Consider the following 60,948-nt stretch of genomic DNA (forward strand, 5'->3'; position numbering starts at 1 on the left):
CAAATTGATTGTATTCTTTGCGGCCAAAGATGGAGAAGCTCTATACACTCAGCAAAAACAAGACCGGGAGGTGACTGTGGCTCAGATCATGAGCTCCTTATTGCCAAATTCAGGCTTAAATTGAAGAAAGTAGAGAAAACCACAAGACCATTCAGGTATGACCTAAATCAAATCCCTTATGATTATACAGTGGAAGTGAGAAATAGATTTCAGGGACTAGATCTGATAGACAGAGTGCCTGATGAACTATGGACGGAGGTTGGTGACATTGTACAGGAGACAGGTATCATGACCATCCCCATGGAAAAGAAATGCAAAAAAGCAAAATGGCTGTCTGGGGAGGCCTTACAAAGAGCTGTGAAAAGAAGAGAAGAGAAAAACAAAGGAAAAAAGGAAAGATATAAGCATCTGAATGCAGAGTTCCAAAGAATAGCAAGGAGAGATAAGAAAAGCCTTCCTCAGCGATCAATGCAAAAAAATTAGAGGAAAACAACAGAATGAGAAAGACTAGAGATCTCTTCAAGAAAAAATCAGAGATACCAAAGGAACATTTCAATGCAAAGATGGGCTCAATAAAGGACAGAAATGGTATGGACCTAACAGAAGCAGAAGATATTAAGAAGAGATAGCAAGAATACACAGAAGAACTGTACAAAAAAGATCTTCACGACCCAGATAATCATGATGATGTGATCACTGACCTAGAGCCAGACATCCTGGAATGTGAAGTCAAGTGGGCCTTGGAAAGCATCACTACGAACAAAGCTAGTGGAGGTGATGGAATTCCATGTGAGCTATTTCAAATCCTGAAAGATGATGCTGTGAAAGTGCTGCACTCAATATGCCAGCAAATTTGGAAAACTCAGCAGTGGCCACAGGACTGGTAAAGGTCAGTTTTCATTCCAATCCCAAAGAAAGGCAATGCCAAAGAATGCTCAAACTACCGCACATTTGCACTCATCTCACATGCTAGTAAAGTAATGCTCAAAATTCTCCAAGCCAGGCTTCAGCAATACAGGAACCGTGAACTCCCAGATGTTCAAGCTAGTTTTAGAAAAGGCAGAGGAGCCAGAGATCAAATTGCTAACATCCACTGGATCATTGAAAAAGCAAGAGAGTTTCAGAAAAACATCTACTTCTGCTTTATTGACTATGCCAAAACCTTTGACTGTGTGGACCATAATAATCTGCAGAAAATTCTGAAAGAGATGGGAATACCAGACCACCTGATCTGCCTCTTGAGAAACCTATATGCAGGTCAGGAAGCACCAGTTAGAACTGGACATGGAACAATACACTGGTTCCAAATAGGAAAAGGAGTACATCAAGGCTGTTTATTGTCACTCTGCTTGTTTAACTTATATGCAGAGTACATCATGAGAAATTCTGGGCTGGAAGAAGCACATACTGGAATCAAGATTGCCGGGAGAAATATCAATAACCTCAGATATGCAGATGACACCACCCTTATGGCAGAAAGTGAAGAGGAACTAAAAAGCCTCTTGATGAAAGTGAAAGAGGAGAATGAAAAAGTTGGCTTAAAGCTCAACATTCAGAAAACTAAGATCATGGTATCTGGTCCCATCACTTCATGGGAAATAGATGGGGAAACAGTGGAAACAGTGTCAGACTTTATTTTTTTGGGCTCCAAAATCACTGTAGATGGTGACTGCAGCCATGAAATTAAAAGAGGCTTACTCCTTGGAAGGAAAGTTACGACCAACCTAGATAGCATATTGAAAAGCAGAGACATTACTTTGCCAACAAAGGTCTGTCTAGTCAAGGATATGGTTTTTCCAATGATCATGTATGGATGTGAGAGTTGGACTGTCAAGAAAGCTGAGTGCCAAAGAATTGATGCATTTTTTTTTTTTTTGCAGTGTCTTATTTCTTTTTTTTTTTAAACTTTAAATAATTGTATTAGTTTTGCCAAATATCAAAATGAATCCGCATGTGGTGTTGGAGAAGACTCTTGAGAGTTCCTTGAACTGTAAGGAAATCCAGCCAGTCCATTCTAAAGATCAGTCCTGGGTGTTCATTGGAAGGACTGATGCTAAAGCTGAAACTCCAATAGTTTGGTCACCTCATACAAAGAGTTCACTCATTGGAAAAGACCCTGATGCTGGGAGGGATTGGGGGCAGGAGGAGAAGGGGACAACAGTGGATGAGATGGCTGGATGGCATTACTGACACAATGGGCATCAATTTGAGTAAACTCCGGTGGTTGGTGATGGATAGGGAGCCCTGGCATGCTGCGATTCATGGAGTCACAAAGAGTCAGACACAACTGAGCAACTGAACTGAACTGATACAAAATACTTTTACAAACACATCTAGATTAGTGTTTGCTTAAATCATTAAGTACTATAACCTTAATATATAACAAGTTAACACATAAAACTGAACATCATAGCAGGACACATAACCTCTTAGGACATCCTACTGGTCATAATTCAGTTAAAAGTCACTAGAAAGATGAAAGAGCTGACTCATTGGAAAAGACTCTAATGCTGGGAAAGACTGAGGACAAAAGGAGAAGGAGGCAGAGAGGATGAGATTTTAGATAGCATCACCAACTCAGTGAACATGAATTTGAGCAAATTCTGGGAGATAGTGGAGGACAGAGGAGCCTGGCATGCTGAAGTCCATGGGGTCACAGAGAGTTGGACACATTTAGCAACTGAACAATAAAGAACAAGAAAGATGCTAGATGGATGGATGGATGAAGGGAACGAGAGACAGAGGAAGAAATCATTAAGTCTTTCAGTATTTTAATTTAAAAAAGAATGCTGGTTATCAATTAAAGCAGCTTTGTTTTGCCATGGTATTTGCTATATAAACTGTACCCACTGAACCACCAAGTGAAGCCCATTTTTTCTTTTTTTACATTTGAAGTATTAAATTTAATTACTTAGAATAAATGTTTATATAATAATCAGCACTCATTTTAGCAGTATTCTTTAATTGTTGCTAAAGATTTTATATCTGCATCGACCAAAGATTACTGGTCCTTGAACAATAGTCCTTTGTTGGAGCAAATCTACAAGAAAATACTTTGTCATAAATCTTTGTAACTTAACAAAATGAACATAGAGTAATGAAATTTCATGCTATGACACATATACCTTGGTTTCTATAACAGCTACTTTGGCACCTTCAGGACAGTGGTCCTCTGTCACCAAATGCCTTGTACATTAGAGGACTCAACACCTAATTTTTTAAAGGGAAACAAAGCAGAGTGAGCACAGCTGCTCATCTCTACAGATCCAAACCTCTTTTATATTGATTTCCATCATTCTGCCATTCTCGTGTCTATGGTAGTTATGACAATAAAAATTAGAGTTAATATTTGAAAGTGTCTCTTTTAAAAAATAAAAAGTTTAAAGAATTCAGTTGTCAGACTAGCTTATGAAATAAAAATTAGCAACAGTATTCTTACGTAGTCAAGATCAGCAGCACAATGAACACCTATGGGCATTCTGCTAATATGTTTCTAGGGTTGAAAATGAAGTAGTTGAACAGATTCCAATCTTGAATGTAGGTTTATCAAATAGGGAAAGGAAGTGATGAATATCACAAAGTGTCCTCCTGTGATCTTGCTAACTTACTCTAGCACTAAATGGCTCAAATATTCAAAAAGAAATCCTTGCCCAACTCTTATTCTTAGCTTTTCCTCAGTTGGAAACCTTCAGTGTTTTCACAGACTCCTTAGGTGAACCCTGCAAAGATAATTTATGGTTATTAAAACATATTAAAACAGTGAGGAAAAACTAAGTTTTGTTTTGTTTTGTTTTGTTTTTAATATAAACCCAAACCAGGTTTTCCCTATTTAGGACAGAAATTGTCTGAATTTTTGCAGCAACTTGTTGACTTGCAGTGTTTCTTGATACATATTAGAATTACTTAGGGAGCTTGAAAAAAATATTGATTCCAAATTATACCTTTGGGGTTAGCGTGATGCTTGGCACTGATACTTTTAAAGCTCTTCTGATTGTTCTAACAAGTGGCCATGGTTGAAAAGTTCTGAGGCAGAAGAAAGAGAAAGGAGCCGCCAGGTAGACATCACATACTGAACATAAACGTTTGCCCAGAGTTGTTGCTCCTCTGAGTCCTAGTGACTGGATCAAAGACCATCTGGCTCCTGACAAGGAATTCACCCTCGCATATGCACTACCTAAGCCTTTAATCATCCTCTAATTTTCCTTTGTAAAAGCCTTTTATTTGATTCATTTAACTATTCAGAGTACTCATGAATGAGTTGAGGGAATAGTCCTGAGATTCTTAGGGACTGGATGTTCATCTTATTGTCATTTGAAAATGGGTAGTTTCTAGTCATTCAATGTGACTGTGGATTATCAACCAGATACAAATATCAATGGGACAAAATAACACTAAATACTTGGAAGTTCTGGTAGGATTTTCACCAAGAGCAATCTAGAACTTCAGTAGACATCCTGGAAAATTTTAGATATACATCTTAGAACCCCCTGTGTTGTATCCTAGAATCAAAGAGCTCAAAGACTCCAAATATCCCTCTGTCAGCATTTTAAAAATCAATATGGAGTGGTTTTTAAAAAATGGGAAAAATTAAAGTTTCTTCCTTTAAGGGGTCCTTTAAAAAGACTAATGAGAACATCCAGGATCTAAAATCCAAGCTTTAAAGTCTCCTCTCCTTCTAATCCAGCTCAGGGCTGTCCTGCCTCCTGGCCCATGTACATTGATTATCTTCTCCTTATTGATCTGTTCCTTTTGCTGCATTTCCACTGGACCCTTTTCTTTTCCCTCTAGTCCCCCTTCCTAAGCAGCCCTCCCCCCAAATTCATCCCATATAAGTGAGAAAGAACACCCTAACTCCAGTGGAATTATATCTCCAAATATTTTTCAAAGTCAGACCGACACAAGCAAACTTCTTAACTCTCAATTTGAAAAAAAAAAAAAATCAATGAAAAACTGAGAACTGTCCTTGGGTCATATAGTTTGAGGCTTTTTTACCTTTATCAATTAATTTATCATCTTATGAAGGCCAGAGATGCAAAAATGTAGCTTTTTTTAAAAGTACAATAAATTTATTACAAAATTATATCAAATCTATGGATTAAAATTGAATTTAACAACAAAATAGGTATAAAACAGTGCCAAGATCTCTTAGCTGCTATCTCTGACCTCTTTTCTATCAAAGATGGTCAGTCAAAAGTTCAGGCCTGTAAATAGGGAAAAATCAAGCTTATTCCAGACTTTCAAGGCCACGGAACTACCACCTTTAGACATCATACCAATCTCAACAGAGAAAATATTTGATCTATACTGTGCATCTTCTTTGGGCATGATTTTAAAACTCAGGTGGCAGATGTAGTTAGAAAACAAAATATACTATTTACTTCCTATCTGAATTACAAGAGTTGGTAAAAAGAACAAAGCAAAAATATTTTGAAGATACTTTGACTACAAAAAAAGAAAATATGCAGACCAAATGAATATCTGTTCAGATTAAGCAACAAGGGCACTTTCATGTCTAATCTAGACAAAAAGTTCCTATTATAAGAAAAATGGACACAGCCTTTACTCAGAAGATATCAAAAAATATCAAAAGACAAAGGACAAATCTGTCTAACAGAAAAACATCCTGCAAGGATATAGCATCTCTATTCTGGTAAAACTACTCCTACCACAAAAAGGAGAATTTTCCATGCATTGGCAAAAACACTATATTCCAAACTAATTGATCTTATGACCCTTTTATTATTCCCTCATTGGACCAACAAAAATATTTTATGGTAAGGATTTCAAGTACCCCTCAAACTTCTATTTTCATCTTGACTACTTTCTGTCTCCATTCCTGCCTGTGTGAGACACTGCAATATAATCAACCTGCTTTTCTGCTTAGGGATTTCACTCCAGTGAATCTGCTGGAACTAAATCTACTTCAGAAATGGGATACCCCAGTTATATTTGGATCAGACAGCCACTTTCTAAATATTCTTAGTCCATAGTTTGACAAAAGCACAATTGTTACTTGAAACTTCTTCTATTGATACCTCAAGATCTGAATCTGTCTCCAAGACCTTCTAGGCTTGAAACAGTTCTGATGTGGGACACATATGAAGCTGAATGCTTAATGATCTCAATTGATCTGGCCAAACCCTTGAAACTAGCCCAAGATCCACTAAAAAGAGGACTACTGAAGTGCTGTGGCCCATTATATTTGTATACCTTCTGAAACAAATCATTAGTCCCTTTATTAGACCCCATACAGCGCCAGCTCTACCCATCAAGAAGACAAATAGATGCAACTACTGATATTCATTGGAAGGACTGATACTGACCTGAGCTCCAGCCACCTGATAAGAAGAGGCAGCTCATTGGAAAAGACCTTGATGCTGGGAAAGATTGAGGATAAGTGAAGGAAGAGACAGAGGATGAGATGATTGGATGGCATGACTGACTCAATGGACATGAGTTTGAGCAAACTCATGGAGATAGCAAAGGATGGGGAAGCCTGGTGTGCTGCAGTCCATGGGGTCCCAAAGAGCCAGACAAAACTTAGCAGCTGAACAACAATAAAAACAACAACTGATTTGTACAAGTTTTAAAAGTCATTAAAACATTGTACTTCCCTGTGTTCCCCAGTGCCAATACATCTCAGCCTCCATCACTGACAGCTATTTACTTTATGGTGTTAGATCTACACTCAGTATTTTTCAGTATGCACTTATACCCACACTTACAACATCTAGTATTTGCATTCACTTGGGAAAATCAATAATACACTTGAATAGTCAAGCCCCAGGGTTTACTGAAGTACCCTCTTACTACTTACTTAATACTTAATCATAAACTTAGAGACTTTTTGTTCCCAGCAATCCACTCATATACACTATGTTGATGATCTTCTATTATGCTCTCTCAGAGCCTTATAGAATTAATTCCCTTCATTTGAGAATAGCATTACCATAAAAGAAAGACAAAGTGAAATCTTTATCAAATACCTATGAACTCCAGTTTTGTGAGACCTAAGTGCATTGTCTAGGCTATAACATCGGAAAAAAATTGAAAATCTCTTTCTTTCTAAATACCGGAAACTATTTGTGACTTTATCTGGGTAAATACTAAAAGGATTTCTTGGTTCCATAGGCTAGGTGGATATCAAATTCCTAACTTTTCTGATGTGAGAAATGCTGATAGGAAAAGGCTTTTCCTTGGTTGTCTTTTATAATTTAAATAACTCACATAGAAAGCCTCCTTTGGACTTCCCAGTCGCATCTTTTCGAATTGTACCTGGAAGATCAGGTCAAGTTTGGGGCACACTTACAATGGATATGAGATATTACTTAGCATAGTTGCTCATTGACCCAAGAGCAAAAGTTAGCCCTTCTGGTTTGTGTGCAGTGGTGGCAGCAGCAAAGTAAACTGCGGTCTCTGCTGACTTAGTTTTAGAATATCTATTTTATCTCATGATTCTTCAGGCTATTCACACCTTACTCATGGCTAAAAACACCCATCATTTTTCTTCTGCTCAGTCCTGCTCAAGTCTAACCCTTGGCCGGACATCAAATCTGCAAAAATAGTTGAAACTGTAGCCCTTGCTTCGATCTTCCAGTCAATGGAACTGATAGAACAAATGTGTATAAAGATTGTACAGATATGTTTTCAAGGTTCATAACTTTTACATGCTTTGGAAGCAATGCCATTATTAAAATGCAGATGGTACTCTGAGTATATATAGCAATCACGTAAACCTTAGATGCCATTTATTTTTTTTTACTGGAAGTGACTGTAGTGAGCTGGTTGCCAGATGCCTCCTGCACCTATGGATCTCACCCTGTCTTTGACTCTGCCCTTTCATATTCTAATTTAGCGTAATAGCAAAAAGTTTTAATGTGTATACTAAAGATTACCATCAGTTAGTCCAAGGGACTTTTCAGAAGTATAAACCACAGGAAACTATGAATGACCTACAGCCTGAAAATATGGCTTCCTAGGAATGGTACCACTATAATATTACTCTTAAAGTTTATTGGAGAGACTCTTAGCAGGTACTCCTAATCACAAATGCTGCAGTAAAACTCTAGAAATCAACCCTTAATTCACATTTCTGAGAGGGAGAGAAAAAAAAAAATTTAATGTATATTCTTCAACTCTTTGGAGATATATATATATATATATATGAAATTTTGTATATACATGACTTTTTATATATACAAACTTTGACTATATACTAGTCCACAAAACGCATCTCAAGAAATTTCCAAGGACTGAAATCAAGCATGACATGTTCTCTAGCTTCATTGTTTGTCATCAGGGCTGCATTCCTTGCTGAAGGCTCTAGGGTGAGCTAATTCTCTTGCTTTTTCCAGCTTCTAGAAGCCACCCATTTTCCTTGGCTGTCTTCCTTCCACTAATGTCAAAACTAGCAACACTGCATATCTTTGATCATTCTTCCACAGTCAGACTCCCTCTGACCATAGCCTGGAAAAGTTCTCCCTTCTAAATAAGATTAGATTGGGTCCATCCAGACAACCTCATCTCATGGTCCTTGACCTCAATCACATCTGTAAAATCCTCATCTACTTTGCCACATAAGGTAACACATTCACATGTTCTGGGACATCTTTGAGGGACCATTATTCCGCTTAACCAGAGAAGGCAATGGCGCCCCACTCCAGTACTCTTGCCTGGAAAATCCCATGGGCGGAGGAGCCTGGTGGGCTGCAGTCCATGGGGTCACGAAGAGTCGGACACGACTGAGCAACTTCACTTTCACTTTTCACTTTCATGCATTGGAGAAGGAAATGGCAACCCACTCCAGTGTTCTTGTCTGGAGAATTCCAAGGATGGCAGAGCCTGGTGGGGTCACACAGAGTTGGACACGACTGAAGCGACTTAGCAGCAGCAGCAGCATTCTGCTTAACACAACTGGAAATAACCTACCTATTATTGTGGTAGTTTGTGTTATGTCACTTTAGTTAAACTGGAAACTATATATTCTAGAATTCCCTTCTTGGCATAGTTTCATGTAAGAAGAGCTCACTAAAAGTAAGACTTGTTTTGACATTTGGAAGGAGGAAACAAAGCAGCATTCTATCATTCTCAGATTGTTATGGTCAGGTAGATAGACTAAAAGAATATACATATATAGAGAGAGAGTTGGGGGTGGGGGGTGTGGTGAGAAGAGCCCAGTAGGGCTCAGCTATCCCTCACTCACCTCCATTTCATGTCCAGCTTCTGTTTCCACTTTGCTGATCAAAGCTGGGTCCTGCTTCACCACCAAACGCTTGGTCTGTACTAATATGCAGAGCTCACAACAGACCCTTTCTTCATGTTTCCATTTTGGTGGTTGGAAATGTTTGGCATTTTGGTTTTACCTTAAGGTTTTGACTTGCATTCATGACACTGTTTTAGTCGGAACCTGGTTAGTGAATCTCCCTGATCCCTGAATACTCCCTTCCAAACCTTCATTTTCCCAGTGACTCCCATATTTGTGTACAGTCTATTACCAAGCTAAATCCTTTCTTTTAATAAAAATTATAGTCCTGTTCCCTAAAGGAATCCTCACAGTCAGTAAAAAATGAAATAGATTATTGAATTATGATATTTCTGTATATATAGCAAACCTCACAATAAAAGAAAGGATGGAAAGAAGGAAGGAATAAAGAAAATTTTAGTGCATGAAATGAGTACCCACTATCTTAAATAAATTACAAACCTTTAGTTGGAGTCTCATCCCTGAGGGAAGACTTCTTTCCCTCTTTTTTACAGTGCTAATCTCTTGACAAAACCCACAGGTAAGAAAACTTAGTAAGAAGTTAAATATCTGCACCAGCATGAACTTCTTCCCCTAAGTAAACAAATTTTCCACCTGATGGGGGTCTTCCTTACAAATTAAAACACCCCAGGATGAAGAAAGGAAGGAGGTTCTTTAAAAATGGACTTTTTCCCAAGAGTTTTCTCAGAACATGGAGCAAGGTCACTCCTATAAATACTTCCCACTTATTGATCTCCTGGCAGGCCCTAGCTTTGTGCTTAAGCATCATTTCTATTCTCACAAAAGCTCAATGGAAAGTAGACCTACCTCCTTATTTTACAGATGAAAAGCTGAAGCAGCTTTCCACAGGTCACACAGTGACAGGTAGATCTGAGCAGGAAACCTGGATCAGCTCTTGCTGACTCAAGTCTGCGGCCAACTAATATGGGATCCAAGAAAAAAAAATACAATATTTTAAATAACTAGAGTTTGCCTGGCTCCACAGTTAAGCTCTGAATTGTGTTCTGTAATACCTGGCATTTGCTGTTTGGACAGTATTTATCATTCTCACCTTGTTCAAAGAAACCAGCCTCCCAGCCTTGGGAATGAATTAATAAAAGTCACGGAGGAGGCGGGTCATGTGGAATAAAGCATAATGAACAGAGATGCTGAATACTTTGGCTACCTGATGCAAAGAGTCAACTCATTGGAAAAGACCCTGATGCTGGGAAAGATCGAGGGCAAAAGGAGAAGAGGGCAGCAGAAGATGAGATGGTTAGATAGCATCACCGACTCAATGGACATGTATCTGAGCAAACTCTGGGAGATAGTGAAGGACAGGGAAGCCTGGTGTGTTACAGTCCATGGGGTCACAAAGAGTCAGGCAAGGCTTAGCCACTGAACAGCAACACAGAGCGGTAGTGAATCACAGAGGTTTGGACCCCTGGCTCTGGAGCTAAGTCTACAGAGTCTACATTCCAGCTCTGCAGAAAGGAAAAGGGAAGGAATAGGAGGAAAGAAACTGTTGACTTTGGTATTCTATTATTACTTCCACAAAGCAATCAGATGAGTTGATCTCAAAATATCAAATTTCAGTTTTTTTCTCACTACCTACTATGGGTAGTTTTTTGTTTTCAACTTTTTATTCCATGTACTCCTGTAACAAACATTCTTTTTTATAAATAAGGTCAAACAACCTTCTTCTAGCCCAGATTGGATATAAACACATCATATTAAGCTATGGCTTGGGTCACCTTGAAAAGCTTAGGTCACGGGATAACAACTCTGTGATCAATAGTTGGGGATGGCAATGGGACACACCAAGAAAGAAAAGGAATAGTTTAGCACAGAATGATTAATACCAGTTTAAGTACTTGGAGATAACCATATTAAGAAAAGTTGAATGCCAGGAATTGCATACAAGGTGGAAAGACCATCAGCAATAATTTCATACTGAATCCAAAATTAGAGTGTATCTTAAAATAGCACTGGAGCAGTCAACTGGCAGGGGTCCAAGAATAGGCAGTTTGAAGACTGCAGGCAGGCGGGCTTTGCAGAACACTGTTATTATTTCACTGAAGGAATTTTGTTAGAGCAAAGGTTAATCAGAAATCCTCTGTAGCATATCCACTTTACACTCGAGTTCTAAAATTTCACTGTCTGATATTTCCCATCCTGAATTTTACATCCAACCACATAGGTCTCATAGAACATAGTAGGGGTTCTTCAGAAAGATCCCTTGAGAATATTAAGAGATTCCAATAGTGAAATATCACCATTATAAGAGAGGCCTCTCATTTGAATATAAAACTCCTTCCATTGTAAAATTTTCTGTGAGAAACTAAATCTAAAAATGAAATCTTTCTGCGAGTTAAGATCCAAATTTAAAGTCTCAACAAAGGCCAAACTCAAAATATCTTGTGTTTGTGAATTAATTAACATTCAATAAATATCTCCCTCCTACCCTTCTAATTCTGCTCAGTCTCAGCTGTTATAGTTAGGGTTCTTTTAGCAGCTGAAGTTTTGGCTCTTTCACTGGAATCAGTGTAGTCTTTTAGGAATTAACTTGTTGAATTATTCAGTAATAAGTTTCTCTTGAGCCTTACTTTGAAGAATTCAAAGCTTGAGTAAGACAAGATTTTCTCAGCTCTGGACCTATACCCTCCAGATTTAGAAACTAAGCCAATTCCCAGACCATGGAACCATTATCATAGGTAACAGTTCATAGAGCCCAATGCTCAGAAGCTCAAAGGCAAGTGGGAATGTAGGTAAAGTCAGTCTGCAACTGGTTTTGGTTTTTAGAATCCAAGAGTTATGAGTATAAACTCAAATGGAAGACTTAGCCCATAAAGATTTTGAAACATACCAGTCAACAAAGGAGGAAGAGATCCACCAACACAAATAATTTATTCTCCTAGAGAACAGCATTGGAAAATTTACTGTCTTTCTTCAATCTATAGAAAATTTATAATGGTGATGCATAGCATTCACTAATTCTAATTTGAAGTGCCTTCTTTTTTTCTCAAGGAGTACATTACCCTCTGGTAGTGATGCTCCACTTGGGAGCCTCCACTTGAAGGCACTGTGTCCACTCTCACTAGGCAGGCATTTTCAATTCTGTATCACAGAGTCTACTTCCCCTGCCCCCTGTAAAACTATTCAGGACTCCCCTGCCTTCTAAGGAGTGTGTCTTCACACATCTTTCCCTGTGTCATGAATGGGTTACTCACATACTGAGCACTCATGTCCTCCAGGCAAGTCAAAGCCTTGGAGTACATTTACTCTACTGAACAGCAAATATATTAACATGCTCAATATGTACAATGGCATGTAAAATGCTGGAAAGCTCTGAAACCAATCCAGAGCCAAATTAAGAACACCTAGCGAGGTCTCTCTTGAACCTGCAGAGAGCAATATGAATATAAAATTATTTCCTTTCTTGACCCTCAATGCCATTCACACTGAAATACAGTTTGGAACAGGCCGTCTCACTGTACCTGGCCAGACCTGTCACTATCAGCTCACATATGGAATTTCACCAAATTTCTAAAGCCTTCCCATAACTCAACTGCTTTGCAAGTCAAAAGCAGCAAATATTGTTTTGACTTTACATAAACAGAATATAATTTCCTTATAACTGAGTCCTTGCCCCTGTTGTTTCAGACTCATAGGATTGATGATAGGATGACCATATACTTTAGTATACACTTTGGGTCATAAAATGGAACCCTAAAAAGCCTTATCTGAGACTTTCTTGAGCAAACTGGGCCATATGGTCACCCTAGTCATTGAGGAGCAAACCAACAATCAGAAATAGGTTAATAACATTAAATAAAAACAGTGGCAGACTTTATTTTCTTGGTCTCCAAAATCACTGATGGTGAATGCAGCCATGAAATTAAGATGCTTGCTCCTTGGAAAAAAATCTATGACAAACCTAGACAGCATATTAAAAAGCAAAGACATCACTTTGTCGACAAAGGTCTGTCTAGTCAAAGCTATGGTTTTTCCAGCAGTCATGTACGGATGCGAGAGTTGGACTATAAAGAAGGCTGAGTGCCAAGAATTGATGCCTTTGAATTGTGATGCTGGAGAAGACTCTTGAGAGTCCCTTGGACAGCAAGGCAATCAAACCAGTCAATCCTAAAGGAAATCAACCCTGAATATTCACTGGAAGGACTGATGCTGAAGCTCCAATACTTTGGTCACCTGATACAAACAACCAACTCATTGGAAAAGACCCTGATGCTGTGAAAGATTGAGGGCAGGGAGATAAGGGGGCCACAGAGGATGAGATGGTTGGATGGCATCACCAACTCAATAGACATGAGTTTGAGCAAATTCCAAGAGATAGTGAAAGACAGGGAAGCCTGGCATGCTGAAGTCCATGGGATCACAAAGAGTTGGATATGATTTAGTGGCTGAATAACAACAAGATCCTGAGAATATGAATTACTGACCTAGAAGTAGGATTATTTCCTTGACACTCAGTCAGGGCTCCACCAACAGAAGCTGAGTGGGCCAAGTTGGGAAGAATATATTAATATTACATTAGAAAGAGGTAGTTTACTCATGTTTGGTTCTCCATCTTTACCTTCCACTTCTCAACAGTTTGACCTGTAGGTTCTGTTTTCTTTATTGAAAATCTTTACATACAACTAGGTAATTACACTTAACAGATTTTCCTACCAATTCCCTGCTTACACCTTCCCAGTTGCCTTTATTGTCTCCTCCTTCTCCCCTGTCAAACTTTTAAATGTTAGACTTCTTCTAAAGACTCTCATTGACTCTTTACTTGGTGTTCTCTCTTTAGATGACTTTTATCAAATGGCTATAAATAACATTTATGCTGATGACCCTCTAAGTTACATCTCCAGACTGGTCAATTCACCTATGATTCAAATTCATAAACCAATGACTTAATTGTTATCACCACTGTAGCCTAATAAAGCCCAAGTAGAATACAAAATCTATTCTGAGAACTGCACTTAGCTTCAGACCTTCCATATCTCAGTAAATGGCACACACCTTCCTCTGGTATCTCAAATGTAAAAGCTTGACTTAATCCTTGAATACTCTTATTTTTTTCTCACACATCAACTAATCAATCACTAACTTCCTGTCACTACTTCAAACCTACCTCCCCAGATGGGTCATTTCTCACCTTGTTTATTATACAGCTCAGTTGCTCAGTCATGTCTGACTCTTTGCAACCCCATGGACCACAGCATGCCAGGCCTCCCTGTCCATCACCAGCTCCCAGAGTTTATTCAAACTCATGTCCATTGAGTCAGTGATGCCATCCAGCCATCTCATCCTCTCTCATCCCCTTCTCCTCCTGCCCTCAATCTTTCCCAGCACCAGGGTCTTTTCCAAGGAGTCAGTTCTTCACATCAGGTGGCCAAAGTGTTGTAGTTTCAGCTTCAGTCCTTCCAATAAATAGCCAGGACTGATTTCCTTTAGAATGGACTGGTTGGATCTCCTTGCAGTCCAAGGGACCCTTGAGAGTCTTCTCCAACACCCCAGTTCAAAAGCATCAATTCTTTGGCATTCAGCTTTCTTTATTACTACAACCTAGTCCAAACCATCATTATCTCTCACCTGGAATAATACATTAACTTCCTAAGAGATGTCCCTATCTCTCATTTTTAACCCACAAAGATTTATCCTCCACAGTGTTTTGGGGGGCTTTATATCAGTGCTGCCTCCCTTTCTAGAAATTCACCAATGGCATCCCATGGCAACCAGAATAAAGCTTTACCACAATTTCTAAGTGTTAGTCACTCTGTTTGTGACTCTTTGTAGCCCACCAGGTTTCTCTGTCCATGGAATACTCCAGGCAAGAATACTAGAGTGGGTTGCTGTGCCCTCCTCCACGGGATCTTCCTGACCCAGGAGTCAAACCCATGACTCATGTCTCCTGCATTGGCAGGTGGGTTCTTTACAACTAGTGCCACATGGGAAGCCCCCAACTTCTAAGATCCTGTATAATCTGGCCCTTGCCTACCTCTCTGATCTAATCTCTTCACATTCACTACACTTTACCCACACTGTCCTTATTTCTGTTTCTTTAAGAGGCAAAGATCCTTCCCATCACAGAGGCCTTTGATCTTCCTATTCTTCTGTTATGGATGCTACTTTTCAGAATTTTTGCACAACTGACTCATTACTCAAGTCAACACTCTCAGAGATACTTTTCTTCATAATGCTAGCTAAAGTTCTTCCCTTCCCTTGTCTGTCGTATTTTATTTTATACGTCACTTATCAACACCAGAAAATCTAGGCCAAAATAACCTCCTGCGTGTGGGAAGTCTGAATTATTCACAACTTGAAACAGTGCCTGGCACCTAGCAAATACTCATTAAATAGTTTTTGACTGAAAAAAATGGGAAAAAATCTATCATCCTGAAAAGTATAACAAACTATCATGGAAACCACATCTCAAAACTGGCCTTTAAATGTACTTCTCCAGATCAGATCCTTATTTTCACAAGCAATCTCAATTCCAAACTTTGTGTTCATTTCCCTTTTCATGTTTTATCTTCTCACAGAAGTCTTATAGATCTTGCTTTGTTTCAACACCCTCCAAACCTGCCATCATGGACCAACAAGTTGGTAAATTTATAATAAACTTGTTTTAAGTACTATCACACTTAAAAATGTGTATGCTGTTCTGGTCACTCTTTCTCTTTTATTTATTTGTTTGGCAGTTGAATAAACATATAGGTCTTGCCTATCTCCTTCTCTAAATACAATTTCTTTGTCTTGTTCCAATCACCACCACACTGCCCCCACCCTTTGTTTCTAGATCACTCATCACTTCCAACATCTGGAAGTTATAGAAATAGAGAAAAAAAAAAGGAAAAATAATCCCTTTCTTATTGTGCACCTGCATTTGTTCATTCCCTGCCTATGTGAAAGAATGCCTGGATCTCAAGGATGCCAACGCCTCCCCTCCCCTCCAAGCTTTCACTGATACTTGATTTTTTCACCCACAGTTTCATAAATATAGGCAGAAACCTTGAAAAGCTAACAGTATATCATTGATTTTAAATTATTTTCCTTAAATACATTTCAAATTTTTAGACAGTGGAAGAAGACTGACTTTTGCATTGACAAAAACTGTATATAAAAACAAATTTTCTTCTTGGATCTTATCTGCTAATTAAGTAGAATCCGTGTTATGAAAAAAACTGCTACAAAGCGTTTCTTACATTTCTGTAGTTCTTGTTGTCTTTCCAGTTTTCCTTTGCAAAGGTATGAACTAGATTGCTTCCTGGGAAGCATAATTAGAAGAATTAAATTTAGGATGAATTAAGTTTTATGAAAATCGCTCTAATTTCAAGTAAACCACAGTAGACCCAGGACTTTTCCCAGCTCAGATTTTAAACACACTATAGCATCTGATTGTGATGGACTGCAACTGCAAGTGATGGCAAAAAAACATTTAGCCTATGTTTCAGCACTGTGCAAATGTTTTATTTTATTCTTTTCCTTTTCATTGAAGGGCACTGTCTACTCTGGCAGGAGTGTGGCCAATTTACATTTTTCCAGTTATATAAGGAGTTATGTGTGGAAACTTGGCTTAAACAGCTCTGTCTCATTTTAGTGATATTTCAGCTTCTCTCTGAGATGATGCCCTGAACTACTGCTTTCCTATTTCCAAATCTAGCTCAGGTTTTACTGTCTTGCTCAACCTTTCTTCTTTCAGAGAACTATACCAGTTGTCCTAACACCCTTGGGCTGGCTGTACACAGCCAATGACCACCAGAGCTGGCTTTTCCACTGCCCTAACCCCAACTCACAGAGCACGTTTTATGCCTACTTGATATATTAGATTTAGAGTTGAGAGCAGGTAGATCTATACTCATTAACCTCATAGGAAAGGAGAGATAGGAATGCCAGTAAGGGAGGAACACCATCCCAAAAGGAGAGAAAAACCAGGACACAAGAGTGGGAAAGCATGAGACCAAAGAGACACAGAGAAGAGACAGATGGAAAGAGAAATTGATTAGCAGTACATTGAACCAGGCAAAAAATTTAACATAGCATTATTTTTAGATATAAATAACCCAGGTCACAGAAACATAGAATTTTAAATTGATTCAGTCATTTAAAACTAATGTTAATCAAGTCATATTCTTCAACCATATACTACTGATCTCTAACTACTCTGCAGGAAACTATTACATATTGTTGAATGTTGGAGAAATCTGAATGAGTTTTAGATGTTCATAACAATAAATCGATTCTCTCTCTGTTCTCTTCATGGTTCCAGCATTAGCTTCTGTGAACTGGCTCACAAAGTATGACTGCACCTGAGAAAATGGGCTTTTACGACAAAACCACAGGAAGAGTATCAATTCAGAAATTAAGGATTTTTAATAATAATCTGGTTGCTAAAAGCAGAATGCAAAATATGTCATGTACAAAACAGGAATTGTTGTGCCTCAAAAAGGGTGGGAGATGGTTCCAGCTTTAGTTCACATTTGCACATAGTAGAATTTATTAGTAATTTCAGCTACTTGGTTTCTACAAATATCAAATTATTTTATTTCCATTTGCTTCCACAAAGATACCTATCATAAAAGGATTTGATAATCCATTTTAATGCCACACTACAATAATAGGAAATGTTACCCCAGTAACCAGTTGGAAAAAAATATAAAAAATCAGAAATACATATAGCTGAGAAGTAGATAGATGACCAACAACAAAAGAGCAAAAACTATTTCAACATATTTCTCATCTATACTCTTTACCATCTCAGCTCCAAGAAAGCCTGCATTTTCTGGTCCCTCTTTTACTAAGTTTTGCTCACTTCTGTCTAGTCATTCCCACCTTCCAGTGACCACCATTTGTTAAAAATACAAAAACTTGTGACTAAATAACACAAAGTTTTTCATAAATGTAAAATCCCATTAACCCAAGACTCTAAGAAAGTACATACACTTCAAATTACAGTAAATGCTTTTAAGATTGCTCTGCCTTAATTCTTGTTGTGTCTTGGTACTCCTTGCGTGCATGTGTAGTTATATGCGTATATGTGTGTATCTGTATATTTTATTTTTCAAATCATAAGTTGATGTAAAATAACCTTAAATACCTCATTGAAAGAAAACATGTATTTGCATACAGTTGAAAATAACAACACATAATGAATGTGGGCATGTAATGTAGCAAATATAAATTTTATGGCATTACTAATGCCATAAATATTTTATAAATATAACCAAGCTGGCAAAATTTAAGTGATGCTTACTACAGAAGCCATTCTGATTCAAACTTCTAAATTTATAATATTAGAATAGATGTTTCCCTTCTCTGTGACACTAACATCATTAGGAACTACTAAAATAATAAATAAAATTATAGGCCACCTGAAGCGAAGAACCAACTCATTGGAAAAGACCCTGATGCTGGGAAGATTGAGGGCAGGAGGAGAAGCAGGTGACAGAGGATGAAACGTTTGAATAGCATCACCAACTCAGTGGACAGGAATTTGAGCAAACTCCAGGAGACATTGAAAGACAGGGAAGCCTGGCGTGCTACAGTCCATGGGGTCGCAAAAAGTTGGACACAACTTAGCAACTGAAAAACAACAACAACAACAAAATAATAGAACTAAGAGGAGTAAGCACTGTTCTGCTACCTCTTGTGGAGAAGAAAGCACCAGAAGTATGGGTGGAACTTGAAGCAGCACCTGAACATACTACCCAGAAGCTGGGTGAAAATCTTGAGCCTGAAAATATGCATCAATATCCCTCATCCTCACTCAGGGCTCTTCAGTGCTCACCTGGTTGCCTTCCAGCATCCTTTCTTTCCTGATTTTATCAAGAATCCATTTATCTCCAGCATAGCACAGGTATGATATCTTAGAAAAGCTGACCTACTCAGTTTGAGAGATAGCCTTAATTTATTTCAAAGCAATTCCATTGATTCCCACCTGCCAGAGACAGGTTCAAGATAGACATGTGTGACAAGCCACAGTCAGGCCTGCTGAATTAAACCTTGGGTAGGCCTGATAACTAGTGAGAAATGCATCATGGATCAATACCCTTGAATTCTCTCAGATGGTAATAGGTGGTACATACTCCACCCTCACCCAAAATGCAATAAAAGGCAGCAAATGCAACTGTGACAGATGCCACTTTTCATAAGCTTCAGAGACCAACAAACTCTGGGTGTACAGACTTCAAGAAAAGCAAGGAGAAATATTGAGAACTTACACTCTTGAAATATACTACATGAGTATTTTCTCCATTGCCTGTTTCCAGGTACAAGAGTAAACTAGTGACATAAACTAAACCCTGTATATTGTCATCACTGTTTCTCAAACAGGAAATAGGTGATTTAATCTGGCCCTGATCTTGAAAGAGTCAACACGATTGGTAAGCACAGACAAGAAAGGACTGAAATAAGGATGCATTCACCAGGCTACCTGGATACCCTATTACCACTAGGACCAGGGTCACTTGATCTGTGGAGCCTAAGGGAAAATTTCTGGAAAGATACAAGTTATTTAAGGATGGAAGATTTGTTAGCTCCACCAAGTTCCTTCCTTAAGCCATGGCCCATCATCCCAATGCTGCTAAATTGTGGGCATCTTGAAGAAAATTTAGGAATGGGTAATTGCAAAACACCCAAACCTAAGCAAGCTAGTTATGAAAGCTTGGAACCAGAGCCTGGATTCAGGGTCTGGAGCTGGGTCTTTCTCATCGAGTTTTTCAGCTGTGGTGAGATTTCTACAAATGCCTGTGGACCTGGGAGCCCAGAAGTCCAGGCTTTTTGGCTATATCCTTTTTACTTTCTGGCTTCTCTTTTTAGTGGGCTCTGGATGAAGGTTCCCAGCAGCAGCAGCAATCTCCCTTCCAGGATTACCCTTGGGCCATAGTTCCAAGTAATATCTCACTCCTGTTGGACCTAATAGGTAATTCAAACGAATGTGGGTTCCTGTTCAAGATGGCAATGTAGGAAGATCCTGAATTCACCTTTTCATCAACCCACTGAAACTAGAGTACATAAAGAACAATTACCTCTGAAACAAACCTCCAAAATACTTAAGCAACTCCTATGCATCAGACGAACACGGAAAAAACCCACATCAAAATGGTTGGGAGAGGCTGAGACACAGTCTGGCCATAAGCCCCACCCTCAGCACAGCCAGCAAAAATGGGAATGGAACTCGCAATCTGGAGACCCTGAACTTCCCCCTGAAGAGCAAAAGGTTTGAACCCCACATCTGATACCCCAGCTTTGAAGACCTGCATCTGAGAAATCGATGCCCAAAACATCTAGCTCTAAAAGAAAACTGGAGGAAAAAAAAAAGCCACCTGGGCCTTCATCTATAAGACTACAGTGATCTAAGAAATACTTCTTAACCAGCTTTTATGGATTCATCTGGCTATCCTCCCCTCATCCCAGAGCCTGCACAGATGTAACCACCTGAAATGCATGGTTTTCTGTGAAAGAGGCCTGGTTGCTTATCTTAAAACTCAGACTTAAGGGGCAGGTGTATCTAATTTAACACAAATCTAGGGCCCTACTGAAATGCTCTCCAAAGATGGAGTCTGGGGGGGGTGGGGGGGGGGATGCCATCTTTGTATTCTCCCTCGGTCTCATTCCAAGTCACCAGTATCTTCCAGAAAGGAGCCTATCTTCCAGAAAACCTGGGGTGCCCCAGTTTTTGCAGGTGTCACCCAGGGGACACCCCTTGATCATCTGGCTCTGACAGCCAGTGGGGTTTGCATTCTCAGGTCCCACTGAGTTGTAACAAACACAAAGATTTCTAAAAGCCACCTCCCTGAGCAAAGTGAAGAGGCAGGAGACTGAAACACCCAGTCACTATGGAAGAGGCCTGTTGTGTTCACAGCTGCAGCCTGAGGGACAGGCTTCTAATTAAACACACATCCAAGGGCTGACTGCAACCCTCTCCAGAGACCTCAGAGTGTGGGTGCTACATTTGTGTTCTCCCACTACCTTGCTCCTTGATATGTGTCTTAACGATGATTGTTTTCATTTGACAGCAAAGCGAAACAATGAAAGCAAAAATAAGCAAGTAGGACTTCATCAAACTAAAAAGCTTCTGCACAGCAAAGGAAATAATCAACAAAAAAAATCCACCAAATAGAAGAAAATATTTGCAAATCACACCTAATAAGGGGTTAATATGCAAAATACATAAAGAATTCATACAACTCAGTAACAAAAAAAGTCCGATTTAAAAGCAGGTAGAGAATCTGAATAGAAATTTTTCCAAAGAAGACATACGCATAGCCAACAGGTTCATGAAAAGAGGCTCAACATCACTGACCCTCAGGGAAATGCAAACGAAAGCCACACTGAGATAGCAGCTCACACCTGTTGTACGGCCATTATCAAAAAGATAAGAAGTAACAAATGTTAGTGAGCATGTGGAGAAAAGAGAAACCTCATAGACTGTTGGCCGGGAAAGCTAGAATCAAATAAATCTAAAGAATTAACTTGAATTCTATAAGAAATCTTTATAAACACAAGGAAGTCTATCTAGTTTGCCAAAAAGTCACCTATATGTATTTCTGCTATGCAACAAGCAAGAGATAAAATAATTTCTCATTGATTTTTAACCTAATCAACAAATTCATAAGTATTCAAGAAGCATAATATATCTTTGCATAAGCATGAATTGTTATTGTACTTCATTCTAGTAAAAAACTCAATTTTAAAAAGCATCAGCAAAAATCACATTATTTTAGATTTAATTAAAAATGACATTAAGAGATAAAAACAAACGAAAAGTAATTTTTATTTTTATTTCATCAAATCCGTCTACATGAATGAAATTCCCTTATGAAGAGACCAAGAGGCCAGACTTCCATGTAAAATTCTTTAGGCTTTAAAACAAATGGGTTATGCTATCTGTGAAGCATAGGAAGCTTTCTCTTCCTCATTACTGTCTCCAGTGAAGCAATTCTGATGTTTTGTGCATTTCCCTATTAACAATGTGCATAGTATTCTGAAATAAGCTGACAAACTTTACAGAGAAACAGCTGTCAATTCACTACTTGATGAGCAGGCAGATATAAAGTCTTTCCATATTCAGTGTTTCCAAGGAAACCCCTCTTTCTGTATACACTCGTTCAACATGCAAGCTTTGAAGGCACCGTATAGTCTCTGTGCGTGTGAGAGGAAAGCAAAATAGAGGTATAAGTTAAAAATCTCCAGAATGAAACATTAGTTCCATGACAATAAGGAGTATTATAAGAATCGGCTAACCATATTGATTTGATTGAACATAAGCAAGATGATGTTTGGAAAAAAAGAGAGGAAACTAGAAGAAATAAATATGCCCTAGGGAACCTGGTTAGTGAAATATTTCAAAAGGGAATGCCATTGTAAACAACACCAGAATGACAATATAAAGAGGGATGAGACAGGAAAGCAAAATAGAGCAACAGAAACAAAAGAACTGAAACTAAAGAAAAATAAGGAGACAAATTAAGAAATAAAACAAATCTGTATATTTGAACGTATTGATGTTTATTTACAGCAACACTAGTATAAAGAAAATTGACCAATGAGGTCAATTCCAAAAAAATCAGTTTAACTAAATTAGTCAAAACAGTTGGCTGCAGATTTCCACTGAAAGTGTTTGATGTCTAACCTCTTTGGTGTACTCAGTAAGCATCTACTATCATCATTCTTTATGAAAATGATCAAGGCTCTGAAATACTAAGATATGCGTAAGTATGAGAATACTTCTAAATATGATAATAATTTCATTAGGATGCTTTATTGTTTTGTTTTCACCTACATAACATTGGGCTTCCCTGGTGGCTCAGAGGGTAAAGCGCCTGCCCGCAATGCGGGAGACCCGGGTTCGATCCCTGGGTCGGGAAAATCCCCTGGAGAAAGAAGGACATGGCAACCCCACTCCAGTATTCCTGCCTGGAGAATCCCATGGATGGAGGAGCCGGGTGGGCTATGTATATAGTCCATGGGGTCACAGAGAGTCGGACACGACTGAGAACACTAACATTTTTAATATAGACAATCCCCAACTCACATTGGGTAGTTGACTTTAGGGACTTCCCTGGCGGTACAGTAGATAAGAATCCACCTGCCAATGCTGGGGACACAGGTTTGATCCCTGGTCCAGGAAGATTCCATGTGCCCAGAGTAACTAAGCCTGCATGCTGCAACTAGCAAAGCCTGGACATCTACAACCTGTGCTCCCCCTGACAAGAGAAGTCACCACGATGAGAAGTTCATGCACCAATGAAGAGCAGCTCCTGCTCACTGCAGCTAGAGAAAGCCTGTGCGTAGCAATGAAGACCCAGCACAACCAGCTATAAATATGTTAATTTAAAAAGATTTTTCAACTTTATATGTTTGAAAGCAATAGTCATTCAGTAGAAACTCTACTTCAAATGTTGAATTTTGAACTCTTCTTGGGCTAGCAATTGTGGAATACTGATACTGGACAATAGCCTTGAACCTCAGCTTCCAGTCAGCCACGTGATCACAAGGTAAGCAACTCATACACTTACAACCTGTTTTTGTTCACTTTTAGTACAGCCTTCAATAAACTACATGAGATATTCAACACCTTATTATAAAATAGGTTTGTATCAGACGATTTTGCCAAAGTGTAGACCAATATAAATATTCTAAGCATGTGTGAGGCAGGCTAGGCTAAACTATGACATTCAATAGGTGAGATGTATTAAATGCATTTTCTGCTTATGATATTTTCAATTTATAATGGGTTTATTGGGAAATAACCCCATCATAAGTTGAGGAAGATCTATACCTAATTAACATGTTTCATGTTCAATGAAATGTATATATAGGCACACAATTTTTGCTGTTGAACATCTGAAGACACACACACATACCCCAGTTGAAAATGCCACAGCTTTAACAAGCCTACCCCTCCAAGGAGAACTCTACAGAATAAAATGATTAGACTCCATACCTCCTGCATCATCACAGCAATATTCTAGAACCTATCACTTCCAGTCACTGTGCACTTTGTCTTCTTTCACGTGCTTCTGAAGGACACTCCAATTTAAGTATGTAAATTATGGATAACGTGTTAGTCACTCCGTTGTGTCTGACTCTTTGTGACCCCCATGGGCTGCAGCCTTCCAGGCTCCTCTGTCCATGGGATTCTCCAGGCAAGAACACTGGAGTGGGTGTCCATTTCCTTCTCCAGAGGATCTTTCCAACCCAGGGATTGAATCTGCACCTCCTGTGTCTCCTGCATTGCAGGCAGATTCTTTACCCTCTGAGCCGTAAGGTGATCCTTTGTGGTCATAGATATATCTTCATCATACAGTTGCTCTTTTAGCAAAATCCATTTCAAGACTTCAAACAAAATTTGTGCTGACTTATTTTTCAGAGAAAACCAATCTGCTTGCTTCCTTCCATACCTGTGGCATGGTCATGTGAATGTTCACGCTTTCTTCCTAATAAAGCCCGAAATGCACACACTGATGGAATGTGTGTTAATGTGTCAATGAGGCTTTAGGCCAATAAATTACCCTTTCCACAGTGAGGATCTATGAATTTAATTTGTGTTTGTTGGGTCTATGTTGTGCAATGGTATTTAATTCAAGATAAATCTGCTCATTATAGGTAGAAATATGTGTTATGACTTGGGTCATTTATTACATGATCTCATAACTGCAATTCAAAGAAAACTGTAAAATGAGCTAGTACACTAGGGTTTGAAATGACAAACTGTCATTCCTATGAAGATTATTCAGGTAAAAAGTGATAGTACTAAGACTCAAACAAATTAGGAGAAACTGCTATCTATGTTCGGAGAAGGCAATGGCACCCCACTCCAGTACTCTTGCCTGGAAAATCCCATGGACGGAGGAGCCTGGTAGGCTGCAGTCCATGGGGTCGCTAAGAGTCCAACACGACTGAGCGACTTCACTTTCACTTTTCACTTTCATGCATTGGAGAAGGAAATGGCAACCCACTCCAGTGTTCTTGCCCGGAGATTCCCAGGGACGGCGGAGCCTGGTGGGCTGCCGTCTATGGGGTCGCACAGAGTCGGACATGGCCGAAGTGACTTAGCAGCAGCAGCAGCTATCTATGTTGTAACAGTAGGATGAATAGAGTACATCATTTTGGCAATTTAATGTTATATTTTTCCTTTAAAAGATTTAGAAGTTCCCTATTTAACAGCAATGGCGACCTATAGCTGCACTTCATTTTGTTTGAACAAAAACACTTTTGTATGTGTCTAGGTCAGTGTTACAGATGGGGCAGCTAACAACTGACAGTTCTGAAATTCAAATTTGGATCTATTTCACTGGACTTGAGCATCTATCCAGCATCTGGATTCAGATTCATTGGAGTTTAACTCATATGTTGGAATTTAACTCTCCTGAGCTTCTTGAATTAAGTGATCACTAAGCTTCATTGTACTCTTTTAGAATTAGGCAAAATGTATATTTAAATCTATGATAGAATAACAGAAAAAGTAGAATGATGAAATATGAAATGAAAAGTGAAAGTGAAGTCGCTCAGTCGTGTCCGACTCTTTGCTACCCCGTGGGCTGTAGCCTACCAGGCTCCTGCATCCATGGGATTCTCCAGGCAAGAGTACTGGAGTGGGTTGCCACTTCCTTCTCCAGGGAATCGTCCCAACCCAGGGATCAAACCTGGGTCTCCCACATTGGAGGCATATGCTTTAACCTCTGAGCCACCAGGGAAGCCCCCGAAATATGAAATAATGTGTTATAAATGGAGCCTAGAGATTTGAAAAACATGGTTTTGCCTATAGAACTAAGTACATTTTGCTATGTGACAAGTAAACCATTGTGTGTGTGTGTGTGTGTGTGTGTGTGTGTGTGTTGCAACACATGCTATTCAAACTCAGGTCTACTAGGAGAATCATCATCAAAATGAAAAGGAATATAGATATATTTTGTAGGCTCTTACAAAAAAGAATAATATGTAATTTTATTGTTTTGTTTGATAATGTTTGCTTTTTGTTATATAATTTGTTTTATAACAGATTTGATATAATTCATATTACACAAAAGCTACACATTTAATGTGTATAAATCAAGGGTTTTAGCAGATTCACATGGTTTTACAACCATTACAATTAATTTTAGAATATTTCCACCACCCACAAAACAACCTGTTTACCTATTAACAATCACTTCTATTCTCACCACCCTCAGCCCCTGACAACACTAATCTTCCTTTAGTTTCTATGAATTACCTACTCTAGATATGTCATATCAACAGAATAAAAAAAAATATGTGTCCTTTCATGACCGTCTTCTTTCATGTACTGTAATATTTTCAAGGTTCATCCATGCTGTGGCATACATCAGTAAGTGATTTTTTATTACCTCATAATGTTCCATTGTATGGATATACTAGATTTTATTTATCAGTTGGTGATGGATAGGGATGCCTGGTATGCTACAGTCCATGGGGTTGCAAAGAATCAGACACGACTCAGCAAGTGAACTGAACTGATTTATCAGTTAGTGGACATTGAGGTTGTTTCTATGTTTTTATTATTAAGAACAATGCTTCTATGAACATTCATTCCAGTTTTTAAATAAAGATACACTTGATTTCTCTTGAGTATATACCTAGGAGTAGAGTTGCTGTATTATGTGATAAATACAGGTTTAACATATTCAGGAACATCTAAATTCTTTTCCAAAGTTGGAGTAGCCATGTTACAGTCCTAGCTGCAGTGTATGAGGATTCTGATTTCTCCACATTCTTGTCAACATTTATCATTACCAGTCTATTTTAGTAATCCTAGTAGGTTTGAAACAGTATTTCATTGTAGGCAATTTGCCTTTGCCTAATAACTAATGACATTTAGCATCTTTTCAAATGTTTGTGACCCATTTGTATATTTTCTTTGACGTTGTATCTATACAAGTTCTTTGCCCATTTTTTTTTTAACTGCTGAGTTGTAAAGGTTTTTTTATATGTTCTGGATACTAGACCTCTAAAAATGATTTCCAGATATTATCTTCCATTCTATGTGTATTTTCAATTTATTTGATGGCATCATTAGAAGTATATATACAAAATCTTATAAAATATATGATTTTGATAAACAAAATTTACCTAATTCATTGCTCATGTTTTTATCTAAAAACCGTAGTCTAACTAAAAGTCATGAAAATTTACTTACATTTTCTTCTAAGCATTATAAGCTATTGTAGTAAGTTTTAAAATTTGGAAGTCTGGCTCATCCAATGTTTTTACTCCAACTGTTCTTTTTTTCAAGATTATATGACTATTCTGAGCTTCTTGCATTTCTATATGAATTTTAGTATCAGTCAAAATTTAAGGGACTGGATATGACAAGATTATTTTGTTATTCTATTCCTTAAAATTCCCCATATATATTCAGGGTCATGTCAAAGTTCTACATGCCATAATCTACCCCAAAAATGAAACCAATTACACTCCCAGTCCTTTGAGTGATACCAACTGGACAAGCTTCCTTTATATTTATTTTTTCATACCTTTTTCATAAGACTTTGTAATGACTGAAAATGATGAGAGAGGAAGTGAAAGCAAATGTCAAGTTGAGAGTTGAGTGGAGTAATGAAATGTTCTGCTGCTGCTGCTGCTAAGTCACTTCAGTTGTGTCCGACTCTGTGTGACCCCATAGACGGCAGCTCACCAGGCTCCCCTGTCCCTGGGATTCTCCAGGCAAGAACACTGGAGTGGGTTGCCATTTCCTTCTCCAATGCATGAAAGTGAAAAGAGAAATTGAAGTCTCTCAGTTATGTCCGACTCTTCGTGACCCCATGGACTGCAGCCTATCAGGTTCCTCCATCCATGGGATTTTCTAGGAAAGAGTACTGGAGTGGGGTGCCATTGCCTTCTCCAATGAAATGTTCTAAAAGACCTTAAAAGCACAGCAATTGCAAGTACTGAGAGATGAGTTATGAGTCAGGATTTGTGCTCTGAATTTAATAGCATTTTGAACATATTTATAAACAATGAAGAAAAGAGAGATTCAATAAAGACCATCAAATGTGTGATAGTTTTTATGTTTTTCTCTTTTAGTCTTTTAGAACTTTCCTAAATAAACCAAATAAATAAAGGAGATATATGCACATAACAGAGAAGGCAATGGCACCCCACTCCAGTACTCTTGCCTGGAAAATCCCATGGACGGAGGAGCCTGGTAGGCTGCAGTCCACGGGGTCGCTAAGAGTCAGACAGGACTGAGCGACTTCACTTTCACTTTTTACTTTCATGCACTGGAGAAGGAAATGCCAACCCACTCCAGTGTTCTTGCCTGGAGAATCCCAGGGACAGGGGAGCCTGGTGGGCTGCCGTCTATGGGGTCACACAGAGTCGGACACGACTGAAGTGACTTAGCAGCAGCAGCATGTACATAAACATGGGTATAGGCTTCCCTGGTGGTTCAGATGGTAAAGAATCTGCCTGCAATGCAGGAGACACGGGTTCAATCCCTCGGTCAGGAAGATCCCCTGAAGAGGGGAATGGCTAACCACTACAGTATTCTTGCCTGGAGAGTTCCAAGGACAAAGGAGCCTGGTGGGCTACAGTCCATGGGGTGACAAAGAGTCGGACATGACTCAGCAACTTTCACTTCACTTACTTTTTCATATGAGTGTGTGTGTGTGTATATCAGTCACTCAGTCATTTCCAACTCTCATGACCCCATGGACTGCAGTGCTCTAGGCTTCCCTGTCCTTCACCATCTTGGGAGCTTGCTCAAACTCATGTCCTTTGACTCAGTGATGCCATGCAACCATCTTGTCCTCTGTCTTCCCCTTCTCCACCTGCCTTCAATCTTTCCCAGCATCAAGGTCTTCTCTAATGAGCTGACTCTTCACATCAGGTGGCCAAAGTATTGGAGCTTCAGCTTCAGCATCAGTCCTTCTAATGAATATTCAGGATTGATTTCCTTTAGGATTGATTGGTTTGATCTCTTTGCAGTCCAAGGGACTCTCAAGAGTCTTCTTCAACACCACATCTCAAAAGTATCAATTCTTTGGCTTTCAGCCTTCTTTATGGTCCAACCCTCATATTCATACATGACTGCTGGAAAAACTAAAGCTTGGACTATCCAGACCTTTGTCAGCCAAATAATGTCTCTTCTTTTTAATATTCTGTCTAGGTTTGTTATAGCTTTTCTTACAAGGAGCAAGCATCTTTTAATTTCATGGTTGCAGTCATCATCTTCAGTGATTCTGGAGCCCAAAACAATAAAGTCTGTCACTGTTTACAGTTTCCCCATCTATTTGCCTTGAAGTGATGGGACCAGATGCCATGATCTTCATTTTTTTGAATGTTGAGTTTTAAGCCAGCTTTTCACTCTCCTCTTTCACCTTCATCAAGAGGCTCTTTAGTTTCTCTACGCTTTCTGCCATAAGGGTGATGTCATCTGCATATCTGAGGTTATTGATATATATATATATATATATATTATCTCAATTCATCATGGACTGTTTTGTGTCTCTTGTTTTACTACTAACTATATTTTCCTAAATCTTTCAGTAAAATTGATTTTCTAGGTAGACATCTCAAGTTCATCCTGGAGATTCTATAAATCCTTGGCATATTATTGAAGTTAAAGTGTTACTCAGTATCATCCAACTCTTTGTGACGCCATGGACTGTAGCCCACCAGGCTCCTCTGTCCATGGAATTCTCCAGGCGTGAATACAGCAGTGAATAGCCATGCCCTTCTCCAGGGGATCTTCCCGAGCCAGGGATAAAACCCTTGTCTTCTCTATTGCAGGCAGATTCTTCACCATCTGAGCCACCAGGGAAGCCCATTATTATGGCCCCGATAAGGTGTGAAAACCCCAAGTAGAGACTGTATTGCAGAACCATTCCTGTGTTTTGAATTCAAGTTCCTAATGTACCTGACTTGTTTTCATTTAGTTTTTGTAGTTAATGAATGCTGAACCACTTTAAGTAGTTTCTGGCTGAATTTACTATACTCTTCTCCTTTGTCACTTATGGGACTGGTGAAAATGTACAGGAGTAATTGAACTCATAATTACCAAAATACATACACTGTTGGATATGCAAAAGGAATCTTAAAGCTTTTTACCTTTATACCATTTGCTTTTTCAAATTTAATTTATCCTGTATTATGCATGTAAGCTTAGAAAATACTTTAAAAATCAACAACAAAGAAAGACTAATTCAGGGTTAATGACTTTCCAATTAAGATAGGGAGCAAGACAGTAGGAGAGATCTTTTATACTCTTCTAGTTAATCTTTATTCAGCCTCCAAAACTCAGTTAATATTATTTTACCAAAATAAAACCTTTCCAGGATAACTCACTCTGTTTTGCTACTCCCTGTTTAGACTAGGTACTACTTTGAGCTCTCAGAATACTTGCAATTTTTTCTATCATAGCATTTATCACATATTTATAAGGTAACTCTCTGGTTGCAGACCTACTCCCTCAAGATGAACTTTCTTAGTTCTAGACCATGTCTTGGATTTTTTAAACACTAATGTCCTACCCTGTATTTAACATATGTTTGGTAAATAATATTGAAAGACTTGATACATTTAAAACCATCAATTCTCTCTCCTTTGTTCCATTTTTTTTTCCTTTTGATCATCTATTTCTTATTTTAAATGGATCTAGACAAGGACCCCATTTCAAAATACTGTTTCTACTCTCAGCGAGGGTTCTCATTTGGCCCTTACTGGTGAGTTTTCACTAGATTTCCATTCATCTCCCACATTAAGGATATTCTCCACAGACAAAATTCTCTTTAGATACAGAGCAATATCTCTATTTTATGCAGGAATCCATTCAATTTTTTATTCAGGAAGACAGCCTATATCTCAAGCTTATCTCTGATGGATGACTTTAGTCAGCTTAGAAAAGGATCCCTATCAGAATCTATTTCCTGTGAGCCCAACATTGGCCAGTCCATTTTTTGGTTTTACAAATTGAACTTGCAATACCTAACCCATTACCAGCTATTAGTAATGGCTTCTTGGTGTGAAATTTATTTTACTGCTTTTTTTTGCTAGCATCTAGCTCAAATCAACTATCCCAAAGAGTAAGGTTTTACTAGAACAGAATAAAGAAAAAAAGTTCATTCAGGAGCCTGTGACACTCACTTCCTAGGAGAGAAGACCAGGGGTAGTACCTCATTAGCAGATGCCACTGGGCCTGAGAGGTAAAATGGAAATTCCTATTGCTTGTAGGAACTTGCATTCGGACACAAGGGAACGTAGAGTGGGTGCAGGAACAAACAACAAATTTCATCAACTCTAAAATGCATGTGGCCTGTGCAATTTTTCATTTTCTTAATGAAAATGACAGAGGAGAGAAAAACAAAGTGGCTAATTTTACTCTTTCGGGTCTAACCCTACTGTCGCCAGGATTTTGCAAATCCTTCTGCAATGCCGTATTTTGGCAACACATCTTCACACAGAATAGATGTGTAATCACCCGAGGAATTAATGCAATCGCTTTCATTTGATTTGATGTGATTCATGCAAAGTGAAAAGCAATTCTGTATTACAGAAATAATCCTTCATATAGAATATTCTCATAAGGATGCTTTAAAGTTCACCCTCTCACCTAACCAGAATGTAACAAAAACCAAATAGTGTCAGCATATCCTTTTAGCTGGAATCACTCATACAAATACCTAACTGGCATTCTGCTGCCAATGCTATTATTTCATTTTAAACTGACAATAAAAATCCTGCTGGACAGTTTATGATACACCATCAAATCAATGTCACCAGAAGGATGAGGAACACTGTGCAATTCAGATTCTAGGAAAGGCATGAGCTTTCTCTGGGTTATAGAGGGCTCTAAAGGAAATAACTGTTGATGCTAAAGATACAAAGAGGCACTACTAGTAACTAATACAAAAATCTCTTCCTTTTAGACTATACCACAAACAAAAAACATTTCACAACTTAATTACTTATTTGGGTGCTCAGTCTGTCCAACTCTTTTTGGCCCCATGGACTAGAGCCGACTAAGCTCCTATTTCCATGGAATTTTCCAGGCAAGAACAATAGAATAGGTTGCCATTTCCTCTTCCAGGGGATCCTCCCGGCCCAGGGATCAAAGCTGCATCTCTTGTCTCTCTTGCATTGGAAGGCAGATTCTTTATCATCAGCACAACTGGCTGCTGCTACTGCTGCTAAGTCGCTTCAGTCGTGTCCGACTCTGTGCTACCCCAGAGATGGCAGCCCACCAGGCTCCCCCGTCCCTGGGATTCTCCAGGCAAGAACACTGGAGTGGGTTGCCATTTCCTTCTCCAGTGTGAAAGTGAAAAGTGAAAGTGAAGTCACTCAGTCGTGTCCGACCCTGAGCGACCCCATGGACTGCAGCCTACCAGGCTCCTCCACCCATGGGATTTTCCAGGCAAGAGTACTGGAGTGGGGTGCCATTGCCTTCTCCTAGCACAACTTGGGAAGCCCTTAATCTTAACTGTGTTTATCTTAATTGCACAGGGTTGAGATAAATGTTGCATAGCTAGTTACTAGGAATCTCCCACTGCCATTACTTTCCCTATATTTAGTCCATTTTTTCTTTCATCATAACCAGTTTTATCAGAATCCTTCCACTCTTTTATTTGGTGATCTTGGGAAGCAGAAGTTCCCAAAACTTTAGAAATCACAGACCATTAAAAAATAAAAGTGAGATAAAAAATTGGAGAGTCTAATCAGAATCCTTCCACTCTTTTATTTGGTGATCTTGGGAAGCAGAAGTTCCCAAAACTTTAGAAATCACAGACCATTAAAAAATAAAAGTGAGATAAAAAATTGGAGAGTCTAATCTACTATTTCTAAAGTTTTATTCTTCTAAAAAATAAGCACTTCCCACCACCATAAAAGAAAGAAAAAATCTTCAACAGGTAGAAAGGGCAGCAACCCAAAATAAAAGGCTTTCCTTTAAATTGGTTACATTTAACTTTGTGGAAAACTCACCATCTTACCTTTATGTTTTCATTTTCTACACACAAGTGACCAAGTGCACTGAAAATCCTTTTTGAGATAACATCAGCTCATTTTTGGCAGAGCCTTGAGCATGGCTAAAAGGCGTTCATTCGTTTTAATCCTGTAACCATCTATGGACTAACCTATTATGTTCAAGCCCTTGATCTAGATGCTAAATAATGCCAGAATCAGAACAGTCCAATCCCTGCCTTCAAATAGCTTATGATCTAATAAAGAAGATAAGAAACAGTGAATTTAAGAAAAGATTACGAGACATACCATAAGAGAGGAACAAACCAAGCTATGAAGGTTGAAAGAAAAATAGAGAAACATTTACTCAGGGAATTGGAAATGGCTTCATGGAAAAATTAGAAATGAAATGGAGCCTAAAGAATAGGGGATATCTCAAGATAGCAAGAAGGGAGGGTGTGTGTGTGTTTGGGTGTATGCATGGGTATATGTGTATAGAGATGAAAGAATGGAAAAAGAGCATTCCAGAAAATAAGAGAAAGGCATGGGCTACAAAGTTCATGCCACATCTTAGCAATAGGCAATCTGTAATTATTAAAGGTTTTGACAGGAAAATATTATAGAACAAGAATGCTTTCAGGAGAACCAATTTTAAGAATTTATTTAAGAAAGTTTTTGAGGTATTCATTATTTCAAGTGCAAGATTCACTGATTTTCAAATTCTGACCAATAAATTTATAATCCAAAAGCTGGGGAAAAAAAAAGATTTCATTGAATGAAAAATGTATTACAAGAGTTTGTTTGCATTTTGGTTATCCAAAAGATGTGTCCCTGATGTTGGCTTCCAGGCGAAGCACGAGCAAATCACCACGTAGCACTGGCCACAAGGCATATGGGAATAAAAGGAAAATAATCTGGAGGAGAAAGCTTCTCTAACGCTGAGGAAGGACCAGGGTGGGAGAAAGGGGTTTGGGGGAAAGAGTCCCAAAATGGCATTGCTTCTGATCAAGGAACTCACTTCATAGCAAATGATGTCTTAAAATGAACCCACGATCATGGAATTCACTGGCCTTGTCGTGTTCCCCAACATCCTGAAGCAATTGATTTGGTAGAATAGCCTTTTGAAGATTCCATTAGAGTCACCTAGATGGTGATACCTTTCAGAACTGGGGCAAGATTCTCCAGGAGGATGTACATGTCCTGCATCAGTGTCTGACACATAGTGCTGTTGCTTCTATAGCCGGGATTCACAGGGCCAGGAATCAAGAGGTCAGAATGGGAGTGACACCCTTCACTACTATCCCTAGTGACCCACTTGCCATCCCCTAGACTTCATGTTCCGCTGACCTAGATGTCTGTTCCAAAGGGAGGAATGTATCCACCAGGAAACACAAGAATGATTCCACTAAAGTAGGAGTTAAGACAGTCACCTGGCCAGTTTGGGTTCCTTCTGCCTCTCAATCAACAGGCAAGAAAAGGGACTTACAGTTCCAGCTGGGGTGACTGGGCCTGACAACCAAGAAGGAATGGGATGACTCCTCTAAAATGGAGGTAAGGAAAAGTATGTCTCAAATACAGGAGATCCCTTACGACATCTCTTAGTATGACAATGACCTGGGATTAAACTCAGTAAGAACCAACAACAATCCAATCCAAGCAGTACTACTAGTGGCCTGGACCTCCAGGAGTGTAGCTTTGAGTCACCTCACCAGGCAAAGAGGGCTTCCCAGGTGGCACTAGTGGTAAAGAACCTGCCTGCCAATTCAGGAGACCAAAGACACAGTTTCATCTCTGGGTTGGGAAGATCCCCTGAAGGACGGCATGGCAACCCACTGCAGTACTCTTGCCCAGAGAATCCCCATGGACAGAGGAGCCTGGAGGGCTACAGTCCATGGGATCGCAAAGAGTTGGACATGACTGAGTGACTAAGGCTATGACCATGTGACTAGTTACAGAAATGAAAACTATAATTGTCATGAGTATTTCTGCCTTATTCTGTTATCAGTATGTTGTGTATTGCATAAATATCTTTGTGTTCTCCCTTCTCTTATCCCCTTATCATGTAACTTAAAATATATTGATTGAATACTGTACTATTCAAGTGCCATCACTTTGCATCTTCATGTCTTAAGTTATGGAATATCAAAGAAAAAAGTAAATATCACCCAAGGACTTGGCATTCTCTTCTGGAGAAACAGTGAGTTTTCAGTTGTATTTAGGATAGCTATAGTATGTTAGACATAAGTATGACCCTGTTATTGTCTTTATTTGGAGATGAAGTACAGTTTAAGGAGATGTGTATGAATGTCAAGTTGAAAGGGATAAAGTCGTGATGTTTAATTTTGTGTGTCAGCTTGACCATGGTGTCCAGATATTTGATCAAATATTATTCTGGATGTTTCTGTGAGGGTGGTTTTTGGATGAGATGAACATTTAAATTGATTAACTTTGAATCTATAAAGTATTAATAGATTGCCCTCTTTAATGACAGTGTCCCTCAGTTAGATGCTGTAATAAGACAGAAAATGACCTCTCCTAAGCAAGAATGAATTCTGTCAGCAGACTGCCTTTGAACTTGAATTGTCACTCTTCCCTGAGTCTCCAACATGCCAGGCAGTCTAACCGGTTAAGATTTTGAACTTGGCAATGTCCACTTCACATGTGCTAATTCCTTAAAGTAAATTAATCAATCCATCTCTATTTCTCCCTGTAGACCTATGACAGGAGAGAGAGAGAAAGAATATATACACATCCAGTCTATATAAATACACACACATACACATATCATATTGGCACTGCTTCTCTGGAGAACTCTAATACAGATGCCTTCAAGCTCTACACACACAGTGATATAGGCATTCTGTAGATACAAATATAAACATACATATTAGGATTAACAAAATTGGCAGCTTAAAAGAACACGCACTTATTGTTTCTGTGAGAAAAAGTCTGGGCATGTCTCACACGTGTCCTCTGCATAGAGTCTCATCAGTTGCAATCAAGGTATTGACAGGTATAATGCTGTCATCTCAGGCTAAACTGATGAAGGATCCATTTTTGCAGAATTCAGTATTTTGTGATTGTAGGGTTGAAGGCGTCAGTCTTGCTGGCTGTTGTTAACTTGTGCAAGTGGATCAATTACTAAATATCTAGAGCCTATAAAAACTATAGAAGTTTCAGAAACAAATTCAGTATTTTTTTGACTAATGGGTAGTTTCTGTCTTCCTTCACTCTAAAAAGTTATAAACTAATTTGGTTCCGAAACCTCATTCAACCAAATATCTCCAAATTTATTTTAAGATTAGGAAGACTCACGTGTTAAAGCAGCATAAAATTTGACAAAATAGTTCTGCCATTCCCCAGTGGTAAAATACCAAACTAATTTTCATAGTCTAGTGAGTTATGGAAATAGAAGGAACTGTAAATTGGTATTAATGGGAGACAAGAAGGAAAGGAAATACTGTGGTCAGACCTTAAAATTATTTAGTGTGCCTCAAAATACTTCCCCACTCTATATTTTAGCTAAATTGAACAATTTAACAATTTAACCATCAGCTTTTGGGGGGGATCTTTTGTAATTACGATTTTAATTCAAGAAGTTAATAATATTATTTTCTGTTTTTCATCAAAATGTAATATGTGCTTTTGTCAGTCCCCTCAGCCTCTGCCACCTCCGCACCTCTGCCAGCTCTCCGATGCCACCTTGGCCAGTGGTCCTCCTCATGAGGGAGCGAGGCGGCTAGCAGCCGGTGGTCCTGCGGGCTAGGCAATGCTGTTTCCTCTCTATGGGATCTGCCCACCACGCCCCTGCGCTCTGAGGTGGATGGCAGATTGTGTGTTTATCAAACGTTTATCAAATGTTTCCACTGCTGCATGGAGGGCACACGCATCTTCAGTGGGACTTGGAATTCCTGGAGAATTGCCTTTGTGACAGGTTGACATAATCCCTTTAAATTCCATCTCTACATTTTCCATATTTGCCTATATCTTGAGAGTCCCTTGGACTGCAAAGAGATCCAACCAGTCCATCCTAAAGGAAATCAGCTCTGAGTGTTCATTGGAGGGACTGATGTTGAAGCCAAAACTCCAATACTTTGGCAACCTGATGCGAAGAGCTGACTTGTTTGAAAAGACCCTGATGTTGGGAAAGATTGAAGGTGGGAGAAGAAGGGGAGGGCAGAGGATGAGATGGTTGGATGGCATCACCAACTCAATGGACATGAGTTAGGGTGGACTCTGGGAGTTGGTGATGGACAGAGAGGCCTGGCGTGCTGCAGTCCATGGGGAAGCGAAGAGTCGAACATGACCGAACTGACTGACTGACTAACCCTATTTGCAGTTTGTTGTGTTTCAAAAAGACATAAAGAAACCATGAACAGCTTTAATAATGAGTTTGACTGCCATTTCTTAGATGCAGGCATTACTACCAAGGACCTTCTGGACCAAAAAAACTAATGAAGTTTCTTCTTCTGATTGATAAGCATGCCTTCTACATTGCTGATATGGGAGACAATCTAAAGAAACATCTGAGATGGTTTAAAGCCCTTCCTCGGGTCACCCCCATTTTTGCAGTCAAATGCAATGATAGTAGAACCATAGTGAAGGCCTAGCTGCCAATGGGACAAGACTTGACTGTGCCAGCAAGACTGAATTACAATTGGTGCTGTCTCGGGATGCCTCCAGAGAGGATTGTCTATGCAAATATGTATAAACTAGTGTCTCAGATTAAGTACACTGCAAATAACAGGGTAAAGATGATGACTTTTGATAGTGAAGTTGAGTTGATGAAAGCTTCCAGGGCATATCCAAAGGCCAAGTTGGTTTTGCAGATTGCCACTGATAATTCCAAAGCAGTATGTCACCTCAGTGTCAAATTTAGTGCCGCAGGCTTCTTTTGGAATGGGCAAAAGAGCTAGATATTGATGTCATTGGTGTCAAATTCCATGTGGGAAGTGGCTATACTGATCCTGAGACCTTCATGCAGGTGATCTCTGATGCCTGCTGTGTCTTTGACATAGGAGCTAAGGTTGGTTTCAACATGTATCTGCTTGATATTGGTGGTGGCTTTCCTGGATCTGAGGATGTAAAGCTTAAATCTGGAGATCACCAGTGTAATCAAGCCATCATTGGACAAGTATTTTCCATCAGACTCTGGAGTGAGAATCATACCTGAGCCGGGCATCAGCTTTCACACTCGCAGTTAATATCATTGAAAAAAAAAAAAAAACACCTCATATTAAAGGAACAGACAGACTCTGATGATGAAGAGGAATCAAGTGAACAGTTATGTATTACATGAATGATGGAGTATATGGGTCATTTAACTGCATTCTTTAGGATCACACACACAAAGCCTCTTCTGCAGAAGAGACCCAAACCAGACGAGAAGTATTATTCATCCAGCACCTGGGGACCAATCTGTGATGCCTGGACCACATTGTTGAGCACTGTAACCTGCATGTGGGCAATTGGATGCTCTTTGAGAACATGGGTGCTTACACTGTCACTACTGCTTCTACCTGCAATGGATTCCAGAGACCTACCATGTACTATGTGATGCCAGGGCCAACATGGCAACTGATGAAGCAGATCCAAAACCAGGACTTCCCACCCAGAGTGGAGGAGCAGGATGTCAGCCCCCTGCACCCTGTCCTGTGCCTGAGAAAGCAGCATGAAGCAGCATTCAGCAGACTGTGCTTCCACTTGTATTAACATGTAGTTACCACTCTTGTAGCTGTTAACTGCGAGTTTAGCTTGATTTAAAGGTTTTGGGGGGGACCATTTAACTTAATCACTGCTAGTTCTGAGATGTTGATATGAGTAGGGTTGGCACAGGTGCACCAATGTGGAAGACTGGGAGATGGGGTCACACTTATCTGTGTTCCTGTGGAAACTGTTAGGTAGTTAGAATAGGAAAAAGGAGTCCAGAATGCCCGCAGCTAAAAGACAAAAGGAAAAGCCCATGAAAATAGAACAAAGGAAGGTCCAGGGACCAGAGTGAAGACCTCAGGTAAAATAAACAGCCCTCCTGGCTAGCCCAATTTACATAGGGCAGGCTCAGGGGGAGGAGAAAAAAGCATATAAAAAGAGGAGCCAAAATTGAGCTGGGGGTTTTTCTTCTTTTTGCGTCTTTTGGGTTGGCCCACCCTCATGCCTGAGGGTGTATTTTCCTTTGCTTGCCAAATAAAACTGAGCTGTAACATGGAGCTGTAACACTGGTCCTTCCATTGCTTCAAATTTTTGCCACAGCGAGACAGAACTGAGGAAATTCACACTCCTCCAACAAAACTATTTGAATATTTGTTTTATATGGATTTTTATTCACTTTTCAAACATGCTACTAAAAGCTTCAACTGCTGAGCAAGCGTTTGTGGCTTGTGTATCAGCAGGATGGGCCAGAAGCTTAGTGTCACAACTGGTTTTAACAAAAAAGGAATAAAGTATCTTGACATTAAAAAAAAAATGTAATGTGTGATAAAAGGTATCCTCAAAACCAGTATTAAACAGTTTAGCAACCATGTTATGTGGTGGTGGTGGTGATGGTGGTGTTTAGTCTCTGAGTCATGCCCAACTCTTGTGACCCCAGGGTCACAAGGACTGTAGCTCACCAAGCTCCTCTGTCTGTGGGATTTCCAGGCAAGAATACTGGAGTGGGTTGCCATTTCCTTCTCTACCCAGGGGATTAAAGTAGCATCTCCTGCATTGACATACCACTGAGCCACCAACCATGTAACTACTAATAAATATTCAGAAAAGTCTTCACGTTTCTGTAGAAATACCAAATTTAGTTCATATCTGACATTGTGCTTAATCTCCCACCATGGATACCATTGAAACATTTGGAAAGGTGACTAAATTGACATTATCTGTAACTAATTTAAAATTTGGGCTTCCCCGATAGCTCAGTTGGTAATTTATCTTTATGCTATCTTCCAAATTATTGGGCTTGATCATTTAATTCAAACTGGGAAAAAGTTGTAAAACCAAATCTATGACCAGATCTGGATATAAGACATGTAATACATTCCTAGGCAGAAACATTTATTAAAAATCACAGCTAAAGATTAGATAAGTTTATGGAAAAAATCTGAAGAAAAATTTTAAGGATCTGCAAAAGCTGATAAAGTAACATTTGCCTAAAAAATAAATTGGTTTGTAATCCCTATTTAATGGTTTCCAAAAAATTTTAAGAGTAATATTTTTCTCCTTCATTTAATTCACTATCTTATTCATTCAAACTTTCAAATTTACATGTTGCCAGGTTCAAATGCAAATGTCTCATCAGCTGTCAGCTTAAAAAGAAAAGATTTTATAAATTCCAAGTATGATTATTTGGCTGCTTCTGGAAACTTAAGCTTTATTCTTTCACTCTCAAATATATTAAAAATAAATAATCGACACATAAAAAGATAAAGCTGAGGCTATTTTGACCAAAGTAATGAATTAAACCTAAAGCTAAACCAATAATACTTCTAAAAGAATTTATTCTCTTATTTCACATTATCCTCTGTTAATCTGTTACTAACATTGAAATGGCTTATAAAAATAATTCACTGGAGTCAAAGTATGATATTTCTGAATGACAAAATAAGGCAACTATAATACAATAATAGCCCCTAGAAGTTGGGCCTGTAACCTATATCATATATTCTTTGGCTCATATAGATGACAAAGAAAGTTAACTATTCTAAAGGAATATAAGAAAAATATATTATATCTGAAATTTTCAAGTTTAAAAGGAGAATTAAAAGTCAATACTAAAAACACCTCAAATTACTCAAATTTATACAGAAAGTCATTTTAAATTTAGCAACTGCCTTAAATTGTTAAATATGTAAAGAAACATCTAGTTACATAAAATTAAGAAGCTTAAAATACCTTAAAAATTAGAAATCACCTGGAAATTTTCAGTATTTATTTTTGTCAAGTGAAATTTCAAAGAAGTGATTCATGGGCCACTTTCTACCACACCATCCTCTCCTCCTTTCCTCCCCAGCACTCTGTAATCATATTCACCAAATAAAGTGAGAGGGGATCATTTGGCAAACTCCACATTGAATAAGCTGAACCTCTCAGTATCTTTTCATTGTTTTCCTCATTATTAATTACATAAAAATTTCAAAGGGGTTCAATGATTTTAATCAGTGGACATTAGTAAATGAACTTATGAACATTAGCATAAATTGGAGTTGCAAACTGGCTTATTGTTTTTCAATTCAGTTCACTAAATAGTTAATGCTGCTAAGTCGCTTCAGTCATGTCCCACTCTGTGCAACCCCATAGATGGCAGCCCACCAGGCTCCCCCGTCCCTGGGATTCTCCAGGCAAGAACACTGGAGTGGGTTGCCATTTCCTTCTCCAAAATAGTTAATTAAGACCTGCAATGCATAAACCATTATTCACCAACATGGGAAGTAAAATGATAAATTCTTTACATGCCAGTCAGCCTCCAGGTATTTACACCTTCAGTTCAGTTCATTTCAGTTGCTCAGTCCTGTCTGACTCTTTACAACCCCATGGACTGCAAAATGCCAGGCCTCCATGTCCATCACCAATTCCCAGAGACTACTCAACTCTGGTCGACTGAGTCAGTGATGCTATGATCACTTCTCATCCTCTGTCGTCGCCTTCTCCTCCTACCTTCAATCTTTCCCAGCATCAGGGTCTTTTCAAATGAGTCAGTTCTTTGCGTCAGGTGCCCAAAGTGTTGGAGTTTCAGCTTCAGCATCAGTCCTTCCAATGAACATTCAGGACTGATTTTCCTTAGGTTGGGATGGTTGTATCTCCTTCCAGTCCAAGGGACTCTCAAGAGTCTTCTCCAGCATCACAGTTCAAAAGCATCAATTCTTCAGCGCTCAGCTTTCTTTATATTCCAATTCTCACATCCATATATGACTACTGGAAAAACCACAGCTTTGACTAGATGCACCTTTGTTGGCAAAGTAATGTTTCTGCTTTTTAATATGCTGTCTATGTGGATCATAACTTTCCTTCCAAGGAGTAAGCGTCTTTTAATTTCATGGCTGCAGTCACCATCTGCAGTGATTTTGCTGCTGCTGCTGCTAAGTCACTTCAGTCGTGTCCGACTCTGCGCGACCCCATTGACGGCAGCCCACCAGGCTCCCCCGTCCTTCGGATTCTCCAGGCAAGAACACTGGAGTGGGTTGCCATTTCCTTCTCCAATGCATGAAAGTGCAAAGTAAAAGTGAAGTCACTCAGTCATGTCCGACTCCCAGTGACCCCATGGACTGCAGCCTACCAGGCTCCTCTGTCCATGGGATTTTCCAGGCAAGAGTAGTGATTTTAGAGCCCCGCCAAAATAAAATGTCACCGTTTCCACTCTTTCCCCATCTGTTGCCATGAAGTGATGGAACCACATACCATGATCTTAGTTTTCTGAATGTCAAGTTTTAAGCCAATTTTTCCACTCTCCTCTTTCACATTCATCAAGAAGCTCTTTAGTTCTTCTTCGCTTTCTGCCATAAATGTCATCTGCATATCTGAGGTTATTGATGTTTCTCCTGGTAATCTTGATTCCAGCTTGTGCTTCATCCAGCCCAGCATTTCTCACGATGTACTCTGCTATAAATTAAATAAGCAGGGTGACAATATACAACCTTGATGTACTCCTTTCCCGATTTGGAACCAGTCTGTTTGTTGTTCCATGTCAGTTCTAACTGTTGCTTCCTGACCTGCATACAGATTTCTCAGGAGGAAGGTCAGGTGGTCTGGTATTCCCATCTCTTTCAGAATTTTCCACAGTTTTTTGTGATCCACACAGTCAAAGGCTTTGGCATAGTCAATAAAGCAGAAATAGATGTTTTTCTGGAACTCTCTTGCTTTCTCGATGATCCAGCAGATGTTGGCAATTTGATCTCTGGTTCCTCTGCCTTTTCTAAAACCAGCTTGAACATCTGGAAGTTCATGGTTCACATACTGTTGAAGCCTGGCTTGGAGAATTTTAAGCATCACTTTACTAGTGTGTGAGATGAGTGCAATTGTGTGGTACTTTGAGCATTCTTTGGCATTGCCTTTCTTTGGAATTGGAATGCAAACTGACATTTTCCAGTCCTGTGGCCACTGCTGAGTTTTCCAAATTTGCTGGCATATTGAGTGCAGAACTTTCACAGCATCATCTTTCAGGATTTGGAATAGCTCAACTGGAATTCCATCACTTTCACTACCTTTATTAGTAGCGATGCTTCCTAAGGCCCACTTGACTTCACATTCCAAGATGTCTGGCTCTCGGTGAGTGATCACATCATCGTGATCATCTGGGTCATAAGATCTTTTATGTATAGTTTTTCTGTGTATTCTTGCCACCTCTTCTTAATATCTTCTGCTTCTGTTAGGTCCATACCATTTCCCACCTTTCTTGAGCCCATCTTTGCATGAAAATTCCCTTGGTATCTCTAATTTTCTTGAGGAGATCTCTAGTCTTTCCCATTTTATTGTTTTCCTTTATTTCTTTGCACTGATCACTGAGGAAGACTTTCTCATCTCTACTTGGTATTCTTTGCAAATCTTCATTCAATGGTATATCTTTCCTTTTCTTCTTTGACTTTTGCTTCTCTTCTTTTCATAGCTATTTGTAAGGCCTCCTCAGGCAACCATTTTGCCTTTTTGCGTTTCTTTTTCTTGGATGGTCTTGATCCCTATCTCCTGTACAATGTCATGAACCTCTGTCCATAATTTTTCAGGTACTCTATCAGATCTAATCCCTTGAATCTATTTGTCACTTCTACTGTATAATCATAAGGGATTTAATTTATGTCATACTTGAATGGTTTAGTTGTTTTCCCTACTTTTTTCAATATAAGTCTGAATTTGGAAATAAGGAGTTCATGATCGGAGACACAGTCAGATCCTGGTCTTGTTTTGCTGACTGTATAGAGCTTATCCATCTTTGGCTGCAAAGAATATAATCAATCTGATTTCAGTATTGACCATCTGGTGATATCCATGTGTAGAGTCTTCTCTTGTGTTGTTGGAAGAGGGTGTTTGCTATGACCAGTGCATTCTCTTGGCAAAACTCTATTAGCCTTTGCCCTGCTTCATTTTGTACTCCAAGGCCATATTTGCCTGTTACTCCAAGTATTTCTTGATGTCCTAGTTTTGCATTCCAGTCCCCTATAATGAAAAGCACATCTTTTTTGGGTGTTAGTTCTAGAAGGTCTTGTTGGTCTTCATAGAACCATTCAACTTCTGTTTCTTCAGCATTACTGGTCAGGGCATAGGCTTGGATTACCTTGCTATTGAATGGTTTGCCTTGGAAACAAAGGGAAATCATTCTGTCATTTTTGAGACTGCATCCAAGTATGCATTTTGGACTCTCTTGTTCACTATGATGGCTACTTCATTTCTTCTAAGGCATTTTTTTTCCCACAGTAGTGGATATAATGGTCATCTGACTTAAATTCACCCATTCCAGTCCATTTTAGTTTGCTGATTCCTAAAATATCAATGTTCACTCTTGCCATCTCCTGTTTGAACACTTCTAATTTGCCTTGATTCATGGAGCTAACATTCCAGGTTCCTATGCAATATTGCTCTTTATAGCATTGACTTTACATCCATCACCAGTCACATCCACAACTGGGTGTTGTTTTTGCTTTGGCTCCATCTCTTCATTCTTTCTGGAATTATTTCTCCACTGATCTCCAGTAGCATATTGGGCATCTACCACCTGGGGAATTCATCTTTCAGTGTCCTATTTTTTTGTGTCTTCATACTATTCATGGTGTTCTCAAGGCAAGAATACTGAAGTGGTTTGCCATTCCCTTCTCCAGTAGACCACGTTTTGTCAGAACTCTCCACCATGACTTTATTCCTCAGTACACATTCCTGTAGCTTCTCAGTTCAGTTCAATTCAGTTGCTGAGTCATGTCCAACTCTTTGTGACCCCATGAATCGTAGCACGCCAGGCCTCCCTGTCCATTACCAACTCACGGAGTTCACTCAGACTCACGTCCATCGAGTCAGTGATGCCATCCAGCCATCTCATCCTCTGTCGTCCCCTTCTCCTCCTGCCCCCAATCCCTCCCAGCATCAGAGACTTTTCCAATGAGTCAACTCTTCACATGAGGTGGCCAAGGTACTGGAGTTTCAGCTTCAGCATCATTCCCTCCAAAGAAATCCCAGGGCTGATCTCCTTCAGAATGGACTGGTTGGATCTCCTTGCAGTCCAAGGGACTCTCAAGAGTCTTCTCCAACACCACAGCTCAAAAGCATCAATTCTTTGGCGCTCAGCCTTCTTCACAGTCCAACTCTCACATCCATACATGACCACTGGAAAAACCATATCCTTGACTAGACGGACCTTTGTTGGCAAAGGAATGTCTCTGCTTTTTAAAATGCTACCTAGGTTGGTCATAACTTTTCTTCCAAGAAGTAAGCGTCTTTTAATTTCATGGCTGCAGTCACCATCTGCAGTGATTTTGGAGCCCAAAAAAATAAAGTGTGACACTGTTTCCACTGTTTCCCCATCTATTTCCCATGAAGTGATGGGACCAGATGCCATGATCTTCCTTTTCTGAATGTTGAGCTTTAAGCCATCTTTTTCACTCTCCACTTTCACTTTCATCAAGAGGCTTTTTAGTTCCTCTTCACTCTCTGCCATAAGGGTAGCATCATTTGCATATCTGAGGTTATTGATATTTCTCCTGGCAATCTTGATTCCAGCTTGTGCTTCCTCCAGCCCAGCGTTTCTCATGATGTACTCTGCACATAAGTTAAATAAGCAGGGTAACAATATACAGCCTTGACGTACTCCTTTTCCTATTTGGAACCAGTCTGTTGTTCCATGTCCAGTTCTAACTGTTGCTTCCTGACCTGCATATAGGTTTCTCAAGAGACAGGTCAGGTGGTCTGGTATTCCCATCTCTTTCAGAATTTTCCACAGTTTTTTGTGATCCACACAGTCAAAGGCTTTGGCATAGTCAATAAAGCAGAAATAGATGTTTTTCTGGAACTCTCTTGCTTTTTCGATGATCCAGCAGATATTGGCCATTTGATCTCTGGTTCCTCTGCCTTTTCTAAAACCAGCTTGAACACCTGGGTAGCTTCTCAGGGCAACACAAATAGTCGTCTTAAAATATTGTCCTCTTAGTCAAATAACACCTAACTCCAACCTTCCTCACATCTAAGACATTTCTCCAAGCACAGCTGCTTTCTTTCTCTCCAGTAACGTCATAAATCTGGGTAATTGCAATATTACCCTGCGCACAGATCCCTGCCTTTACCACAGACATTACTTGCCATAACTGGCAATACATGAAATAGGGCTAATCTGTACATTTCAGCCAGTACAGCCATTTCTTTGCTTGTGTTCATTTGCCTGTTTCAATATTTTATCTGTGAGGGAATAGCAAATGACTTGGCTATCGATTTAAATTCCTTCTTTCCTAAGGTGTCTATGTACCAAAGGGATAGTAATTCATGTTTGTTTGAACACTGTATATACCACAGTAGAATTTTGGAGAAATTTGAAGCATTGAATGTAACTTTTTTCCAATACAGAAGACTCTGCTCTTCTTTACAAGATCAATATAATAAATTTTAAAGTATATGAATCAGGGTATTCATCACTTGATAATGCATTCCTAAGACAAATTACCCTAAATATTTGCCCAAGAAAGACTAACAGCAGAGGGTAATATTCATTAATTTATGGAATAGGTTTATGGATTAATCTTAAAATCAATGGAAGCATAATACAATAAAAATAATACTCTATAAGTAGTATCTGTTAAGTATTTGGTAGGTGGCAGACAATGAAATAAGTGGGCTTCAAATAATTTAAGTGACATGCCCAAAGATGTTCAATTAAGTCTTATTTCTGCCATGTGTTAAGTCCAGAATCTGATTTCAAGGACTAGGATCTTAACTACTGCTTTATAATATGTAAGATCTGAACTTATAGAACACAATTCACAATGGAACTTTGTACAGAACAAACTTTGAAGATTTAGGGTCCTTAAAACAACACCAGTGGGATATCAAGGCAGACATTGCTAATTAATTAGTGGTGAAGTCATATTTGCTAATTTCGAGAACAATGTCTGTGATGTTTTTCCATGGTTGTGTTTGAAAGTGATTATCATGGAAATTTTTAAAGATTAGAATTAAAATATATATAATTATTTATTAGGGTATTCACAAGAATATATGACTCATTAGGTATTGTGCTTCTGGTTAATATATATATATAGATATATATATAAATGATTCATTATTAAGAGGTCTTAGAGCTGGGGCAAAGGTCCCAACTTAGGTGATAAATTGTTATTGTTATTCAGTTGCTAAGCTGGGTCCAACTCTTTGCAACCCCATGGACTGCAGCATGCTGGCTCGCCTGTCCTTCACTATCTCCTGAAGTTTACTCAAACTCAAGTGCATTGAGTTGATGATATCCTCTGTTGCCCCATTCTCCCGCCCTCAATCTTTCCTAGCATAAGGGTCTTTTCCAATGAGTTGGCTCTTTGCATCAGGTGGCCAAAGTATTGGGCTCATCTTCACCATCAGTCCCTCCAAAAAATCAGTTCAGTTCAGTCACTCAGTCATGTCCAGTTCTTTGCATCCCCATGGACTGCAGCATGCCAGGCTTCCCTGTCCATCACCAACTCCCAGAGCTTTGCTCAAACTCATGTCCACCAAGTCGGTGATGCTATCCAACTATCTCATCCTCGGTCATCCCCTTCTCCTTCTGCCTTCAATCTTTCCCAGGATCAGGGTCTTTTCTAAGGAGTCAGTTCTTCATGTCAGGTGACCAAAGTATTGGAGTTTCAGCTTCAACATCAGTCCATCTAAAGAATATTCAGGACTGATTTCTTTAGGATTGACTGGTTTGATCTCCTTGCAGTCCAAAGGACTCTCAAGAGTCTTCTCCAGCACCACAATTCAAAATTATCAGTTCTTTGGTGCTCAACCTTCTTTTTGGTCCAAATCTCACATGAAAAATGGCAACCCATTCCAGTATTCTTGCCTGGAGAATCCCATGAAAGGAGGAGCCTGGTGGGCTACAGTCCATGGGATCACAAAGAGCCAGACATGACTGAGCTACTAATTTTACTTTATTCTGCATATAAATTAAATAAGCAGGGTGGCTATACACAGCCTTGATGTACTCCTTTCCCAATTTGGAACCAGTCTGTTGTTCTATGTTCAGTTCTAACTGTTGCTTCTTGGCCTGCATACAGGTTTCTCAAGAGAGAGTTAAGATGGTCTGGTATTCCCATCTCTTTAAGAATTTTCCACAGCTTGTTGTGATCCACACAAAGGCTTTAATGTAGTCAATGAAACAGAAGTATATTTTTTTCTGGAATTCTCTATGTTTTTCTATGACCCAACAGATGTTGGCAATTTGGTCACTGGTTCCTCTGCCTTTTCTAAATCCAGCTTGTACAATGGCAGTTCTTGGTTCACATACTGCTGAAGCCTACCTTGAAGGATTTTGAGTATAACCTTGCTAGCATGTAAAATGAGCACAATTGTGTGGTAGTTTAAGCATTCTTTGGCATTGTCTTTCTTTGGGATTGGGATGAAAACTGACCTTTTCCAGTCCTATCTGCCCACAAAGAGAAGGTATTTCCTCAGATTCAAGGTCTCAGTTGTTGGTCCCAGCCAAGGGCTATGTCTCTCCCCATATCCTCCTTTCCAGCACCTTGCCTATCCTCTTCCTTCAAGGTCTAGTTTCCTAAGTCTCTAGAGATTAAAAAAAAAAGAAAAGAAAGAAACTTCTTCATTCATTTCATATGTATGTAACACTTTTTCTGTCGAGCAAGAGTATAAAAAGTTGATGATGTTTATTTTCAAGGCGAATATGTCAGAGGGGGGAAGAGTCCAAAAAGTATCATTATGCATCTTCTAGCATTTCTGTATGTGAAAGGTGTTCTGTAACAGTTTATTGATGAAAACAGGACTAGATATCTTTCCCAGACCATCACACTGCTTCTATCTCTTTCTTGGTATTTAAAATAGCTAGGTGAAATTTTTATTAAAAAAAAAATCAAGAAATCAGATTCTGGACTATATCTTCTAATAATGAATATGAATTGGAAAGCCCACAGGCCAACACAAAGACCATATATATTGCACAATTCTCCTGGTGGGTGTTGAGGGTGGGGAGGAGAATCAGTAGGAGATTTGGTTTAAAATATCTGCTTCTTCTAAGGGCTTTCCTGGTGGCTCAGAAGGTAAAGTGTCTGCCTGCAATGCGGGAGACCTGAGTTTGATCCCTGGGTTGGGAAGATCCCCTGGAGAAGGAAATAGCAACACACTCTGGTTCTCTTGCCTGGAAAATCCTATGTACAGAGACCCTGGTAGGCTACAGTCCATGGGGTTGCTAAAAGTTGGACAGGACTGAGTGACTTAACTTTCACTTCACTAGGGTCTGAAGGATGGTTTGAATCTTGAATTTCAGCTGAGAATTTGCTTTGCTGGTGACTGAACAATGACCACTTCAGGTCCTATTTGACACACACTCTTCTCTTCAAACCATGGAGATTTAAGAAATCTCTAAGGACTCTTGTGTCTGCAGTCACCACCATAAATTTATAGATGCCTCTATTGAGAGTTCTACTGACTTCCTTAAGAATCTGCCTATAATTACAAGACAGATGAGCCATTTCCACCTGTCTCAAGAAGGCGATGGCACCCCACTCCAGAACATCCATGGAAAATCCCATGGATGGAGGAGCCTGGAAGGCTGCAGTCCATGGGGTCGCTGAGGGTCGGACACGACTGAGCGACTGCACTTTCACTGTTCACTTTCATGCATTGGAGAAGGAAATGGCAACTCACTCCAGTGTTCTTGCCTGGAGAATCCCAGGGACAGGGGAGTAGCCTTATGGGTCAAAGGTAGCTGTCTTTGCTGCTGCTCTGCAGCCTGTCTGCTCAAGGAACAGAGGTGATTCCAAATGAGAGAGCTCACCTCAGTCCAGGAGGAAGGAGCAGAAATAGCAACTGACATTTATAATAGTTGTTTTCTCCTTCTTTTTCCATCAAAGACATCTAACTGCTAATCAGAGCTTCTGATCAGCATGTGATAACATTACAGAATTATCAACTGAGTGGATATAATTCTATTACAGAGGAGATATTTGACAGATTAGTTAGCTCATGCCACTGTATCATGGAAAGCATTTTAATTTTTGTTAGGCTTTTAAAATTTTTGAAATGTTTCAAAGATTCCCTATTATACTCCCAAACTCCAATGAGCCCAAAAATGCCAAACTGCCTCCACCAAGAGAGAACCAATTTCTCACCATTTAAAACTGCTGTTTAAGGGTTTTTTTTAATATAAAAGAAGTGACTTGCGCATGGAAATTCAGAAACAACCAAGGCAACATTATCTAGATGTCAGCCAAGGTCATTCTTCACTTTATGATTTCCTCTCACCCCTATCTCACATCCAGGGAAAAGCCAATCCCTTAGAGATAATTTTTGCCACAACTTGAAAGCTTGCATTTTATCACCTCTAAATATGATCTCTTCTCCTGCTCAGTGGTCACCATTAATTATTTGACCCAATATACTTCTCTTCTCTGCTCAGCACTATTTCAGACATACAGTCTTTTATTTTTTTAATCTATTTTTTAACTGAAGGATAGTTGCTTTACAGGATTTTGTTGTTTTCTGTCAAACATCAACATGAATCAGCCATAGGTATACATATGTGCCCTCCCTCTTGAACAGTCTTTTTCTTTATCAAAAGACTATTCAGTCAAGAAATTTATGTATTCTATAATAATCTATATGGGAAAAGAATCTGGAAAAGAATGGATAATGTGTATGTATAACTGAATCACTTTGGTGTATATCTGAAACTAACACAACATTCTAAATTAATTATGTGTGTGTGTTCAGGCATGTCTGACTCTTTGTGACCCCATGGGTGTAGCCTTCCAGGCTTCTCAGTCTATGGAATCTTCCAAGCAAGTATACTGAGGTTGGTTGCCATTTCCACTTCCAGGGATCGAACCCACATTCCTTGCATCTCTTGCATTGGTAAGTGGATTGTTTACCACCAGGAAGGCAAAACAAACAAACAAAAAAATACTCCAACATAAAATAAAAATTAAATTTAAAAAATAAAATACTATTATTTATAACATTTAAAAATTGTTTATATAACAGACACTACTTAAGATGTGTATGATGAAGCAAGATACGGATGATTATAGCTCGTAATAAGAAATAGCAAAAACTGAGTATACACTTTTAATCATCCCTCTCTACTAGGAATTTCTCACTCTTGATATTTCTCTACTGTCCCCCACTTGCTATCATGTTTCTGACCTGCTCTTTTTCTCTTCTGAGTTCACTCCCACCTACAAGTAACTGTTTATTGCTGATGCTGAGCAGCCCAGCCATTAGTCTCATTCAAAACCATACCCTGGAGGCTTCCTGCTTTCCAACATAGAGAGGTCTTTCAAGGTGTCTTGTTAAAAAACATCCATGTACTGTAAGATAGAAAGCATGCCACTCCTTTAGGGCACAGCAGTGACCTTCAGTTGTGTTTTTAAAATAGCTTTGTTTTTTACTCTCTCTGAAAAGGTCTTGTCATCCAAACAAAATGCTTATATTAACAAAAAGTTAACTGAAAGTTTTAATATAAGACCTTGATAACTATACTTTTGCAGTGTCCGTCTCAGGAGTATAATGCAAGCAACATCTGAAATTATCTATTCACTTGCAATAATATTATAAAGCACAACTAAAGAAGCAGAAATGTGACCTGCTTATTCATTTAACATCTTTAGGTCTCTACTCTTTTTAACTTCAAAAAATGGTATATTTGTCATGACCTTAATCAAACACAGATACCCATATTCAGTATTCAGGTTAAATGTGAGACTTAAGCCAGAGGTTAACTACAGGAAACCAATTTCTTTCATTATAATTATCATTACTTAACTAAACTATATTATACAATAATTGCAAAAGTAATAGCTGTATCAAGCTTGATTCCAGTAGCTGACAATATGGCTAAATATTATGGGCTAGTGTATATGTGTGCATGTGTGTGTGCACACATGAATGCATTTATGTTTATTCATGTGTACACTGAGTTCATTTTGTCATAATTTACACTGTTAGCCAAAAGAGGATTGTTACAGTATTTCTTTTATTTTAGTAAAATAAAATAAAAAGACTATTTTGTAAAGGTTTGCTTATCACCTCTATCTAGTTTTGCTCAACAATATTCTCCTTTAGTAAAGATGCATTAAAAGATAACTGGACAATTAAATATGGTGCCCATCTCTAACCTAAACAAAACAGCATTGTAGAGTATCTGTCTAGGAAAATTTAAATTTGACAAAATCATCACTGTTGCAGAACTGTACTATTTGCTCAAACCACGGAAATTGTAATTTTTTTGTACCAGCTTGTATTTCAATGAATATTTATACTGTTCTCCAAATATGCCTCTTTACTAAGTGAAAATTTTCATTCATAACAGCTTCTTACAAAGGCCGTGGCCAATAATAATGCAATACTATACACCTCAGAATTTAAAGGCATTAACTAAAATGACTATATTTTATAACATGCAAATAAAGTATACAGGTAGAGCAGCACAGAGAGTTCTATCAAAATAGTTATTAGGCTATTCAGGGATTTCAAGTACAGAATCTATAAGGGAGAAACAACTAAAGAGTGTTTTCCACTCAAAACCATTGGGAAAAGCACAATTCCTATAACCACACACGTGTTCTTTATTTTTTCTAAGTTACTCAGAGGAGAATTCAAGATTAGCCAACCTTTATTCCTTCCAGACATCCTTACCTATATTTGTTCTTTGCTCATTGTTACAATAAAATATTCTATTTTTTACAATGTTTCTATAGAATAAATATAAGGTATTTCCTACCTTATAAAACACTGACCAGTGCCCGCATCTAATTTTCCCTAGTAAGCAACCCAAAAGCCCTCACTAAACAAGACCCAGGGCATAGGTGAACTAAGTAATATATACGATACATTTCTTCAATTATAAACATGTTTCTCTCAGGATACAGAATCATTTGACACAAGGCCCCCAGAATTATCTCGTATTTGTTTTTCAGCTAAGTTCCTCAAAAATACTAGCTAGATTCACGTAGTACACAAGTTTCTTAAAAGACTGTGATAGTTAGAATGATATATTCCAAAATATTAGCAGAAATATTTTTTTAATATCCTCTGTGTTTTGTATTTTCCAATTTTTTTAAACTTATTTATTTCAATTGGAGGCTAATTGCTTTACAATATTGTGGTGGTTTTTGCCATACATTGACATCAATCAGCTACAGGTGTACATGTGTCCCTCCATCCTGAACCCCCCTCCCACCTCCCTCCCCACTCCATCCCTCTGGGTGGTCCCAGTGCACCAGCTTTGGGTATCTTTCTTATACTAGGGAAAAAATTTCAACTGTCAAGTATGATTATAGAAAGAAAAGGGTGAATTCTAGAGTTCTAAAGGTTCAAAATGGTATTTCTTTAGTTTATTGTTATTGGCTTTTAGATTCTTTAAGTTCTTGAAGTTATATGTAGCAATGATTTAGACTGCAGCTAGCCCAAGTTCTTCTAGAAAAAAAAAAAAAATTACTAGCCTTTTGAAACCCCATTCAACGCTTCTCAGTATATCATTTCCCTTGATGGCAACCTTGACTCCTTCCAAGTACCCTGGAAGTTGAAATAAAGAAAAACTGGGTTTAAAGAAAATTTGGTTTTGAAATAATGCATTGATCTATCTCTATTTAATCTCATCTTGCTAATTAAAAATAAAGTTAAACTTAAAATATTGTCCCAATTTTTAAAAAATATTATCCAGATTTTGGACTAATTATTATGCTGTCAGAGAACTCATGAATAATTTTTTGTTTATATTGCTAAAAATAAATTTGCTCTCAACTGCAAAAAGAGAATCAAGAACAAAAACTATTCTGTGACTCTGAATCATCTATAATTTTTCTTGCTAATTGAGATAATATTAGCACATTTTTCTCTTTTCAAATAATCTACTCTTTTTTTTACTATAGAACCCCACTAAAGATATACGTAAGGCACTGGAAGGACATTCATTTTAGTAGAGTTCAAAAAAGAAAAGAAAAGCAGCCATAAACAAAAAAAAAAGAATAAAAAAAATCCTAGATTTGACATGACTGATAGTAAGAAACAAAGATTAAGCAGGATACATGTAGCACAAACGCTAAAAGACATCAATATGAGCATCCATGCTACTGCCCTCACCGAAGGTACACTGCTGGGCTTGCAGGAGATGCTTTAACCTAAAGGGCACCAAGTCCATCCCTTGTGCTCAGACACCTTCAAGTATTGGCAGGTGGCATTTCTCATACACAAAACACTGTAACACAAGAGTGCACTTCTACAGTGAGAAGGATCGGCTTTCAGAGTCAATGTTACCTCTGCTTCCCTTGCCATGAATAATCAATAACGATTCCATGGAACTCTCAGCAGGATTGCAGGTGTGCCTTGGCATGCTAGTCAGAGTGTCATATAATCAAAGAGCTGAAAGGACCTTCAGGAGTAGCTAATACGGTGCTTCATTTTGCATGAGACCCAGGGAGATAGTACCTTGTTCTTCAAAGGTTCTGTGCAGAGAATCATTATCAGTGCATTAAGGTTGTTTGCTGCTTAAAAGAATTCCATATGTAATTTCTTCATAAATGCAGTGTTAACAAACCTCACGCAGATGCGTATATAGTTTTCTCAAAGCCAACTCAACTTTAACATAACAGTACCAACTCCAAAACCAATGCATATGTTTGGAAACTAAGACTATTTCAGAATTGCTTTGTGGAAGTGAAGTTATCAGTCGATATGAGAGCCAACTCATTTTTATATCAAGGAAAATCCCTTCCCCTAAAACATTCACCTTCTTTATTTTGGAGTCAAATTTTAGATTGCAGACAGACAAAAGCCATCTGTCCACACAGTGCCCATTTCTATTTAGTGGACCAAATAAGAATGTCACAGATTGACCAGCACTGAAATTAATAATTAATAAAGTGGTGTGAGAAGGGAAAACTGACATTTTTCTCAACATGTTTTTACTAATAGTAAATGCTAAAATGGGGGTAGGTAAGTATTTCCATACCACCCTTTGTAGAGCAAAAAACCTGGATACAGCCTAACAAGTTAGAACATGGTTCCAAGGAAGCATCTTTGTTTTTAAGATTCTTTTTTCTGATGTGGACCATTTCTTCGAAGTCTTTGTTGAATTTGTTACAATATTGCTTCTGTGTTTTTTGTTGTTGTTGTTGTTGTTGTTGTTGTCATTGTTTTAATGTTTTGATTTTTTTGGCTGCAAGGCATGTGAGATCTTGAGATCAAACCCACACCCCATGCATTGGATGGCAAAATATTAACCACTGGATTGCCAGAGAGGTTCTTCAGTTCAATTGCTCAGTCGTGTCCGACTCTTTGCGACCCCTTGAATCGCAGCACGCCAGGCCTCCCTGTCCATCTCCTATCCATCACCAACTCCCGGAGTTTATTCAAACTCATGTCCATTGAGTCGGTGATGCCATCCAGCCATCTCATCCTCTGTCGTCCCCTTCTCCTCCTGCCCGCAATCCCTCCCAGCATCAGAGTCTTTTCCAATGAGTCAGCTCTTTGCATGAGGTGGCCAAAGTACTGGAGTTTCAGCTTTAGCATCATTCCTTCCAAAGAACACCCAAGACTGATCTCCTTTAGAATGGACTGGTTGGATCTCCTTGCAGTCCAAGGGACTCTCGAGAGTCTTCTCCAACACCACAGTTCAAAAGCATCAATTCTTCGGCGCTCAGCTTTCTTCACAGTCCAACTCTCACATCCATACATGACCACTGGAAAAACCATAGCCTTGACTAGACGGACCTTTGTTGGCAAAGTAATGTCTCTGCTTTTGAACATGCTATCTAGGTTGGTCATACATAACTTTCCTTCCAAGGAGTAAGTGTCTTTTCATTTCATGGCTGCAGTCACCATCTGCAGTGATTTTGGAGCCCCCAAAAATAAAGTCTAACACTGTTTCCCCATCTATTTCCCATGAAGTGATGGGACCAGATGCCATGATCTTCATTTTCTGAATGTTGAACTTTAAGCCAACTTTTTCACTCTCCTGTTTCACTTTCATCAAGAGGCTTTTTAGTTCCTCTTCACTTTCTGCCATAAGGGTGGTGTCATCTGCATGTCTGAAACATCTTTAAATTAAACTATAGGTGGAGGATAAAAAGCATACAGGCTTTGCATAAAAGACAGACTTGGGCTCTAGCACTTACTAGATGTATGACCCTAAGGAAAGAACTTAACCTCTAACATAACGTTTCCTTTTCTATAAAATAACAAAGGTAGTAATAATATGACAAAGAGGATCATTCTAAATATGAATTTTATTCTAAAGTCCTTGACCCCCAAAAGTTACTCAATATTAGATACATATCCTGCCTACACAATCCAAATGATAGGGGCATTGCCCCAGTTTGAAAAGACAAACTACATTTATCTTATATATTTTTATAAGTTTTATTGAGATATAATCCACACATCATAAGGTTCAGTCTTTTAAATTAGGTTTCAGTATATTCACAGAATTGTGAATCATCAATGTTATCTACTTTTAAAACATTTTCATCACCCCATAAAGAAATCCCATCCCCATTAGCAGTCACTCTCATTCTGTGTCCCCACCCACAAGGTCTAGGCATCAATTAATCTTTCTGGATCTATAGATTTGCCTATTTTGGACATAATATACCAATGGAATTATACACGATGTTGTCTTCTATTGGCTTCTTTCACTTAGCATGATGTTTTCAAATTTCATCCATGCTGTACCATGTATCAGTATTTAATTCCTTTTATTGTTGATTAATATTTCACTGCATTGATATACCACATTTTTATTATCCATTCATTAGTTGATGGATGATACTTGGGTATCATGAATAATGCTGCTGAAACATCAGTGTACAGGGTTTTATATTGACATATATTTTCAGTTTTGGTTATATATTTAGGAGTGTAATTGCAGGATCCACTTTAGGTAACTCAAGGATTGACATTTTGCTATATACCAATGAGTGAAATTTCTGAATCTAATAACGGCTCTATATTTACTCCAGGGAAATCCATCTTTAATTTTTTAAGACATTGTTTCCTTTAGTTCTTTAAACTTATTTATAACAGCTTTTTTAAAGTTCAAGCTCTATTAAGTTCAATGTCTGAGCTTTCTCAGACAGTCTTCATTGATTGATTTCTCCCCCTTTATGTAGACCGTACTTCCCTGTTTCTCTGCTCACCTTGTTTTTTTGTCAAAAATTGGTGGCAACTCAAGCTGAGATTTCCCTTCCCAGGGTTTGCTTTCATGACTGTTTTTGTAGTTGTAGTTATAGTTACTGTTTTCTTGTGACTTTTCTGGGCTGGAGATAGTCAAACTCATTCTTCTCCAATGATCTCTTAGCTGCTTAAATTCACAACAATTGTGGCTGCAGTGTTGCTGGATATCAAAGCTACCATGGGGCTCAGGAGAAGGGAATGGGACTACAACAAATTATAATGCAACAGATATTACTGTTGTTACCAACATTCGGTAATTTTTCTGATACAAACATTTTGCAGATCATTGCAATCTTTGGTTATCTCCTAGAGTTCTAAAAACATTGACTTTTACATTTTTATTTATTTTTTTGCTAGCATATTCATTGCTTTTATAGAGGAGTGGATTTTCAGAGATCCTTGGCTGTACTATTCCAGAAATGTTTGTCTGCATTCTTTTAAAGTTGAGAATATTTCATTAAAAAAAAATCTCTAAACATTTTTCCCTTAGAGAATATTTTGGAGGTTATCAATTTCACTCATTTGAAATTGTTCCCATGGAGCGAATATTTTTATTATAATACCATAGATTCTGAACACAATTGTCATACAGGCTCTTTGAATCAGCCAAATCTAGATTATAATCCTGAGCCAGTCACTTATTTGTTTTGTGAATACCAAGTTTCTTAAATTCTTTAAGCCTCAGTTTATTCTTAAAAATAACACCCACCTACAAGGATCACTGTGAGCATTAAGTATAGTTACAAGTATAAAAGAACCAACACCTAATAGACTCAATAAGCTATATGTCCTTTCCTTCTTTCCTTCCTTTCCAAAAAGTGCATTTACTGAAGTAATGCTTGACTGTACTGCTTGATTCTTTAGTGTAATAATGCCATCTGCTGGAAATGCCATCAGGATGACCAACAAAGAAAATGGATCTTGTTAACAAACAGACACTACAGTTGATGCTCCAGTATTCCTATCGTATAGAAAAATAGGTCAAAATCTTGACATTTTCTTACTATATTTACTTTGAAAGGTACTTCAGACACCCCCCACACCTACAACACACACAGACACACACACCGCAGTATTACTTAAAGAGTTTATAATTACTGTAAGTCCCATTTTTTTCAGTATCTTGAAAGGGAAGATTACCAGTAGAAACAAGTTACCATGAATTAAACTTGTTCTTGCTTTCAAAAGTTTGTTATAGATCTGTGAATTTAGCCATAAAAGGTAGTTTTTTAATCCTATAGGGGCCTAGTTACTAACAAAAGAAATTTTTTAAAAAGCTATTAGATCTCAATTTTCTATTTCACAAGAAGATGACTCAAAGATAAGTCAACTGTTACTATTAGAAGTAATTAAAGAAGGTGCTTTTATAAAGTCATCTTTGAAAACTTTCTAATTGTGCAACAATAGATGACTGATTACACAAAGTAAGCCATAGCACGTATCATCATAGAATATCACACAGCCAAAAATCAAGTTCTCAAATATTTAATAACATGGCAGAATCACTGTTACTTATATATTTAAATAATTGAGCTATGAAATGATTAATACAACTTTTTTTTAATGGTCGTGCCTTGCATGGCTTGTAGGATCTTAGTTCCCCATCCAGGGATTGAACCTGGGCCACCACAGTGAAAGCACAAAGTCCTAACACTAGACCACCAGGGCGTTCCCTTGTAAATACAACTTGACCAAAATTTTGTTCAGAGAAGTAAATAGAAAATTATAGATAGGTTAGTAGACCCAAATGGTCACCAAAATATTGGTAGGGGTTTTATATCTTCATGGTGAGATTCGTTTTCATTTTCTTCTTTATGTGTCCAGGAACGTAATTTTTTTAAATGAGTGGCATTTTTCTTCCAATATTTTCTCCTTGCTTACAGAAACATTTTGGTATCAATCCTGATCTTTTTTCTTGATACGTTTTCTGGTTACTGTCAGGAAAGTCTTGGTCTATTATTTCCTTTTAAAACATCCTTCCCATTTCCTGGAAGTTGCTTGGATGAAAGATAATGATTCTTCACAGTCTGCTTTCATCTACAATAATCCAAGATCTGACCTGACATAAAATTTTAAGAATTCCTAATAGCTCCAAGTTACAGTATAAGTTTTGTGTAGTTAAGAAATGGTGATCATCATGAAGAAGTGTTACAATTTTTGATGCTATAATGACTCCTTATATTTATGTACTGGAAAGACTGAGGCTAAACACAGTAGCAGAAACTAGGAAAGTCTAACACTGCTCAGCATAAAGACATACAGAGGCATGTTCTCCCATTTCTTGAAGGGAGATTCTTCAGGATTATAACCACAGTGAGGAAAATGTTTCTATTTGTATTTTTTTTCTATTTGGTGAGGAATCACAAAAAAGGATTATAATTACATTGAGGAAAATGTTTCTATTTGGATTTTGCTTTTACCCTTTGTATTTGTGCATGTGTGTGTGTGTGTGTGTGTGTGAGTGTAACCCATTGGACACTGAAAAATAATGGAGAGGCATAGGTTTGCCTCACTGGAGGGACTCCTCCAAGAAAGCTAGATTTGCTGGGGAGATCCCAGCCCCACAGCCTGCTGGGAAATGTTTATGTCCCATAATTGGAGCAAGGACAGGAGTGGGGTTTCCTAAAGGGGTATGGAGACTTACATGCAAACATGTTGAAGAATGAAACACTTTGAAGCGGTCCTAAAAGCAGAAGAGGAAGGCTCTGAGGTACCCCCATAAGATCTGAAATATATATAATCTTTTTGTTTTCTTGCCATGGTTTGTAAGTGACATGACATTTCAAAGTTTAATTTAAAATATATTTTTATGTCTCACACATGGTAATTTCTTTTAGATAAGTCAATGACCCAGTAAAATGTTATAACTATCTAGAATTTGTAAATGGCAAATTAGAATTAGCAAAAATAACATAGATTAGAGGCTTTCCTACATTTCCGTCATTATGATCTAATGTGGTAACAGCTCCATAAAAGGAAAAATGGAAGAAAAGGAATTCTAAGAATTTTCCAGCACTAATCCTTATTTTTAGCCTGGATCAGATCAAAGCACAACACAAAAAAGCAACTGTACCACAGAACTGACTTAAAACTGGATGTGATATAAGCAGGTTTTTTCCCTGAATACCTGAGTGAAAAGCTATCCTTGAAAGGCTGGCATAAGAGAGAGAAATGCTAAAATCAGGGTCACATACACACATTTGCAGGCTAAGTGGTCACTTGAAATTCAGCTCAACAGAAACACATTGAATTTCTTCAAGTGGTAACAAGCACTGTGTTTGTAAATGAGAGAAAATTCCTACCCAAGTTGAAAAATAGGTCAAATAAGCCCTTTGATATAAATCATCCAGATCATATCAAAGACATAAAGCTGAAGAGTCTAGGGGCCTGATTTCAACTTGGGCAGCCAAAATTGTTTACTTCTACTATTTTATGGTAATTAACAACTCAATGGT

At 38.5% G+C, this 60,948-nt stretch overlaps 1 pseudogene; it reads left to right on the forward strand.

Annotated features, from left to right (window-relative positions):
* Positions 1 to 37,540: 37,540 nt before the first annotated feature.
* On the forward strand, positions 37,541 to 38,888 carry LOC102405778 (annotated as a pseudogene).
* The last annotated feature ends 22,060 nt before the right edge of the window (positions 38,889 to 60,948 follow it).

This window comes from Bubalus bubalis, chromosome 20, assembly GCF_019923935.1.
Source record: "Bubalus bubalis isolate 160015118507 breed Murrah chromosome 20, NDDB_SH_1, whole genome shotgun sequence".
NCBI classification, from domain to species: Eukaryota; Metazoa; Chordata; class Mammalia; order Artiodactyla; family Bovidae; genus Bubalus; species Bubalus bubalis.